The sequence below is a fragment of the Bidens hawaiensis genome, unplaced genomic scaffold, assembly GCF_021521415.1.
Source record: "Bidens hawaiensis isolate Kalapana, Puna unplaced genomic scaffold, B.hawaiensis_p1.1 tig00004774_1, whole genome shotgun sequence".
NCBI classification, from domain to species: domain Eukaryota; kingdom Viridiplantae; phylum Streptophyta; class Magnoliopsida; order Asterales; family Asteraceae; genus Bidens; species Bidens hawaiensis.
The window spans coordinates 1,257,994-1,330,082 of NW_027491298.1; the positions used below are offsets into that span (position 1 = coordinate 1,257,994).

Consider the following 72,089-nt stretch of genomic DNA (forward strand, 5'->3'; position numbering starts at 1 on the left):
CTTGAGCTTAACACCGAACCCAAACCTGAACCCAAACCCGTGGGATTCGAGTTGCATGTGGTGGGCTAGTTTGCTCGCAAATAACGTCGACCTTAGCAACCCATTATATGCAAACCAACAACAACCAATGATTCCTCCACCCATCCCACCGTTTACCCCGATATGTTCTTTCGGTCGCCAATGTCGTATACGTCCTCGCAAGTACCACAAACCCAAATACCCGAAACACAAGTACCCGAAACGCAAGTCCGCCGTCCAAAAAGAAGTCATAAAAAAAAGAACCCATGTGACGTTCAAACAACCGAAAAGGTCGAAAGACAAATGTGGGAAGCGGACGAGGAAATGGCGAGCATTAGCGTGTATCGACTCTTCCGAAGACTCGGTTCAAGGTATACTATAAAAATATAATATGTTTTCCATGTTATATTTTTTTGTTTGCTAATACTAAGCTTTTATATGTATCGAAGGTGATGGCAAACATTCGCCAGAGTTTTGGGTAGAAATACACACAAAGTTCTTTGAGTTAATGGGTCGAGGAGAGTATCGCGGGAATGATTCCGTCTACAACAAATAGAAGTCATTACGCACAAAAATAACCGACTTCACAGCCGTTCACACCGACGTTGTGAACAACAGAAAAAGCGGCATGAGAGATGCCGATGTGTTGGAGGCTTGCTTAAAATAATACAAAGCCCTTTATAAAAAAAAAAGATTTTAGTATGTTGGAAATTTAGAGACAATGCATAAGTTCGCCAAAGTGGCATACGGTCCCGACATCATCACCACCGCGACCGTCCAAATGGTCAAAGACAACGTCTACTTCGGCCAATCAATCGTCGTCTCAGCCCATGTCCAATGGTCGTTGTCAACTTAATCTAAACGAGTTGGATCCGGAATTAATTTTTGACGAACCAGATGAGTTGCCACTGCCGGTAGGAAGAGATAAAGCAAAGGCAGCGGCTAGAGGTGGAGGATCTTCGTCCAGAACCACATCCTCTATGAGTTCCGACGTGAGCTCGCATTTTGAAAACTTGGAGCTGAGCCTAGCCGAGATTGCCAACGCTAAACATAAAAACAGGAGGGCCTCATGAAAATGCACGAAGAAAGAAAGGCGATGCTTGCGGAATACAAAGTGATGCATGAACAGCGACAAAAGGCTCACTTGGAGGGAAAGCAAGAAAAGGAATTCGAGCTCCTCATAAAAGATCTATAGCAGCTAGATCCTGTGACGCGGGCGGTGATGGAAAAAAGAAAAGCAAAGATATTGGCCAAATATGCAAACGAGGACGACGAATATTAGTTATATTTTTATTTTTTTATTTATATGTTTTTTATTTTTATTTGTATGGTTTTTATTATTTTATTATATATTATTGTATTGGTTTTTTTGTTTTATGAAAAAAAAGGAAAAAAAGGTTGGGCTTCGAAGCCCCTCTCACCATATAGGGGCATTATACCATGGGGCATCAATTTCCCCAGTGCTCACGTGGCGCTAACATGGCATTGTGGAGGGGCTTCGAAGCCCCCCACCATAACATACAGCCTTAGTGTTCAAGCTGCCACATAATAGAAAACTTCCAATTAAGTTGATGCTTCGCTATGCGCTATGAGCAAATCAAAAATGTAATTTCAACTTATAAGAGTCTGCAACATGCAGTTGCCCCTTATATAAGGCTAGGTGTTGTGGCTAGTCAACGGCTGGCGCGAGCGGAGTAGAGGTGCACAAAAAACGTGAACCCGGAACCGGACCCGAAAAAAGCACCCGGGTTTTTAATACCCGTACCCAATAATACCCGAAACCCGGTTCTAGTTATACCCGAAACCCGGGTTTTTAGCATACCCGAACCAGGTTTTTGCATACCCGAACTGGATTTATTTAGCATACCCGGATATTAGTGTTTGTGCACATGTGTGTGTGTGGCACTTGACAACGATTGTGTGGCCACCCACAGATCTATAGTCGTTCTCCAATGGATCTTTTTTGAAGCACGTATTTGATATAAATACTTATTTAGAGCAGATTTACCAAACAACAATTTAAACCACATAAAATATATGTTTTTTATATCATTGTTTTTAGTAGTTTGCATATGTTTGAATGAACTTTGAAGTTAGTATGCAAAAAAATGGGGCTAGAATAAAAAACATGAAGCAGGCCCGTTATCAGAAGAACGCTGCAGAAATATGGTTTTTTAATACCTGGAAATAGGGTATTCAAATACCCGAAAAACGGGTTTTTTCAATACCTGAAAATAGGGTATTCAAATACCCTGGTATTGAAGACCCGGTTCAATACCCGACTCAGACCAGAACCCGACCCAGGTATTACTAATACCCGATTTTCCAATACCCAATCATACCTGAACCCAGTTCTATACCCGAACCTGGGTTTTTTTAATACCCAATTTGTGCACCTCTAGAGTGGAGGCCGCGAGCCAGCTGGCCGGCGAACACCACCGCCACTGCTCGCCACGAGCGAATGTCACGAGCTGGCTCGCCTGACCTAAAGAGCTGTTATTGCATGGGGGAGGGGGTGCCATTTGACCGTTTGGGCTTGAATAAAAAAAAATTTTAACTTCCTATATTAACCAAAAAACACACATACTTTTGCATATAAAAAAAATGCAATGGAATTCCTCTTCTTCGTCCGACTCTTCGGGGGAAGATGACCTTATTTTTAAAGCTGAGAGGATAACACTTAATCTGTTGGTTGAACGATTTCAAGGGCGACAAAGGCTAAAAGCCAATCACCTATTCTTCTTGATCGAGTGGGCACTAATGAAACTTTGGTACGTCACTATTTAAGCCCCGATCCCCTTTATGACGAATATCAATTTAGGCGTCTGTTGCGAATGAGTAGAAACTATTTATGCATTTATCAAATGATTTGTCAGATAGGTATACTTTTTTCCAACAAAGAATGGATGCAAGAGTCAGACCCAGTTTCACAACTATGCAAAAATGTACGGGTGTTATTCGTCAACTAACGTACAGAACTTCGTCAGACGCAATGGATGAATACCTAGAAATATCTGAAAAATTTGCGCGAGACTCACTTCATTTCTTTTGTCAAGGTGTATATATGTGTATATATATATATGTTAGAAACAAAAATATAAAACAACCCCCGTATTGTAACATTTCGGTTTTCCCGTTTCATGTTTTGTACCCGACCCGGTTCGTGTCCGGGTGAATTATCAATAAAAGATTTCTTTTAATATTTATTTTATATAACTATCAAAGAATTGCAAAAACAAACCCTAACTAAACTTTAAACGTGTTTTGTACCCAACTCAATAGACCAAGGACCAAACTGCAATTACCATTCAAAATTATAATAATAAAATATTCCTTTCTTCCTTCCTTCTTCACGCCGGCCGTATACCCCCCCCCCCCCCCCATCTTTCTTGAGCCTTAATTCTCGGGTATAATCAAAAAATTGATCTCACCAAATCATTTATTTACTAAAAACGATCTCACCGACACATTAAACATGGAAAACGAATCAAAAATCACGGCTAATTCGCTTGGTTAAACCCACGGCTTAACCGACCTCTAAACTACTATATAAACACAATGATAATTCAATTAAACGTGCACACATATTCCTCTCAATCTCGCGAATCAAAACCCTAATCCAATTGCCAAATACAAAGTAGTCAAGACCCTGTTTGATCTCAAGAGCAGCCGCGGTTCGTTTATTACTCGCTAACCCCTCAATCCGCGACCACCATAGGTAATTGAATCATGTTTATAAAACTTTTTTGATACATTAACAATAACCCCAAATCAATTTAAACAAACAATAACCAAATCAACGGATTGAAAGTCCTAGGGTTTGTAATTGAAAAATGGTTCTGGGTTGGATCTGGTTATATAGTTTTGAAACTGATATCAAACACAAACTGAAGCACCAGCCTGATGGGTGGTGCATTTCTTGTGAAGCCACTGAACCAGCCCAGGGCGCGGGTTCGAACCCCCCTCGACCCGGTTTTTCATTTTTATTTTATTTTGTTTAAATCTTTGTTTTATTTTTAATTATAATCATAATATAATATTAAATAAACTTTGTTTTAACAAAACCGAACCTCGAAAGCATTATTTTTGGCCAAAATTCATATATATATTTTATCTAAATATCTAAATATATATAAATATATATATATGCATAAATAATATGAAACAAAAATGTATTTTTATTTAAATCAATCTAGCTTAAATATTCAAATAATTTTCCCGTAATATATATACCTATATATATAACTAAATAATTGACAATAATGTTTCATTTATACATACCATGTTTATTAATACCTAATATTGGTTATTATTTATTTATAAAATCTAATTACTTAAAAATATGAACATGATATATCACTTACATTAGTTACCAAATAATAATATTAACACTGATAGTTATAATAATAATAATAATAATAATAATAATAATAATAATCTTAAGTATAGTAACAATAAATAAGGCATCTAAAACCTACACGACTCCCTTTTATCAAGCCAATTAAATCAAAGAATGTCATTGAAACTAATAATATCCCATCAAAATCAAATCGTTATGTCTTATTAGTTCTTTTCCTCGTTTATTAATTATACTATCGTTAACAATTAGGGCATCCTTGTTGACGTATCTCGAAAGCTTGAACGTGTTCATCCTCATTTTCTTTTATTATTATCTCATCCTCATTTAATCCACATATAAAGTAAGTAACTCACATCCCCCTTTTTACCGTTTTATATTTTGGGGACGTTATGCGTTAAATCATTTTTTCACTACAATTCCACTATTTTAGTTATATGATATTGCTCAATTAGTTATACGTGCAAATGTGACTATGTGTTTATTTTATGTTTTGGTGGTTGGTATCTCATCCTCATCCTCATTAGTATGATCATACGCCGTCGGAGTAGCTCGTTATCCATTGGATTCGAGTGAAAAGACAACTTTTATATTATTGTTATGATATTGTTATGCTAGTTGTAGTATTTCATATTATCGCAAGGAATTGTCATTTTTATATTATATGTATTCAAAACAGTGATTACTTGCTCAACTTTATGTTGACAAACTATGTATTTTCCCGCATAGCGCAGGTAGCTATATCGGATGAAGAAACAAAGGATTAAATAGTAGTTGGACCTTAGGATGCATGATGAATTAAAGACTATTTATTTCTTTTTATTTAATTGTTATGTTTATTTCCATGAGACAATGTTTGTTCTTTTGCGTTCTTGAATAATATGAATTTAATAATTTAGATATTGACATGTGTATTTATTTTAGTGTCTTTTGAGCTATGATACAATTATGTCACGCCCCGGCATATTCCGCCGCAGGTTGGAGTGTGACACGTATCACGGGGGTTGTTTTACATTTTTGTTTATAATATTTATATATTTTTTTGGATTTTAGTTTTATGTATTTTAAGGAAGTTAATGGTATACATAGGGTTTGATGATTAAAGGGTTTCACAAATAAACGAGATGTCATAACCCGTTTAAAAGCTGTCTGGGTTTGGTGAGACCCATGGCCCGCTTATTATTTTTAATATTTATTTTTTGGATTTTAATTTTCTTTATTGTAAGAAAGTTAATAATATACTTAGGGTTTGATGATGAAAGGGTTTCATAAATAAATGGTATGTTATAACCCGTTTAAAAGCTATCTAGATTTGGTGACCCATGACCCGCTTATGTTTTATACTATAAAATTATTTATTAATTATAAATAATATCTTTTTCTTTTTAAACTAGATATTAAATTTCAGTATATCCCTATTTTATAGGATTTTCACATCAAATAATTGGTAAGATTAATTTTTAATTTAATGAGATGTTATAACCCGTTTAAGAGCTATCTGGTTTTGGTAAGACCCATACTCATAAATTTGGGTTAAATCAATGAGAGGTCTCCATTTAAAAATCAAGAAATCTGGTGGCTTTCATAAAAGGGTGAGCGACTACATCGTGACACATAGGATTTTAGAGGTTCCGTTTATATATATTATAGATATATATATATACACACACACACACACACAATTAGTAACTCAACATTGCATACATAGTTGTAACTTAGGCTTAATTGATTGTATTTACTTTTAACTTCTTTTTTTATTATTTAATTTTACTTTTTAACCCTCGTACTTTTATATCTTTTACAATTTAAGGTCAACATTTTTTCACCTTCAACTTTGGTCCCTATACTTTTCATTTTTTACAAATTCTTCATATTACATTTTGGTCATAATTTTGTGAGCTAAAAAGCGGCAACGTGGGTGTGTGGTTCAACGTTTTTACACATATTTTATCCGTTTAGCGGGCTTTGCCGCAACCCATGGGTCCTAGATTAATTTAATTATTGTTTTCTATGTTTTATGTGTTTCGCGTGCTTGGTTCAACGTTTTTACGTCTACTTTTCGTTCGGTTTTACTTTAACTTAGTTATTGTTTTCTATGTTTAGTTTCTTTTATTTATTTCTTTGTTATACGAGTCTTTCCAGTGTTGGTGGTCAACGGCGGTGGTGTGGCATTGGCGATACTTGGAACAATTTAAGCCCCTGCCTCAACGCGAGGGTTTTTATAATGGTTCATGAAAGTTACTCTCTCGAAAGAGGAGATGTTGAGTGAAGGCAATGGTTGTGATGGTGGTGATTTCATGTTTTCAAATGAAATGAACGTGTAAATAACGGTTTTATACCCGCCGCCGCAGCGCGGGTGTCAATTCTAGTTCACTAACGAACATGGAGAGAGGTTTAAGGAGACCCTACCTCTTGGCAAGGGTTCCAAGGGGGTAGCGCTCTCTAGTATTGAGAGTTTGGGCAACGCCTGTCGTGAGGATCTTGGTGTAAATTTTTTATGTTACCTTATCGAAATGCTATCGTAAGTTACTCTGGATTTGCATGATTTATGAAAAACTGCATCGAAATTGATCAATAGTCGAAATAGATTATCAGTTGTAATCATCAACAGTGAACCACGCGCAGTGTGGTCCAAATGTGGCAAATGGTCGCTAGTGTCAAATAATGATCGGTGGCAACTCAAAAATAGTGAGTTGTATCAACGAAAACTGACTACGAATATAGACGATCGGTGGTATGGAGGTAGGGTACCAAATAACCCAAATAATAATACAAGGCATGGGCACAACTTCCGTAGAGAGGATATACTCCCCATGGAAGATTATCAATGCAAAGATAACCACCTGCATATGCGGAATATCTTCTGCAGAGAGAGACATATCCTCTGCAGAAGAAATACTTAATACCTAACAACCTAAAGATTTCAGCGGAAGATACGTTGTACTAAAAGGCATGACACCACGTGGCAGGGAATGGAAAGACCAATCACAGGTCAGAATCCCTATAATGCCCACGACTGCACTATGGACCAATCAGGAAAGGCCAACGTTGTACCTGCCTGCAACAAGGATCTCTTTACGCCAGCTGTACAACCAATCAGGGATCATTATCATGCTGCTCAGCCATGAGAGCAAAAGGTTCCATTGAGTGGGATAGCTGACCCAATTCTTCCCCTCCCCTTCTACTATAAATACTAAAAGAGAACTAACGGTAAAGGATCCACAATCTCATTCTCTATAAGAATTTACTCATCACTTACCATACTGATTCTCACGCCGAAGAGTGGTTACGAGAAGACCCCCCCCCCCCATTTCCCTTCTCGTAACCAGCTCACGATGTTCGGTTTTGCAAGTGAAGGCTATCGGAACTCATAACAACGACTCCCTACTCTCACTCAGTTGGACCATTAAGCTAAGCCCACCAATGATTAGGTTAGTGTTTATCTAATCCCGGTCGAGACGGTAGGTTAAGCTTACCCAGGGTTAACTTAGGGCACGTTCGTTTCACATAATGGAATGGAATTGGAATTTGCATAGGATTTGGAATTGGAAGGAATTAGATTTGAAATCTGAACATTCCAATAGGAATTAGAATTTGAAGGAACTGAAATCCAATTCCATTCTTGGTGTGTTCGTTTGACAAATGAATTGGAATCGAGTTTTCATTTTTCTTTTTTTTTTAATGAGGATAACGGCGGAAACATTTTAGTTTTTTTATATTTTTTGTTTTTTATTTATATTTTGTGTTATGATTTTATTATTATTATTATTATTATTATTATTATTATTATTATTATGAATTATTTTAGAGGTTTTCTATTAAGATCAAAAACCCTCAAAAAAATATTCAAAAATAATAATAAAAAATTCATAACTCAAAATATAAATCGAAAACAAAAAAAAGTAAAAAAACCAAAATATTTTATTCGCTGTTCTCGTTAAAATAAATAAATAAATAAAAACCACTTGAGAAAAGATTCCAGCGAATTCACTTGAAATCTTCCACATTTTGGAAGGATTTAGAATCCCTTTATTTAAAGGAATTTGAAGGAATTGAATTCCAATTCCAATTCCAATTCCTTGACAACCGAACGCACCAAAAGGAAATTAAGATTCCAATTCCAACAAAACGAACACGCCTTATGGGATTTTAATTCCAATTCCTTTGAATTCCGACGAATTTTGTGAAACGAACGCTCCCTTAGTGTTTCTTCAAGTGGCAATTATAGGTTGCCACTAATTAAGTACTTTGTTTATGGGTTTTCACTAATATAATTGTCCAAATCTCGGCAGTTATAGTTGCCAACTGAAACACTACGATAGTTCATTCCCAATATAAGGAAAGTCTTTGATCTACATTCGGCATACTATGTTCATAACAAATCTGCATATCCTTTCTTGCTCTTCTCTATGGTGATCCGATTGGACTTTCAATATATGATATCAAAATAACTAATTTGAAAGTGATTTATACAAGATTCATATATATCTCGCTTCTTACTATACTAATAAAAAAAATCTTACTATTCTAATAAATGAGTACTACTATATGCCACTTGTCAATCTCTCCTTAACTCTCATAATTTTTAACTCATTTTCACAAAATGGTATCTCTTTCGGGTTAACCCGCCCCAATAATACTATCTGGATCCATTTTTGTTATTCTTTCATTATTTTCATTCAACACCAAAGATGCAAACCCTAACTCTTTCAACAGCTGTTCATTCTTTTCATTCAACACCAAAGACTACAACCCTAATTCCCGGAACCGTCGTTCATCTCTTCCATCGCCATCGCCATCGATACATGTGGTTTCCAATTTGCCGCCTCCATCACCACCTATGATACCGCATCTCCTACCTTCATCACCACGGCCGGCACATTTGGATTTGGAATTGGAGTCTCAATTGGAATGTTGATGGGATATTAGTTCTTCATCTACTTCGAGCATACTTCTGTTGAGGTAATCGTAATCGTTGTTGTTGTTATTATTAATATTATTATTATCCGAGTTTTTTTTCTGTTTGCATTTTTTTTAACTGATGCTATTTATTAAGCATCAAATCGCCACCGCCGTCGCCTCTGTCATCGCCACCACCGGCACGTTTGGATTTGGAATTGGAGTTTCGATTAGAATGTTGATGGTATAGTATTTCTTCATCTACTTCGAAGCTACTCCTGTTGAGGTAATCGTAATCGCTTTTGTTGTTGTCATTATTATTATTATTCGAGTTTTTTTTCTGCTTGCATTTTTTTTAACTGATGCTATTTATTGGGCATCAAATCGACTGTGTTCGTAACTCCGAAAAAGTATATGTCTGGATTTTTAGTTTTGACTTGAATCTAATTGTTGCAGTAAATCGACTGTGTTCGTAACTAAGGTGTTATGGAACTTATGACGGGAGTAAGAAGTCAGTTGGGCCAAAGCAAATAAACTTTTGAAGGTCCACATACTTGTGCCGAAAAGTTGAACTTTAATTCAAATTTCAGACATATATAACCCGTGAACATGTTGGCAGATTGAAACTGTTTGTTCACAACCTGAACATGATGCATTTATAAAACAGTTATTCTGTGTCAACCTTGGTCCCTTTTTTCCAAAATACTGATATAGTATATAACTTATTTCGGCTTGTGCTGTGTGTAGTATTAGTACCTAATCCAATTGACTGTCTGGTATTTGGATATGCAGGTGGGTTTTTCTATGGCTTTTGTGATTCATGAATCAGCAAACCCGCATATTGGTAAGGCTATCATTTACATATTTATATCTAGGAAAATATGTTTATGAATGATTAATGATTATAAATTTATATTATTACAGCTGTGTTGGGACGGCTTCCAGGGACCACTGTTTACAGAAACATTTAACAATACCGGAAGCATACACATACAATGGCATTGTGATTGTTAGAATTGATTCACCTATATATTTTGCCAATACAAGTTATATTAAAGACAGGTGAGAATTATAAATTCAGCTTAAATGTGATTATTATTTTTTTTGTGCTAAAAAGACTTTCAAATATTTTTTGTGAAATACGAGGCTCCGGGAGTATGAAATTGTGGTTGATCAGTCTAGCAAACGTGGACCAGAAGTTGAGAGAATATATTTTGTAATCTTGGAGATGACCTGTAAGTTTATTTTTCAGTTAATAGTTAACAAATAATCATGGGCGTTATAATGGCTTGTGCTCTACAATTTATGACACCATTATTTAAAATTATGCCTCAGGAATACTCCTTAACTATGACATCATTGTCAAATTATTATTATAATTTTTTTAAGTATTTTCTTAATCTCTGCAGTGTGCTCTTGCTGCTACTGTCATTTCTGCTGTCGTTGGATTGGTCAGTATTCTTATTATAATCTGATTTCTGTTTTGCCTTCTGGTCTTTTTTATTTGAACATGTATTCCAATTTGTTTACTCAAATAATCCTCATTTTTAATTATGTGTTTGTAAAGGTGGATTATGATGAGGCTATATTTCTATGGAAAGTAGACAAGAAATATTTCTTTCTTTGGCTAGTTACTGGTGCGACCACTTTGTTCCTCGGTATTGAAATCGGTGTCCTTGTTGGGATAAGCTACACCCTAACCAATACGCACGCACACACACATATTCTAAAAGTTACCTAATCCAACTGACTGCCTGGTGTTTTGATATGCATGTTGGTTTTTCTCTGGCTTTTGTGATCCATGAATCAGTAAACCCGCATATTGGTAAGGCTATCATTTACATATTTATTTCTAAGAAAATATGTTTCGGAATGATTAATAATTATAAATTTTTATTATTGCAGCTGTGTTGGGACGACTTCCGGGGACCACCGTTTACAGGAATATCCAACAATATCCGGAAGCATACACATACAATGGTTTGAATGGTGATGGGATATTATTTCTTCATCTACTTCCAGCCTACTCGTGTTGAGGTAATCATAATCGTTGTTGTTGTTGTTATTATTATTATTATTATATGTCGCCTTATCAAGAGTTGCAAGCATGTTTGGGCTCAAGATTCTGATTCTTGATAAACAAGGTAATCTGACAAATACAACCACAAATGTAGTATACAAGGAAATTTTTTCTTATTTGTAAACTCATTGCGTAATGTTTTGCTTTGTAATTCTTGTAATTTTAATGAAAATTGTAATTGTATTAACAATATATGATAATTATGTTATTGATTGTATTTTGTTTAACGTTTAAATATTGTAATTTTCATTAATTTCCCGTGTAATACACGGGTCTCAAACTAGTATAGAATATAGGTGTTAAGCCTATATTTCTCCTCATTTTAATATCTAATCTCATTCATTCTAGTTATCCAAAGGTCATGGGTCAAAATCATTTTGTCAAGCGGGTTATAATTTATAACACAGTGTCATTTTCATACCTGAAGTTTGACTAACTACGCAACTTTAACACATTTTTTAAATTTCATGCAAATCAAACACCCAACGTTTCCAATACCTTACTATTTTAGTAATTTTCATTAACCCGTTTGTTTTTTCCTTTAAGTGTATATTAAATTAATTTATAAGTATTTTGATAATCACAACTGAAATAACGTACCCTATTTATTTTTATCATTTTAATAAATCCCGTATAATACACGGACTCAAAAAGCTAGTATGTATATGTGTGTGTGTATATCCAAGCCTTTTCAATTGCTATAAAATCAGCATATCTGAATGATTAACATCATTCTCTACTAAATATGACTTATTATGTGCTCCATATGTAACAAATTTGTTTCTTCGTACTGGTAAGTGGTAATTAAATAAAAAGAGTAAATGGATTTTATCATTCTCAGCTTTCACCTATTGACTGGGATTAATCCCAACTAATGAAATGTTTATAAATAGCCCTAAGTATGAACGTATTTTTCTTTGACAACCGTACATGTATTTTTCATGTTATCAAAAAGCTAACGGGGTTACTTTTAATTAGTATGGGAGGCCGGAGGGCTTGATATTCCCAAATATATGACCTCGATTTCAAGTCCTACTTATCTGTTTGAGGTCGCTCATTTTAGCCTAATAATTAATAATCAAAAGTCGAGAGGGTTGATCATGTGTTGATCTAGTCTTAAAATTAATAAATTGTTTTGCTTTTAATTATAACTAGAAACATTACCCGCGCTTCGCGGCGGGAGCTTAAGTGGGTAATTCATATACATTTGATATGTAGTAAACCAGAAGTGAAGCAAATGTGCTTTTGCATTTACCAAATGTGACATGCTTAAGAAACTTAGCTACCTAGCTAAGTGAGGATCCTAAGTTACAAAAGATGCAGGCTTTCAACATTTGCTGCTATTAACAAATGGGTTGTGACGGAATGTTGTGCATGTGCATTGGCATTCTGCACTAATCACTGTCTCAGCTCCCACCAAGCATATGTAGTTCTATAAATAAAAAGGCCCATATAACTATAAGCATGTGTATCAAATATGAAAATGACTAAAATAAATAAGTGAACTTACTGAAAATCTTGGTAGGGTACTTTGAATGGTTACATAAGAATTTTCATCATCTTCAAAATCATCTTCTACTAAGGCAGGCAAGTAGGAACAGTATTAATGAATTACCCAAGTCTCAAACATCCAATCTAAAACTATGACCCTTAATTGGACATGATATATTGTAATACTACGGGCATATCAGATCTGGAATAAATAAAATTGGGGCAACTTAAACTGAACATTGGAAGTTTATTTCCCCTATCATAAGCGAAAACAATATTTTGGGTTGAGCCAACCTAAACCGAACAGATTAGCCTAGCTAAATACAATCTCCGCATTAAGGTAGCTGTTTATCACACAGTCTAATGTATTATTAGCTCGTGTTGAACTGCTTAACACTAAACGACTTAACATCACTCATATTCTCATTCTAAATACATTAATTAAGTATAGTTAAATGACAAATTATGTAAAATACCATAAAATGAACAGCAAGCAAGTCAGTGAAGATTATGGGCACAAACATTAGTAACACATAGATTCTAAATTTCATAAACAAAGGTGTAAAACAGTTGCGTGAGATATACTCCAAAACAACATGTCAAACCCCCAAATTGTGAAGTACAGAGGCCTAATACGATGAACTAACCAACCATCTACAACAAACGTTAACCTAATTGAGTCAATGAAGGCAACAGACACACATATGGCGGTCACTTAATGTACAAATTGCAGCAACACGACTACAAATTGTTACCTAATTAACTCAGTTAACAAACTTTAACCTAATTGAGTCAATTAATGCAACGAACACAAATTGTTTCAAAGGAATGAAGTTCAAACGGCGATACAAACGACCAAAAAGATGATTTTAACCTAGTAGAGTCAATCACCACCAAAGAGAACAAAACAACATTGAATCAACTTAGCCTAACAAAATTCTGCCAATCAATAAACACAGAAGTTATCCGGTGATAGCTGAAACGCTCTGCAACTATTTTAGGACTGAAATGGAATGCAAGAGACTGGTTAATCCATCAAGTGCACTGCAAAAAGTGGTAAGAAAAACACCGGAATGACATGCGTAATCGTTAGCTTAGCTGGCAAGAATAAGAGGCTAGAAAGAGTTGTACAATCAGCTTTAACAATTGTCCGCCTAGCACAGTGAAGAAATGTGAGTAACTAACTCTTCACAATTAATATATATATATAATTTATAAATGCTTCTGTATTTTATGGTTATAGAACGAGGATTCGTCTAACTTGCGTTGTAACATAATAATGGTCATTTGGAAAGAGCTTGAGCACACTGTCACGTAGGGGTTATGTAAGCATCAGACATTCACTCCCATCCCATACAACTCACTTGAATATATGTACCAATCACTTGGCAAATGTTGTGTAATTTTTATTTGGAATTTTATGTTTTTATAAACTGTTTTTTAATTATTTCAATTTCTAAGAAAATTCATTAAAGACGGGTTTATAAGTTAAATAAAAGAAAAACTAATTTAAAACATATTGTTATATATTACAAATGAGAAGTTTGGCGTCGATGACCATGATTGGTCCATGTGACGCCATATGATTAGATCAAACAACTTTTTATTTATTTTTTTTAGTTTTTTCTTTTAAATTTGATAACTAAACGGTTATTAATGTCGACTCGTGTCGCAACGTCCGGGGCCGATTACGTTCGGGTTTTACCAACGATCGTGTTTTACTAACCGTTTTGTTTTAATTTTGGTACCGTCACAAATATACTCAAAACCGACCGGATGCCGATTTTTTTAGTTATGGTATCATAACGAACGTGACGAAAACCGACCGAATTTGCGTAGACTCACTGCCACAACGCCCGAAATCGACAATGGTCATACTAGCACTCGAGTTTTACCGGCTGACGCCACCTGACCCATTGGTCAATCTCAATTTTTATATATTCTTTTTGTTTTATAACGCTCATAACCGAAACTGACGAACTAGTATCAACGTACTGCTTCAACGCTTGAAACCGACTACCATCTGGGTTTTACCAATCTGCCCCGACACAACGTGTCAGGTAAAACACTAGTTTTAAATAAGTTGTTTGGGATGTTTCGATAATCTCGGATCGGGTTGAGGAATATAATTGAAGAACGAATTGAATAAAAAGCTATTTCAGTTGTTTTGTTTGGATTTATGGATTAGATATTTTTTTAGAATATTATAAAGAAAAGGTTTGTGGAGTAGAGTTCAAAAATTTTTAAATGGGTAAAAAGTTCGTAAATAAATTAGTACTTAAAACTTTTAAGTGGATGAAAAATATTTGTGGGATATTGTAGTATATATTTATTGATTTACATTAAATGTTCTATTTTTTATATCCATTTTGTAAAATACTTATTATTTATGTCATATTTTAATCTTTATAAATAATTAATAATCAAATAATAATTGTATGAAGATGCTCATGCCGGGTGTGTATGGATCGGTTTGTGGTGGTTCTGAGCCAACTCATAACCATAACCGATATGTCGGTTAATGGATAATCATAATCATAACCAACCCGTTATAGCCGTTTCAGTTAATTGATTTTGAAGGTTATAGTGAGTCGGTTATGGGTCGGCTAACAATAACCAAAACAATGTAATTGAGCCTAAAAGTTATGTGCCAATTAATACAAAAAAAGACATGACATAAGACAACAAAGTATATAATTCATAATATTAATATCAAATATTCATAAAAGGAATGACATTATATCAGACAATGAAATTCAATTTAATTTTATATTAAACATAGAACAAAAAATATCAAATTGGTATGATCCAACAATATGTTTGGTGGAAGTTTATCCCAAACGTATTGTTGGTTAAATAAAGGGTCGGTTCAGTTATGATGGTTTTGGAATTATCTTTAATCAAAACAAACCCATCGATTGCGTCGGTTATTGGTTAAAAAAATGTTATTGTGGTTTTATGAATATTATTACAGTGTTGTTTGACTATTATTTAAATTTTGATGTTGAATGACTTTTTTATTTAAATTTTAGCTTATTTATAAATTTATGTTTTATTTTAGCAGTTTGCAGATGTTTAAAAACAAACAGTTTTCTTTTTGCAGACTACAGAGGTTTGGTCCACCCATTTTGTTACAGATGACTGCAGATGTGGTCCGCAAACCGCAGATATTTTACCTTTTAAAAAACAAAAAAAAACATCTTAGTCACATGACCTGTTGCTGAAATGGCTTGACGGTGGCGTGACCATGTGCCGCATTGTACCTTGAAAAAAAGGTAAACAAATAAACTCAAATGACAACATTTAAAAAAAAAAACTTATTTAAAACAATAGTAAAAAAACATACTTATTTTTAGGGGAAAAAATATATATATTTGATAGAAGGATTCAAAAAAACGCGGGAGTTGAAGGAAGTGACGCATGGGTTGTGTGCACTTTCGATCACGCGAGTCGCGACATATAAATGCTCCACCGTTCCCACTTTGCACGTTTCCGTTTCTATTTCTCTTAAACTGCTGCTTGGTCCCACATTCAATCTTCAAAATTTCTTTATTATGCACGGGGATGTAACCCATGTTGGAGGCATATATTTTTGGATTTTCTTACTTCTCAAAATTCATGAATTTGATTTCAATTATTTGCAACTATATATAACACACTTTTAATTCTTCATAATAACAAGCGGTGGCAGTCGCATGTTGTGGCGATGGCATTGACGTGATAAAGCACGATAAAAATAAGCAAGTCATAAGTAAAATCCAAAATTTTATAAAACATCATATTTTATAACGTTCAATAAGAAAACAAAAACATTAAATAAAAACAAGTGCATCATAACGGTAAATTCAAAATTTTATGAATTTTCATGTTTTCTTAGAGGTTAGGTAGGTGATTGTGTCGTAGCAAAGGAGACTAAGTCATCGGTCATGCCGGGATTAATCTCTTACTTTCAGCTGAATGAGGTCCACACAACTGTCAACCTGCTAGCAGGGGCGGATGCAGTTTAGAATACCCTTCAACTTTTCGTAGGTGGTATAAATTTTTTCTTTTGGGTCGGTTTCGTATTTCCCTACTCCTGAAATAAATATTACGTTACCCCTATTTGCTTAAATCTCAACCAATTTAAAAGTTCAAATCAAATAAAGCCCAAACAAAATTTATTGCCGAAAGAAAATGAAAACCATTAACCTTTTTTTCTTTTATTTGAACGCGAAACATTAAAGAGAAAAAGGCTCAAACACAAACAGGCTCAACATAATCATCATTTTTTAAAAGTTCAGATTAGATAAAGCCTAATAAACAAAGTTTAAAGTCCAAAGAAAATAAAAACCATTAGCCTGTTTTTTCTTTTGTTTAAATGAGAAACATCAAACAGAAACAGTCTCAACAAAATCATCATTTTGAGGTTGAAGTTTTTAATACGGCTTTGAATATGCAAATTCAAGAATTTAGAAATAGATTTAGTGAGGGCTCAGTTAATTTGTTAGAAAATATGTATGGTTTAAATCTATGAGAATTGTTTTCAAAGTTTGGCATATCTAAGATAGTGGCATTTTCGGAGATGTATCCGAATTATTTTAGTAGTGAAGAAAAATGGCGTGTTTCGGGTGATCGTACGACCTTTTGTCATACTTTAAAGGAAGATGATAAATTTGCAAAGTTTGGTGGAATGCGCGGTTTTGCTCGTGTAATGATGGAAACCAGAAAGCGCACCACTTTTCCATTGGTTTATCGAATATTAAAGTTAGCTTTGCGTATTGTAACACCCTGGCTAAAGCGGAAACGCCTGAATGTGACGTACAGATTGTTCAAAACACATGTGACACTATTAAGTGACAATATTATCATTAATTGATTTAAACACAATATACACAAGTTTGTAAACAAAGAATACAAGGAAAGGTAAACACAACTAAACATTTTATTCATTTGTTTAAATAACCTAAATCTAGTGTCTTCTCTAAGTATCACCCTATAATGCTTGTACCTATAGCATATGCATAAAATAATGTCAACTAACTAAATAGTTGGTGGGCTCCCACAGTTTGATATAAATACATAAAAACCATACAATTCATGGACAAGTGATAAACGAGCAAGTAAAGTCCTTTCCAGTCGGTATCAACCAACCTACTCGGATAATCGCGCAAGTAAAGTCATTTCCAGTTGGTAACAACCAACGTACTCGGATAATGAGGCCCTTTTTCCACTCATAACAAAATAGTCCTGAGTGCAAAGGGGAGCGTATGATCATACTTATTGAGGATACCACGTGCAAGTAAATTCGAGAAAGTAATCAAATAACACACAAGTCCATATAACGAATTGTAGTTTGTAAGCAAAATAAATACTTGAAGTTTGCAGGATACATATGCTACCCCCCAAAAGTAATAAAAGAGTAAAAAGGGGGTGTGAGAAACTCGCTTCGAATTCGTTGATAAACTTGTAATAAAAGCCGATAGCACAATAACGAAACCGAAGCAATCGAAAATTCGTTAAAGAGTCCGAAACGATTGAACTTCTCGAACTATAATTAAAACAAAAACAAAATCTAACTATCGGGATTTGAAAACGTTATATATAATTGGTCAACGGGATATTGCGTTATTTTAATATATTTTATTAACATTCGATGGCATTTTATAATATAATATTATTTTTAGGTTTTTACGAAATTTAACGATCTGATTTATTTAACATTATAAAGTTATGGCATTTACGAGTCATATCTCGAAAAAATAATTATGTTGTTGAATTAAGGTTAACGAATTAAAAACTTAATGAATTAATTTAAATTAACAGAATTATAAACTAATCTTAATGGTTTAACGAAAAATTTATTAAATATTATTTCAACTAATAATATATTATTTAATAAGGGAATTTTTATCATATTTACGAATCACCGGCTTTAAAATATAACTTTATTTCCGAAGATGATTATGCCAGCGTATTAACGAAAGAAAAAGTTAACGCAATGGAATTATTAAAATAATATGATATTAACGGTTGTCGAGAAACGAAAACAAAAGTTGAATTTTAGATGAAAAACAATTTATAATTAATTCCATTTAACTTAAAATAATTTTATTTGATTTGTAATAATTTTTAATTAATTTAATTGATTAAAAAAATAATAAAGGAAAAGCTAAAAAAAAAACAAAAAGCGAAAAAAATAAAAATGAGCATAAAAGTCTTAACTAATAGATATAATCCATATCATACTTGAAACAAAAAAGCCACAAGTTTGTAGCATACTTGAAACAAAAGACAACAAATCCATAACATACTTGAAACAAAAACCATAGAAGCAAATCACAACATCCATAAGCACATGTATTAACCATAAACATGGGTCTTGGAACTCATAAACAACATGTATTGACCATTGGACCAGATTACAAGATTGGTAACAAGCCGGAAACCGATTTATTTATTTTACAACCCACAATATCATCTTCCTCCCAACAAACTCTAGTATTTCAAATCTTCAAATTCGTTCAATGTTCGGTTAAATTAGATTAGGGGTTTTAATTTATGGCTAAAAACCAAAAAAACATATAAGCATACCTGTAAATGTTAAGGGCATTTACATATTTTCCCTTCCTAAACTTTGAAATTACATATTTCCCCGAACGATGCTTAAAGAGCATTGTACATTTTGCATTAAAAACTTGTATTTTGGAAAAATATGTAATTTCCCTTGTTTAGGAAGGGGAAATATGTAAAAATCCCTAAATGTTATGATTTGACGATGAACCTTGATCGAAAACTACTTGATGTGGATTCATAGATATGGATCTTTGCAGGCTTCAATGATCACATGGCTGTTCTGCTAGAAGTTGTTTATCAAACCTTAAGACGATTTATTAAGTGCATAGATAGATACATCTATGTGTATATGATCATCTTTGATAAACAAGTAACATCACAAGTTAAATAATCTTGATTATTGTCAAAAGAATTGATTATGAGTTCAAAATTAAAGTTTAAAACATTGTTACCCCAACACATAAATATAAAAGTTAGCATCTTATTCTTATAATTTGATACCGAGGTCATTATATTTTCAACAAGAAAAAAAAAACTAAAGATTTTTCATAATAATCTATAATATATTACGGGATTTGAACTTTTATCAAGTGTACTAATGTGATTTAATAATTTAATGACTTAACATTATTACTCGTAGATTATTGTCAACATAACTAAATTATACGATTTCACTGAAAATCATTGTACATAACCTTATGATTTTCTGTAAAGATTTGAGATTTTCTACAATCATACGTCAGCACACAACTCCAAGTGTGTGACTACTTTCCATGTGAATTTTGATGACCACGACTATGTCCATAATTAACACATAGTCATGCGGTATTGTTTATTGGTGGTTACAAATATCCACTAGGTCAACGCATTTATTGAGAGGCTAGATCCGCCATTGTCATGAACACAAGAGGTTTCCATATATCCTCCAATTTTGAGTAAAACACGTTAGATTAACTCGAAGATGTGACAACGGTTGAAGATCATTCTATCGAACGTTGCTTTTATTATTTCATTTTATTTTTCTCTCAAAACTTTAGTGTCTATTTTTCTTGATATTTTTTATTATGCCAAAATATATATTTTCAAATCCACTATATTACCTTTTTATAATTTTTATTGGTGAACATGCCTCCTCTAAGTTCTGTTTATTTTTCATTTTGTAGGACTTGAACCCGCATCAATTTAATTGAAACAAACACCATATGCCATCAGGCCAAGATATTCCATTACTTTATTTAATGATCACATCCATCCTTTGGGGACTGCTTTACTTCATTTTAAAGATTTATATTACATGATTATTTCAATTATGTTTTGAATAATGATGCTTTACCCTTAATTGGTTGTTTTTGTTTTTTTGTTTTTTTTTTTTCTGAACATTATCTTTTTTTATAAACAATGCTCTAACTTTGCACTTGTAAAAATTTAAACCCACCACATCAAATCTCAATTATAGATGAGCAAACACCATACCACTGACTATACCAATAGGTCATGGGGACGAAGATGATGCCATTAACAAATAATACTAGGATTTATAAATGTAATATATATTCATGGCTAATTATGAATTATTGATTGTGCCTTAATGTTGCTTGAAATTAAGATCAAAGATACTTGATTCAAATCACTTAGAACAACTACATACAAGAAACATTTAATGCTAGTTAATCTATTTAACTGTAAAAGGTATCTAATATCTAATCGGAGAGGACCGACAACATGAGTACTCTTAGTTAGATTCTCCGCAACATCACAGCTTATTCTTTCTACAAGCAGATGTACTCAACATGTCATATCATATTTTTACTTATTCGCGTTTATACACACAACGCTACAATACCAAGGGCGGACCCACATAGTCGCAATCGGGGTCCCGGGACACCAATGTTTTTTAAAAATTTCCTAGAAGCGGTAATATAAAATTTTTTAAGCACCCCATAAGAATTAACATTTGAAACTACTATTAATGTTGATGTGGTCTAGTGGAAAGTTCCTTGTTTTCCCTTTGGATGGATGCCGGTTCGAGTCTTGCAAGATACTTGTTTTTGTTTTTTTCCTTGTTTCCCCTGCTCAATATTAATTATTTAATAAAGGTTTTAAAAAATTTAACCTCACTGTGTGCAGACATTACAACAAACACCCAACTCAATATTCATTATTTAGCAAGGGTTTGTTTTTCCTTTTATTAACATGGTTACTCTTTGGTCGTAGGAAATCAAAATTTATAAATAAATAGAGACGGCATAGTAAAAAGGTTGGAACTCAACCATATTTAGAGCTAAGAATCTTCAGAAAAATCATTTTTTTACTTCATGGGTTCAAGAACCACTCTTCAAGAACAAACTGGTTCAACGTAGAACGATATAATCTAAATAGTTCATGTCAAAATCAAATTTCTGAATCTTTTTTTTCTTTTGCTTTTCTTTCAAATTTCTGAATCTTTTTTTCATTAGCTTTTCTTCAAATTCTTACATCACCAATCGTTATTATTATGAGGTCCAAAAGTTCAAAACGCTATTAGACATGCAAATGCAAAAGCTTGGCGACCATTTTAATGATAATCGCTCAGGATTTTGTGTGTTTTATTATAATGTTGTTTTTTATTACGTCCCTCGCCTCATCTCGACCCGACCCGAACAACAACTAACCTAAAAAATTTGAATACCGAAAAAATGGGACCTCATTGACAAAAAATCCTGGGTCCGCCACTGACAATACCCATCATTCCTGGATGCAACATAGGTTTTAATATTTGTTTATTTAAAATGTGAGAACAAACAAAAAAAGAAAAAATAAGAAAAAGATCATATATGCTCACGTAGGCAAGGATGGAACTTAAAATGCAGGAAGGCCTCAACGCCACCCTCGCCACATGCAGCTGTTCCAGAGGACAAGGGTGTGGGTTAGTTGGTAGTCTTTTAATAGTTCTCCTAAGATGTTACATTTGAATTGACCGGAGACAAAGTGTGTTTGGTATCTTAAAAGGACATCTCTTGATGGGTGATGGAGCAACTAATGACTAACGGGTTGTTTGGTAGCTTCTAAATAATTTAGAGGTTGCCTCTTAATCGGTCAGACTTGACCTTTTATAGATTCAGCTCAAGATTGCCAAACAGCCTATTAGACTTATTTTGGTTATGATATTTTTTAATTTTATGCAATTGGTCTTTTGCAAATTTTAAATTCGAATTCTTAAATAAATATGGATGGCAAGTGAAGTTGCAAGTTTTAGCATAAAAAGTGGAGTTGCAAGTTTTAGCATCGTTTTCTTATCTTGAAAATGAACGATGGTGGATATCAAAGATTTTTTTTTTCAATTTTTTATTATTATGACGCTAACATGTATAAAACGAGTTTATTTTGAGAACTTCACTGAAAATCATATTAAAATAAAAGTTCATAAAGCATTTCTAGCCTCAAGTTAAAAGACATAACACGTTGATTACTAATTAAAGTCAAAAGACATTACACGTTGATTACTAATTAAGGGTTAGGTTCAAATAAAAAGTTTGATTTTCTTAAGAAGACTAGGAATAAGGGTATTTTAGTCTAACACTTAAATATAAAAACTCACTTAATTTAATTTCAAAAACCCACTTACATTAATTTCAAAAACCTATTTACATAAAACCCAATTACATATTTACTCTCTACAACCACCACCACTCCACCGCCCACCACCACCACAACCGTCACCCACCGCCACCACCTCGCCGGAAAAGTCCGGAAAAACACAATGGAAAAAAATATAATGAAAAAAAACACAATTGTATGACACAATGTAAAAAAAATACAATGAAAAAAACACAATGAAAAATACTATTGTATAACATAATTTTGTAAAACACAATTTGGTAAAACACAATTTGTAAAAAAACCACTAATTTTTTTTAAATTTTATATTACAATATGGTACTCATATGAAAAATAAAAAGAAACTCGCTATTATGGTGAATTTGTTTTTCAATAAAAACGTTCTAAAAAAAGTTATGGACGTTTTAAAATGATGGGAGAATTTGGCATGTGCCTTGTATGTGGAGAGAGAAAGTCAACAAATGTGTTATTCCTTTTATGCTCTCCCCCTTATTTCACACTCGATTTCCTCCTAAACTAATCTTAACCCTTCATATTCAAAATCAATGGACCAGATTACTTCTTATCATTCCTAAAATACTATATTTCCTATTATAACCTAACCCTAGTAATTAAAATAAAAAACATAAAGTCGTCTACGTTTTAGCTCAATTTAGACAAAAGAAGAGAAAACATTTAACGAATTTACAGTATGTTTTTCTGTGAAGACTTGTAAAATATTTAAAAAAACATTCAGTTGATGAACAAAAGGAGAATTACGAAACGGTTGATTGCCATTACATATGGCAAGTTAAAGACAATATTTTAGGATATGATACAAATACATTGAAAAAGTTGCATAAATTACGAAACGGTTGATTGCCATTACATATTTACATCACATGTTTTCTCTTCTCCATCCCTTTGCATAGGCAACTTTCGGTAATCCATCTAACTCAAAGTCAACTTAAACTTTTCATCCACATTTACCATATAATAATTATAAAAAACACGAAAATCTTACGATATACGTTTACGTAATATTTTGCTGAAAACAACAAAAACAAATTGGTGTAATAGTTACATAATCATATTTTTTATTTACGTAGTACTTTGCTGAAAAAATAAAAACAAATTGGTGTAATAGTTAAACAATCGTTTTTTATTTAATTAACTGTTTAACGTAACGCACATAACACATGTTTTATCACAATATATAAAAACTTTTACCTAAAACCATGATTAAAGTAAGTTACTATTTTTTTTTGCCTATATGCTTTCGCCCATTCACCCATTCAAAACACACAACAACAACAACAAAATTAAGAAAAATAAAAATAAAAATAAAAATAAAACTTTTAACATGCTAACCTCATATGTTTGAATTTTGTAACTATTTCGAACCCTTTGATGCCAACTTTATTAATTTTTCATGTTATATACAAGTATTTAAGTTATTTTACACACAAGAAGTATATTTGTAACTCTGTAACACCATTTAGCAGTTTAAGAACTTCAACTAATTTAGAAACAATAATAAAATAAATATATTTTTGAACATCAATCACAATATCGTAAATTCAATTTTTGTGATTCTTTTTTTCGCAATGGTACCTTTTAGCCTAATATGCAAAGTAATTTTTTTTAATTAGTTTAAATACTTTTTCATTTTATTATAATTAATTTTAATAGTTGATAATTATAACATACAAACCAGAAAACATCATGTGAGGCAAAAAAGTAAAAAAAGAAAGGAAAATTTGAAAAGAAAAAGTAAGAGGGAAAAAAGGAAGGTGTGAAAGAATAGAAGAGAGAGTAGAGTGATTAAGGAAAGAAAGAAGACATACCGGTTGGAGAGCGTGGCCTCTTCTCTTCTTTCTTCACACCAAACAAACCCCACTCAACAGCACAATCATCCCTGTTTTAGGTTTCACCGGGGATTTCGAAGCTGAAGTACCTTACGTACTTTGACGCCTACAGTAACAGCTTCGTCGGCCCATTGCCCACGGAGTTTGTCCGGTTGAGGTATCTCGAGCATTTGAATCTCGGTGGAAGCTATTTTGAAGGTGAGATTCCGACCAGTTACGGCGGTTTTCAGCGGCTGAAGTTTTTGCAACTCGCCGGTAACGTTCTCGGCGGCGAAATTCCGGCGGAGTTAGGGCGGTTGACGTCGTTAGAGCATTTGGAAATCGAATACAACGCGTTTTCCGGAGGGTTTCCGGTGGAGTTTACGTCGTTGAATAATTTGACGTACCTTGATGTTTCTAACGCTAATCTTTCCGGTAAGTTTCCGACTGGGGTTACTAATTTGACGAAGCTTGAGACGTTGTATATTTTTCGAAACAATTTTCACGGTGATATTCCGGAGGATATCGGGAAATTAAAATCAGTAAGCATTTTCGATTTGTCGGATAACAACTTCTCCGGTAGCATACCGGAGGAAATTTCAAATCTGAAGAATGTTACGATGCTGAGTCTAATGAATAATAATCTAACCGGAAGCATACCGGAAGGTGTAGGCGAGCTTCCGTTGCTTGAATTTCTGTTTCTCTGGAACAATTCCTTCACCGGAATGTTACCGCAAAAACTCGGTTCGAATTCGAAGTTACAGAGACTCGACGTTTCTTCGAACTATCTCTCCGGTCCAATTCCGCCTAATCTCTGTCTCGGCAACACTTTACTGAAAGTAATTATGTTTTCTAACGAGTTTTCCGGCAGCCTTCCTCCATCACTCGCGAATTGCACTTCGCTGTTACGGTTTCGGATTCAAGACAATAATCTAAACGGCTCAATTCCGGTTGGATTCGGAAGCTTACCGAATATATCGTTTATGGAGTTGAGTAAGAACAGTTTCACCGGACCGTTTCCGTCAGATTTGGCCAATGCTCCTAATCTGGAGTACTTAAACGTATCCGAAAACAACTTTCATGACGCGCTACCGGAAAACATCTGGAATTCACCGAGTCTACAGATTTTTTCAGCAAGCTTTAGTAAACTAAGAGGCGAAATACCTAAATTCGGAAGCTGTGAAAACTTCTACAAAATCGAGATCGAAGGCAACAGTTTGAGCGGTGGAATACCTTCCGATATTGAGCATTGTGTTAAGTTAGTTTCGTTGAATTTGCGAAACAATTCGATTTCAAGCGTTATTCCGTCTGAGATTTCATCTCTTCCAGCGTTAGCGGAAGTTGATTTATCGCATAACCTGCTCACCGGAACGATTCCTTCTAGCTTCAGTGACTGCCGTATGCTAGAAGCGTTCAACGTTTCGTACAATCACCTCACGGGACCTCTTCCTTCTTCCGGAATCGCGTTTTCAAGCCTCCACCCGTCGTCGTTCACCGGCAACGAAGGACTCTGCGGCAAGGTTATTCATAAACCCTGTGAAGTCGAAATGGAAGCCGAGGTGAAACAAAGTTATTCAAAGAAGTCCAATGGAACAATCATGTGGATTATGGCCGCATCGTTTGGCGTCGCTCTGTTTATTCTGTTTGCTGGAATCCGTTTCTTCCGTTCAACCTACCAGCGAAGGCTGGTGACAGAAGAAACGGAGACCACGCCGTGGAAGCTAACCGCCTTCCAGCGGTTAAACTTCACGGCTGATGATGTGGTGGAGAGCTTGTCAATGACTGGGAAGATCATAGGGACGGGATCTACTGGGACCGTGTACAAAACTGAAATGCCAGGTGGCGAGATCATAGCGGTTAAGAAACTACGTGGAAAGAATAAAGAGACGATTCGTTGGCGAAAAGGCGTGTTGGCTGAGGTGGAGGTGTTGGGTAATGTAAGGCACAGGAATATTGTTAGATTGTTGGGGTGTTGCAGCAACAAAGAGTGTACAATGCTGCTCTATGAGTACATGCCTAATGGGAGTTTATATGATTTGTTGCATGGGAAGGGTAAATGCGACAATTTGGTGGGGGATTGGTTCACAAGATACAAGATCGCGTTAGGGGTGGCTCAGGGGATTTGTTATCTTCACCATGATTGTGATCCGGTTGTTGTTCACCGTGATTTGAAACCGAGTAATATTTTGCTGGATGCTGAGATGGACGCGAGAGTGGCCGACTTTGGGGTGGCTAAGCTCATTCATTGTGATGAATCGATGTCGGTGATTGCTGGTTCATATGGCTACATCGCGCCTGGTATTGTTTTTAAATTATTATTGTTATTATTACATTATTTCGTTATTCTGTTTATCAAATTTTGATATGTTAATCTTTAAAGCTTTTAAAATGCATGTAGGAGTAACTACACTAATTTTTGTATATAAAAACCTTTAAATTTGTTTGAATTATACATGTTTGGTGATTCTTTACCCATAAATTGATCAAAACTTAAACAATTTTTCGTTATTGCGCCCAAATTAAGTTGATTTTTTTATGGTATAAGCTCTTATGTGAACTATGATTATACACTAAACTTTTGAAACACTTAACTTATGCAGAATATGCGTACACATTGCAAGTCGATGAGAAGAGTGATATATACAGTTACGGGGTTTTGTTAATGGAGCTTATTAGCGGAAAAAGATCGGTGGATTCAGAATTCGGGGAGGGAAATAGCATCAATGATTGGGTACGTTCAAAGGTCAAGACCAAAGAGGGTACAAAGTAGGTGTTGGATGTAAATGCGGGTGGTTCGTGTAGTTCGGTTAGAGAAGAAATGTTGCTCGTGTTGAAGGTGGCAATGTTATGTACAAGTAGAAACCCGGCTGACCGGTCTTCAATGAGAGATGTAGTGTCAATGCTGCAAGAAGCTAAACCGAAGAGGAAGTCACCGGATGATAGTGGCAGAATAGTTATCGACGGTGGTGGAAAACCTCCGGCACAAAAGGCGAATGCTTGAATGTTAATAGATCGTTTTCTTTTGGTTCGAAGTGGTGGGAATTGGTGTAGACGATAGAAGTGTTCCTTGTTTTTTATTTTTATTTTTTGGACTAGCAAGTGAAGAAATTAATGGTGTGATTCTATTATTTAGAAAAGAATGAATCACTAGTATTTATGGTAAAATGGGCTTTGTTTTACGATGATTTTGCCTTTTATATTGTTTATTGTACACATGAAAATGTAAATACTATGTTAGAAGCAACTTTTGATTAATATTAACTTTTCCAAAATATTAAAATCAATAAAAATCTATCGTTTTAAATTTGAAAAAATTCATTTATATGTTCATAAGTTTGAGATTTCAAATTTTGAAAAACTAAAATTAGACCCGGGGCTGGGGATCGAGTGATAAAAAAGACAAACAAAAAATCATGAGTTCAAACTAATATTAGTTTTATATTGTTTCTTGCTAAAGAGTTATTTTAGTGTTGGTCTAGAAATGATTCCTGGACATGTAAGCGTAATATGGTAAAGTTAAAACGTGAAGGGAGACGAAAATGAGAAGTATAAGAAGAATTTGTGTATTCGTGGTCATATAAAAAATCTCTTAAAAAATTAAAAAAATTAATAAAAAAAATCATAATTCAGTATATAAATATAAAACGAAAAAATTAAAAAACCAAAATGTTTCCCTCATCATTCTCGTTCCCGGAAAAAAACGACGAAAAGACACAATGTCGAACAAAATATGACATAATTTTGAGTAATATAACACAACATCAAGTAAAAAAAAATACACAATGTCAAGAAAAAAAGACACAATCAATGACGAAAATAAACACAAAACCCAATAATAAACAAAAAGAAACAATGATCTTTTTCACTCAAAATTGTGTCTTTTTTCGACTTTTTTTTTAAAACGAGGAAGATGGTAGAAACATTTTTGTGTTTTTACATTTTTTGTTTTTGTACTAAAATTTGAGTAATGATTTTTTTTATTGCTTTTTCATTATTTTTTGAAGGAGTTTTTTTTTTGTTAAAAATCCTTCTCATCCTTCTCATTTTTTGATATTTGACGTTCACCAGAATATTTGGGATTAGATATAAGTTGATCATTTGGAATACTAATATTCTTTGCAAATTGTGTGCGTTGCCATCCGATGGGCCTAGGGTCGGCTTAACGTCCTCGGAGGCCTAAAACTAAATAAAATTTTTCGGCCTTTTTCTCTTTTTTTTTTATGTGTATAAGGCTAGAAGTATACAAGAATTATAAAATTTTGATGATATATAGTGATAATGAATATGAAGTGATCCTCTTTAGTTTGTGACACATCAATAAGTTACTAATTCTAAAAGAACTCTAATTCAAAATCTCATAATACATAGCTCATATTTAAAAGACCCTATAAAAGTGGAGGCCTAAAGCCATTGTCTCATTTAGCTTACCCAAAAGACGGCCCTGGATGGACCATTTCTTCATGATGACAACATGCAGTGCTCTCTTTCACAGTTAAAATCCGGTTTCACATAAGCTAGCCAACCCTAAACAATTTCCTACCCCGTGAAAAAATTTATGAGGCCCCTCTGATGATAGGTGTTATATTGATATATGAGTCAACTCATAACAACCAATATAGATGTATTAGAAATTGATTATGATTGGAATTTGTTGAAATTGATTAAGAGTTGCAAAATTGTTGTGAATACGTTGACTTCAGAAAGTTGTCAACGGGGAAGAAGAAATCAAGAATGTTGGAAAGTGTATGTATGCATTTTAGGTGGTGTGATTGAGTTAACTATATTGCGTGAATTTGATGCATGTGTGTGTGTGATAAATCTACATATTATGGTTGAATGATATAAGTTGGGTCCATAAATTTACGTACTAAAGACTTAAGCTGATACTAGCAAATCACAATATGGCATGTTATCATATATTAGAGGTAATTTGAAATGGGGAACATGATTATACTGTATTGTTGGGATACATGTAAGAGATCATATTGAGTTATGTCACCTTCAATTGAATGATTGTGAGAATCTAATAGAGGTGTATAAAATAATTGCTTTGGTGAATTAGCTTGAACTTTTTTACTCTTATTTCTTTTAACAACGTTTGGAATTATCCTAATATTCGAGTGAGTCTTTTAGAAACGAATGTCAACCGTCTATATTGATTTTGACGTTCCATGTCTGACCCATTTAAGAACGCCATCAAAGAGGAAAACCTTATTGAGTCAAGTTTCGAACCCGATCACCATAAGATCCAAAGCCTTAACCATCACCATCATGCTATTAGACCAGATGATTTATGTTTTTTTTTTTTTTTTTTTGTTATTATGGTATGTAAATCTTGTATTTTATACCACGGGTGTATCACACAACGGTCGTTAAGTTCATATATCCGTAATTACTACAATATGCTAAAATATGACGAAAGCGGCATACCATACGTTACCCGGCGTATGTACATCAAGGGCACTTTTCTGGTGGTTATTTTGGCTTCTAGAAGTTCTTTTGAGTATTATTTTATTCTCTTTTAACAATCGCTATTAAGTATAAATATATACTTTCAGGAAGATCAAGACGGGGTGGACTGACGAATACAATATATCTTTTGTTAAAGTAGCATTTGTTACAATTTTTTTGTCCAAAAGTTGTGGTAGCGGATTCAAATCCTTGCATGTAAAATGTGGTAGCGGCCTAGCGGGTTCAAATTCTTGCATGCGTAAGGTTATGCTTTAGTTTAGGTTTAAATTTTGTTGTTAAAATCTGGTTAGTAGGTTGTAATAGGGGTGAGCAGAAAACCGAATTAACCGAATCGAAACCGAATTAACCGAAAAATCGTACTGAAAAAACCGAACTGAAACAATAACCGACGGTTAATATTTTGTTTTTTTGGAAAACCAAAATTTTGGTTTCAATTCGGTTATCCATTTCTAAAAAACTAAAAAAACCGAACCGAACCGATTAATGATTATAAAGATTATCAAAATGATGAGGAATGGACTAAACTTTTAGGATAAATAAATAAGGTGATGAATGAAGATCGAGACTAAACTTTTAATGCTTTGTAATTTTTAAACTCTATTTAGCAACTTTGTATTCGTATAGTTTCATGTAACACGTGCCTATTTTTGTTTTTTGAATTCAATATATATGTGGATTGTGATACTCTAGCACGTTCTTATACAAGCTTAAAATATGCAGTTTTATTTTTATTTTATTTTTTTTGCAATGTCAACACATAATTAAAAAAAACCGAAAATAACCGAACCGAAACCAAAATTAACCAAAAAATCGAAAACCAAAAAACCGGAAAACCGAAAACCGAACGGTTTGTATATTCAAATAACCGATTGCTTCGGTTTCGACTTGGGTTTCGCCTAATAACCGAACCGTGCTCAGCCCTAGGTTGTAAAGTTTGTCTATTTTGAGGTTAATAACAAGTTTTCTCGTCGTCATAAAATTTTGACTATTATAGTAACGTCTTACAAAATTTAAACAGACCAAAAATAAATATGTTCCCTTTTCGGTGAATAAAAACATAAATATTGATTGAGTGATTGAATCTTAATCTATTATAGCCATAATTAGTTGATGGATGATTATCACTTATACATTGTCGTTAAATAAAAAATAAATATACCTATACTATTAAAGTAAAACCATTCTTTTGCATGTTATTCAATTAGATTAGCCAACCAATACTATTACTATTTATAAAATTACTAACGAAGTTACAATTGTAAATTTAAATGTTGTCTTAACTGAGGCTTTTAACTAATTTATTAATTATAAAATTTTATTTATTGTTATTTATATCTTATGAATCCATAAGTTTTGTTATTACGTATATTATTAAATTTAACTTTTTTGTTGTATTTTTTTAATTAACCCGTGTACTACACGGGCTATATTCTAGTTATTTAATATCGTATCATATAATTGCATTGTTGTAAAATCCCGGCTAGACGCCGATAAATCACTAGTCAGTATCCCACCGTCTAGTCACTGATTAATTGCTATTTGGTGTAAAATTTATATATTAAATTTATATTTATATATGTATATTTAAAAAACTATATATAAATTCCAATTTGATTGATCCCTATTAATTCCGATTAATCGTTATTCCAAAACCCACCATCCAACTAGCACCTAACGATTTCTACAACACTATGTATATATGTTATTGATATTAGTATAAACATTTCCACAATAAAATAACATTTAAGAATGTTAAAAAATGGGAATGAGACACCAAAAGATTTTAATTTAAAAAGAGAAGGTTTTGGGTTTAAGTTTTACATGTGATAAAAAAAAATGATTTTAGATTGTGCCAGCGGGTTTTCTCACATAAGGTAGGTTTTCTCTGAAGGGTGATCTCCGATACTTGAAGAGATGGACGCATGAGCCAGTGACCCTTTAGTAATCAAAATTAGCCTTTTAGAAAAAAGAATGTTAAAAAAGGTTTGTTATATACAAACACCATCACCATGGTATGTGAATAAGGCTATACGACTCGTATAGGACCTATACGAGTCGTATAGGCCAAACTTACTAACATGCGTAAGGAGGTGACAGTGTTGCAGCTTTTTGCAGTCTATACGAGCCGTATAAACCCTATACGAGTCGTATAGATATTCTTGTTCGTATAGACCTTATACGAACCGTATAGACCTATACGAGCCGTATAGGGTCTATACGATTCATATAGACAGCATGTCAGCTGTACTTTAGCCAGATATATATAATTATTTTATGATATATACGAGTCGTATAGATGGTATACGACCCGTACAGGCCAGGTATCAGTTTTTCTTGCTCCAAACGTAATTATTTTTATTGCAGTTATATTTTAAAAGCTTAGATAACTCACATGGGTGTCAACCAAAATGGATTGCATGACCACAGATAAAAGGTCGTTACCAAAAAACACTCACAATTAAACCCACCAGATCTCTGGTCAAAGAACGACTTACCTCTCAATCACGCCCGTCGTTCCTCGTTCAGCAAAACCCCTGCTTTTGATTTCCCCCAAATTGTTAAACCTTGTGATTTCACCTCACTCATTTCCGATGAAATTTTGCTTCAAATCCTCTCCAAGCTTCCCGAACAATCGCAACGGAACTCTAATTGTGCAGTATCCAAACGGTGGCTGAGTCTGCAAGGCCGGTTGGTAAGCTCGGTTAGGGTTTTGGATTGGGATTTTTTGATATCTGGCCGTATGTTCTTTCGGTTCCCGAACCTTACACATGTCGATTTAGTTCACGCAACTCTCGTTTCGAGTAGTTTTGGCGCGTTGTTAAATCATGAAATGGGATCGTTTTACATAGGTCATGATGAATGTTTACATGATGGTCACGTTTTGTTACCTGTCGATGAAGTTGATTTTGGTTTAAAGGTTTTAGCTAGCGTGTACCCAAATTTAACGAGACTAGTGGTGGTAAACTGTAGTGAAATAGGGTTGTTAAGTGTTGCGGAAGAATGTGATATATTGCAAGAACTGGTTTTGCATCGGTGTAACGATCACGTGTTGATTGCGATAGCGGCGTTTCAGAATCTGCAGATTCTGAAGCTGGTTGGTGTCGTTGACGGGTTGTATAGGTCGGTGGTGTCGGACAGAGGGTTGACCATTTTGGCACAAGGGTGTAAGAGGTTACTGAAGCTTGAGTTGCAAGGATGTGAGGGTGGTTACGAGGGGGTGAAAGCGGTTGGCGAGTGTTGTCAAATGCTTGAAGATTTGACGTTTTGTGACCATAGGATGGATAACGGGTGGTTGTCGGCTCTTTCTTATTTTGAGAGTTTGAAAAGTTTGAAGTTTGTTTCGTGTAAGGGGATTGATTTGAATCGTGAGCTTGACGAGCATTTAGGGGTTTGCCCGATGCTTGAAAGTTTGCATCTGGAGAGGTGTCAGTTAAGAGATGCTCAAACTGTAAGGGCATTGTTTGTTGTGTGTCAAACTGTTGAAGAAGTTGTTTTCAAGAATTGTTGGGGATTAAATGATGCCATGTTTGTCAATGCAAGTCTGTGCAGGTATATTGTCAATATGTCTGTTCTGTTCTTTGTTCCCAAATTGCTGCTAATTTTCAGCAGCAACATAATATGAATTTAGAGGTGTTCATAGGTCAGTTTCGGAATCAAACTGAACATAAAATCAAAAACTTGGTTTCTTTTTTTTTTTTTGGTTTTTGAAGACCGTTTGGTTTCTGTTTTTGGTATTCACAATGAGTTTGGTTTTGTTTCTGTGTCTTTGGTTTTGCCATTGTGCTTGAAATTTTTTTGGCGAAAGAAGTGGCCTAAAATAATGAATTTGGGTCTAAAACTTTCGGCCTAAGTTAGTTTTGTTAACTAACAATGAATTATTATTACATATATGGGTCTAAAATTTTTGGGCTACACCATTTATTGATTGTTTTATAAATTTCTTTATATTAAAAGATAAAAACCATAAATTCAGTAGCCAAAGTCGGTTATTTTCTACTATTACGAGTTCAGTTTGGTTTTTTTCTACTATATTTGTTAACTAACGATGAATTGATTATTACATTTATGGGTCTAAAGTTTTTGGGCTACCAATTATTCAGTTTGTTTATTTTCAGTTTTTGCTACCTGCAAAATTGAAACCAAACTAGAAATTCGGTTTTAAAAAACATAGAACCAAACTGTTGGTTATTGAGTTTGGTTATGTTGGTTATTCCGGTTTCATGTACCCCTATAGGCAATTGCATATTAAAAACTATAATTCATGTATTCGGTAACAAAGAAACAAACATATCCAGTAAGATCCCACTATACTGTGGGGTCGGGGGAGGGCCGGACGAGGGCACGCCTTTTCTCTATCAATGGAGATAGAGAGACCGCTCCCACTGAGACCCTCAGCTCCAGCAAAAAGTTTTTGAGTGTAGTAAAATATATAAAGCAGACAATACAAAGCATAACTAGGTGAGTCATAACAACTAGGCATGAGATACTAATAGTAAGAGCGGTACCATATCAGTAACATAGGCTGATGCAGAAACTAAAGTAGAAACAGCCAAGCAAGCAACACACAAGAAAACAAATATTGCAGACTCGAATTCAGTAACTGTTGATTTTTGCCGTTCGATCCAGTTAATAAAGTTGGTTCGTTCCAGTTTTCAGTACATGCAAAACCGGAAATTCGGTTTTCGAAAACACACAAAACCAAACCCTTGGTTTTGGGTCGGGTTCAGTTATTTTGGTTTCATGCACACTCCAATAGGCACATCTTATATATTCTGGTTTTATCATCACAGGGGGATGAAATCCGTGTCTATAGAAGGATGCTCAAGGCTAACAACACAAGGTTTGGAAGCTGTAGTTCTTTCATGGAAGGAACTTGAAAGCCTCAAAGTGATATCATGTAAAAACATTAAGGATGATGATGTCACTCCCATGCTATCTGTTCTATTCTCTGACCTTAAAGACTTCAAATGGTGCCCAGGTAACGCTTCTTGCCTGTCAACGATACTCTCATCATCTGATATGGGAAAACGGGGGGCTAAATTCTTTAAATAGTTTTAGATATAAACTCTGAAACTTAGGATTTAAGTTTCTTTAATATGTAGAAGTTTTTAGCTTCTGCTTGTTGTTTATAGTAATGATTCTTAAACAAGTTTCATATGTGAACATTTGAAACTGGGAATTTGGAGTTCTTCAAGATGAAGCGGTTTGAGCTTCCCATTTGAATACTAGATTTGAAACTGGGATATAATGTTTATCACGTGTATGAGCGCTGTATAGCGCACACCTTGTATTTATATGACATGTTCAGTTTAAGGTTATTCATGTTTTGTGCTTATGAATCATTACTTGTTCTTCTCCATAATGGAAGTTAAATTTTTTTTTTCAATCTTTTGACGTTTAGTTTTAACTTATGGCTGCAGTTATTTGCCTGTTACTTTAATAATACAATCAAATTTGTGAAATAGGATCGGGTGATAGGATCTTCTTTTTATTGGTTTCCCTGTTTGAAAATGCTTAGTGAATCGGCATCACTTAATTAATTGTCAGATACAAAATATGATAAACGAGTATCGGGTACTATATAATACAGAACGTGAGGTTTTATCTGTGTCACGTGACTTCGTTTTTTTACTAAAAAAGCAGCAAACATGATCAAAGCACCAACAATTCATGGCCTCATCATGAGTCAATGTTCTATGTTCAAGTAATCATGAATAAGGCTAAGATGCTTAGCGCGTTCGTTTGTTCGTCACGGTCGTATAAAAAAGTTTGTTTCATTAATCATTTGTACTCAATTAATTTATGATGGTAAATAAACATAGAGCAACAAATATCAAATATTTAAAAATACAACCATTAAAAGAATAGGTAGTTAAAATATACATAGTGCAAAATTACGCATTTCTATACCTGGATCAGTAAAATAACTTGGGCCGAGACCCGACTCAAAGAAAATTAATAAAATCAAATTTTTGGGTGACGACATGGAGCATATACAGAGAGGGGAACAAATTCAAAAAGCTTGTAGAAGGAATTAACACAAGTCTAAGAGCATTCCCATCTCATCTTCAATTTCTAAACCAAAAATTATACTAAAACTCACTACATTTTCTCTCTTTATTTCAATTAAATAATACTTTTTATACCTTTTATCATTACCTTTTCTCATTCTTTCACTCACAACCACTCTCAAAATATATTAAAAAATTATAGGGAATGAACAATAACTTTTCAAATATACAGAAAAATCACCACTTTTTCTAAAATATAAAAACTCTTTACTCACAACACCCTAAATCATTTTCTAAATTATAAAAACACCCCTCACATTAAATGAGGGGTTGGATGAGAATGCTCAAAGCAAAATAAAGATACTAACTTTTGAAGAAAATAAAGATAACTCTTTTTTTATGGGTGGTTGCTAGATTGAGTACCATTAATGTTACGTGTAGTGGGCGATAAATGGGTTGGGTTTTGGGTGACAACACCACCTCTGGGCGATATTTGGGCAATTTGGGGAGGGGGGGGGGGTATTTGTCGCCGTCGTTTTGATTGAAAATAATAATAAAAATTTCAACGGCAAAAAATAAAAAAAAATTCAAAACAATATAAATAATCTTTTTATCCAAAAAGTACATACTCCATCTCCAACATTTCGAATCTTTCAAGCAAAAATGTCACACATCTTCTCTAAATATACCTACGAAAATGAATGCTAGAAGCAACCTGAACTATCCATGGCTCGGTTTCGGGCAATCCATACTCCACAAAACCAACAAACCAACTCCCCGAACACCCAAAACCAACCGAACCTAAACTATCCATGAATCGGTTTCGGGCAATGCCATACTCCGCAAAACTAGCAAACCAACTCACCGAAACCAACCGAACCTAAACTATCCATTTCCTTCTCCCAACCCGAAGTTATGCATGTACGCCAACTTGCTCAACCCCTAAAACCCCATGCCGATGTTAAGGTCTAGCTAGCCGAAGTCGGAGACAATGTTGGAGACTCAATCGGCGCGGGCCTCCGGTTCAACCCGAAAGGGGGGCCCGTAAACCCAAAAAGAAGGAACCGGGGGAGCCGGCGACGCCACATACCACGTACCCGTGGAAGGAAGAGAAAGAACTAGCTCTCATACGTGCTTGGATCGTCATTTCGGAGGAACCTGAATCTTGTAAGTTATTAATATTAAGTATTTATTTAATTTTATTTAGTATTTATTTAAATTTAATATAGTTGTAAAAATATTTTTAACTGTAGCAAACTTTCAATCTGCAGGAATATTTTGGTTGAAATATGTGAAGTTTGGGTCCAGATCTGGGCAAACCGGATGATTACCAGGGTAAAGAAAGGGTTCAAGCCCATTGGAGGTTCATAAACGTCGATTGCCAAAAATGTAGTGGGATATACAACTGAGTGAAGCAAACCGGTTGAAGTAGCGGTAAAAACGACGCCAACATCCAAGCTCGAGCGTTATCCAACTATCGAACTCAAGGGCAACAGGAAGGGCAGCAAAGAAAGACATTTAGTTTTTAAGTTCTTGGGAGAAACTTCAGGTTTGCCCGAAATGGAAAGGGGAACTCACCATTCCGGTCGCTCGACAATCCGGCGCATCATCCCGAGCTCCAAAACGGTCAAAGACCTCGTCTTCGACAAATTCAAGCACACCTGCAACACCATCCGATGCTCATAACTTCCATCTCGTTGACGAAGATGAAGAAAACCAGGCTAATTTAGGGGATGACGGCATACAAGAGTTTCCTCGATCCCCTGGGAGAGGAAGAAAAAACAAGGAAAAAAATTGGAGGGTTAGTCGTCGACACGAGCCGATGAGGGGGACATGCGAAGAATTAGACCAACTCAACGATATGTTCGGTCGTTTCGAAACCCAAAACGTGTAACGCTTTGCTACCTTCCGCGCTAGCACTGACGCAACGATCGGTTTGCCGGTGTATGTGAATTGCGGAAAATGGAACGAGACCTCGATTGCCTCATCTCAAAGGGGCTTTACCGAAGAAGCCGTATTATTGGAAAAACAACGATTACAAAAAATACGCGGTTTACAACCTAGGAAAATAGTTTTTAATTTTATGTGTGTTTTTTGTTATGTGTTTTTTTTATTTCGGTATTTCTTTTTAATTTTATTCTATTGTTTATTTATTTATTTAATTTAATGAATTTTTATTTGTTTAATTTTAATTATAAAAAGAAAATAAAAAAGCTGACGTGGCGATGTGATGGGGCTACAAACCTAGGGTTGGCAATCTTGACCAAAACCATTTTAAATGGTCAATTTGGTTGTTTTAAAAATTGTATGGGTTAGTTTGGGTTTTAAATTTTAACTAAATGTGTTATAATAGGTCACTTGAAATTTCACCTTATTTTCGGGTCAAAATGAGTCGACAAATTTAAAGAAATGGATCAATGCGTGTTAGAGCGTTCTCATTCCACACCCTATCTCCAAACCAAAAATTACACTAAAACTCACTTTATTTTCCCTCTTCAATTAAATAATACTTTTATACCTTTTATCATTACCTTTTTTCTTTCGTTCACTCACAACCACTTTCAAAATATATTAAAAAATTATAGATGATGAACAGTAACTTTTCAAATATACAGAAAAATCATTATTTTTTTCTAAAATATAAAAACTCTTCACTCGCAATACCCTGAATCGCTCTCTAAATTATAAAAACACCCCTCCAATATAAGGTGTTGGATGAGAATGCTCTTAGTGTCCTAAGGAAAAGTGGCAAGTTCTGGTCGAAACGGGTTTTGGATTGGAACGAGCTCGGTTTAGGTTTTGGCTCGGATCAGGTTTCGAGCCGTCACGAGCTTTCGAATTGGACGGGTTGAGTTTTAGTTTCTTTTTCTTCTATTTTGGTCGATTTTGGCTTTTGTTTCGCTTAGGTTTTTTTCAGTTTCATTTATGTTCGGTTCCAGTTTTTAAGTTTCATTTTGATCGAGTTTTTCGGTTTCGATTAGTTTGGTTAGGTTTTGGTGTTTTGTTTTGGCTTTGGCTCATTTCTCGGGGGCTTTTTAACAAGGACAACGTAGGAATTTTTTTTTTTACATTTTTTGTTTTTGATTTATCTTTTGAGTTATGATTTATTATTATTATTATTTTAATTTTGTTAGATGTTTTGATTTTAATAAAAACCCCTAACAAAATTCAGAAAAACTAATAAAAAATCATAACTCAAAAACAAAAAAATGTAAAAAAAAACAAAATTTTTTCCTATATTGTCCTCGTTGAAAAAAAAACCCTACCCGAAACTCATTTTGATCCGTTATGACCCGAACCTGTTGACCTTAACCCGTTCCGACTCGAACGAAAACAACCCTTTTTAAAATTGACTCATCCCGACTCTAACCCATTTCAACCCTACCCGTTCCAACCCATGACCCGCTTCAATCAACCCATTTGCCACCCCTAGCCGAAACCTATCTCGTGTGAAAATATGTCACTCCAAAACCCGTTCCGACCCGAACCTGCTACATTTTCTTAGGATGCTAATCGACATCAACCCGTTCTTTTAAATTTGTCTACCCATTTTGACCCGGATATAAAGTGGAATTTCAAGTGACCTATTTTGACTCTTTTAGTTAAAATATATGACTCATACCAACTCATATAATTTTCAAATCAACCCAAACTGACCCATTTAAAAGGCTTTGGGTCAAGATTGCTACTTTAAATCTTAGACGAAGATGAGTACAAATGATAGAATGTTGATGTTTTAAAGATGTTTAAATAGTCAAGCCACCTTGATTTGTAAATAAGTTAAGCCTACGCTAAATAAGTTTACCCGTTATTCGACTTATTAGTCCACTTTAGTCCACTTGTTCATTGGTTTAAGTTAGGGACCAAATTTTAATATATATAAATTATTATTTTTTTAACGACCAACAAAACATATTTAATCATGCAACTAGCAAGACGCTAGATAATAACACAGGAATTACACCAAATTAAAAAGCAAACAAGCTTACTAAAGTATTTTCCGAGCCCAGCTCAACATTTTAGCTTGTTAAAATAAACTAGTCAAATTGAGCTGTCCGTATTAACTTCAATCCCAAGCCTGGCCCAACCTAACAAATCTTAATAATGAAAGCATATGCACATAAGAATCTATCAGATCATCAAACTGCAAAACTGCAGATACTTTGAACACACAAATCTCTTTCAGACAGATAAGACATGAAAACCATTTGCCGTACAATTATGAACCTCTTTAAGATGTATCAAAAAAAAAAAGAAAGAAAGAGTCACTAAATTTTATGATAGAAACACAAGGCAGTGTGGTTATGCTTCAGCATCAACTTTTTTGGATATCGCAATCACGTTAAAGTTCATTGAGTTTGGATTTTTGGCTATCATTCCTTTGATCACTTTAGCCGAGTCCTGCAACACATAAAATACAGCTTTACATGATGAATTTGCTACTGAATACAAAACAAAAACGACTTTAAGATCTAACACATCAACATAGAAGGGTTTGAGTAATTATACGAGTGACTTTCAACATGTTCAACCTGTTTGACTCGCTTGATTTCTGACTATTAGAAATTAAACAAATTGATAGTAACCAAAATTGACCATAAATGAATCAAAGTTATCAGCTCTCGTTGAAATCAATTCATGGAGGCAAAAGCCCACAAGTAGCCTAGTATGGTTAAGATACATTACAAGCAAGCTCTAAGCTATTTTGGGTTATATAAAGTTAGGTAGGTCTTTGGTGACGTTTTGATCCGTTTATTTAAATGTGTTGGTTTGTCTTCATCTTAAATAAGGTTAAATAAAAATAAAAAAAGCTAAAAAATGGCTTCTATTTTCTTGCAGAATAGAGAGAGAATAATACTAAGTTCAAAGCCCAACCATATAAAAGGAAGTCCAAAATAGAAAGCCCAAAAAATAATAAAGAAAGGCACAAACCGTTTGAATCACAAACTAAAATTGAACACTCTCAACATACAATATTTGGTATCAACTTAGTCAAAGTTTTGGCCCAATATCAGATGATACTAAAAAGTTTCATTCATTTCAATTTTTGGGGCATTTGAAAAGGATGTAAAAATGATTATTAAAGTATTTCTCCATGGTTTAAGAATTTACCTGCAATAAGGTGGTCGGTGAAGACGGGCCATGTGAAAGTGGTGCAGTTCTCCTTCCATCAAGCTCATATAGTTGCCCTGCAAGTTATTATTATTTACAAATTACTTATTAGCAAGTTACAATATTGATATACATATGAGAAGTGATAAAAGAAATCTAAAACATATTTATTAACTTTCCTACTCTCTCTTCTCTTCCTAGTTGCAAGTTTCATACACGTGTGATCAGATAATTATAGTGAATCTGCAATATGTAGAATTTATGATATATGAATACACATAAATTCACACACATATGCATATATAATTTAAGTATTTTCACATAAACATGTAATAGTCTTCTTAGAATCTTCAATAAATACAGAGAAACGTGCTTTTTTTTTTAATTTGGAAGCGCTTCTATACACTTTTAGGAGTATTTTAGTAAAAAAAATAATAAAATGTCGAGAGATTTTTTTTAATCGACAAAAATGCATGTTACATATGTAACAGCCCGTGTAAAAATGCAGGTAACATATGTTAGATGTGATAATGGTAATTTTTGTTACTTTTTTTTTAATTCTCTTGCAGTCTCTTTATTTTTTATTTCTGTTTTGATGAAAATTCTCCTAAAAGTGTATAGAAGCTCTTCCAAATATATATAAAAAAACATGTTTTTTGGGTGGTTCTCATCACTCACAGGAGTTCTCAAAATATCCTAAGTTCCTAATCCTATATATGTGTGTATGTGGATGGAGGAGAAGGGGGGGGGGGGGGTGCTTACCCTTTACACATGCAAAGCAGATGAAATGATCATTCACATCGTCTGAAGTCTGCAAAAATAAATGTAAATTTGAATCAAATGTAGCCACCCTTATAAAAAAACATCCAACAGAAAAACAGAGTCACCATATTCTAAGTGCCACTTAAATGTCTTTACGAAACCATAATCTAAAAAGAATTAACTCACCTCAGTCTCACCAGCAGCTACTGCATCTGAATGTGCAACTTCCATTTCTCTATCATTCTCAAGATACACAGCACGCTGTACACAAGATAAGAAAGGCGTATCATGTAAATAAAAATGAATAGCAAAACACAAACAAATTTAATCATCAAGTTCACACCATCAATAGTAAGTTCAGAATAACATAATACCTCCATCGGATCCATATTTGCAGTAGATTTGTAAAACCTATCCAAGAATGAATTCTCAACTGTCAATAAACACCAATAATGTTAATGACATAAAACACAGGATATCAATAAAGTTAAAAATGAAATGAACAACAGCTTACCAAGTTTTATCTCTGAGGTGATATTGCCTATAGCATGAAGAAGTCCAATTGTTCCACATGCATTTCCCACTGTTTGTCTCATAAAGTAAACTCCATCACAAGGATCCTGCAGTCACACATGATTCTAATTTCTAATCATACATAAAAATAAACAAGACTGCGCAAATATGTCTAGCTAGAAAGATAAGTTTTTATGGTGATTTTGAATAAGTGCTACCTGTTTAATATTATTGTCCTTCTCTAATCGTTCTTTTTCGCTCTGAAAATATACAAAGTAAGAGCAGTTCATTATGTTAGGATTAAACGCACACACGAAACTGAACACGACACGAAAGCAATAAACGAACACGAGGATTTAACGTGGTTCGGTCTAAACTGACCTACGTCCACGGGTGGCAACTAGGTATATCTTTATTGAGTGACAAATATTACAAGTACATAATGTTGTTTATATAGAGACTGAACTAGGGTTAGTAAATTATTATGCAAGAAATCTAAACCGGGCCGGGCTTGGGCCCGACCGCCCACACCCGTCTCCTCTTTTGACTTCATATAATAAACCGGGCCAACAAGACCTACGAACCCAACAATCTCCCACTCGGAGGCCTTGAGTACTCTCGTCTGCACTCCTGATTGTACTTCTGTAATCTGAACATTAAACTTCTTCTAGTTGCCACCGCCTTCTCATCAATTAACCTGAAGGCCCGTTGAAGCTCCCCGGAGCTCCAACACGTCAGTCATGGCTGAAACTGCCCCTGACCCGTTCTCTATCCCTACCGGCTCCCACTGTAACGAACTACCGGATCCTGAGATAACCTGAGAACAAACACTCTCCATATTCAGCAAGTAATTCATTGGAGAGACTTTTACAGCTGGAATACTGGTTTTCTTAATCCACTGTCGACCTGGAACTGTAACTGAAACACGACCTGTGCTCCCACTGTCACGATGTCCCCCAACTGATTTAACCTTCCTAGCTCGTTCATCCTGAATCTTCACTTTGGCTCTGGGTTTGTTACTTGCAAAACGAACATTCTTCTGCCCACGAGATTCTGTGAACCGGACTTTGTCTTTCACCAAAACTGGATCCACTCCTTTCGGTGACATATCGACCATATACAACGAACCCATTTTCTTGCCACGAGCAACCACGAGATTCCCTTTGACTACTTTCCACTGCCCATTCCCGAACTTAACATCGTGCCCTTGGTCATCCAACTGCCCAACTGATATCAAACGTTTCTTCAAACTTGGAATAACCCTCACGTCTTTCAAAGTCCAAGAAGTGCCGGCTGAAGTTATCAAATCAACGTCTCCCATACCCGTAACCTCTAAAATATCATCATTCGCTAGTCGAACCTTTCCAAAATCCCCAAATTTAAGATTCTTCATCGTTTCACTACAGTGAGTGGCATGAAACGATGCACCAGAATCCATCACCCAAGCATCAACGCTACTCTCAACACTACAAACCAAAGCCTCATCACTACTGACCCCGTCATCTGTGTCGTCTTCTGTAACGTTCACCTCTTTCTTACCATTCGGACACTGATTCCTGAAGTGTCCTTTCTCTTTACAACCCCAACATTCAATATCCTTACGAGTCTTAGACTGACTCCTCTTCCTGCTCCCACTGCCTCGCTGTTTTCCCCTACCTCTACCTTCTGTGACTAGCATATTGCCTGATGATTCACCTGAACTTCTGCGTCTTGAATCTTCTCCCAGAATCAGATCTCGAATCCCATCGAAAGTAATATTTGTAGACGAACTACAAACTGCAGTCACTGTTTGCGACCAACTGTCGGGCAAAGAGGATAATAACAAGAGGCCTTGAACTTCATCATCAAACTTAATGTCAACTGACACTAAGCGGGACAAGATCGAATTAAGATTATTGATATGAGTTGTAACTGACCCACCCTCTTTCATTCTTGTTGTCACTAGCTCTCGGATAAGATAGACTTTATTCGCTGCCGAAGGCTTCTCATACATGTTGGATAGCGCCTCCATCATACCACGTGCTGTGGTTTCTTTCATGACGTTAAATGCCACATCTTCCGACAACGACAATGTAATACAAGCCCTAGCTTTCTTGTCTAACTTCTTCCAATCTGCTTCTGACAACTTTTCTGGTTTTTCATCCTCAAACACTACATCCAAGTCTTTCTGACAAAGTAGTGCCTCAATCTGCATCTTCCACCAACCGAACTTCTGTCCGTCAAACTTCTGTATCGAAACCTTTCCGTCTTCTGCCATAACAATGACTAAAACGAAAAACTGGATAAAAACAAAGACAGACACAGCAGCACGAGCCTGAACTTAACGACTGTTCTACTGAACTCTGTTAAAAATCAACCTATTTAAACCGCAGCGGAAATACGAACTGTAAATCAGAAACTGAAATTTTAAACTGAAACGATAAAACCTGACAAACGCGGTTGGCAACTGGTTATCCGTTTCTTTAACGCTTCTTCTGACTTGACAACTGTTTTTCAACAAAAATAGGATCTTGATTCAAACTTTCATGTCTCGTACTATGCTTCACCGGAGCTGATCAGAAAAAACGAACCAGCAGCTGCGGAACCCTAATCAGCGGCGGCGGAACTGTAGCGGCGGCGAGGTACTGTAGCGGCGGCGGCGGTACTGTAGCGGCGGCGGTACTGTAGCAGCGGCTGTACTGTAGCAGCGGAGCAGCGGCGGCGGAACCCTAGCGCAGTAGGGTGGCGGCGGCTGGATGATTTGGCGGCGACTCGGCTGGTTCAACGTGTTCTTCGCGTGATCTGAACCTAAGCTCTAGATACCACTTGTTAGGATTAAACGCACACACGAAATTGAACACGACACGAAAGCAATAAACGAACACGAGGATTTAACGTGGTTCGGTCTAAACTGACCTACGTCCACGGGTGGCAACTAGGTATATCTTTATTGAGTGACAAATATTACAAGTACATAATGTTGTTTATATAGAGACTGAACTAGGGTTATTAAATTATTATGCAAGAAATCTAAACCGGGCCGGGCTTGGGCCCGACCGCCCACACCCGTCTCCTCTTTTGACTTCATATAATAAACCGGGCCAACAAGGCCTACGAACCCAACACATTAACATGCACATAAGAGATTTTTTTTTTTTTAAATAAAAGTTAACAGAACAAACCTCGGGTGTGATAGGGTAAAGAAATAACACAGCAAGTACTGGCTTGGGGACCATTTCCAAAAGTTCTTGATCCAATCCGTAGACATCATTGCATTCTACCTCACCTGGAGGAACACCAAGGCCGCAAAGAAACTGTAGAAACATAAACGCATAACTTAAAACACAGCCACCAAACCTTTAAAATCAATTTTCCATTCAATACACGGAAAGAAACCATTTATTCAGGAACTTAGAATTAAGTATTCAAACCATCCAAGGAGAATATTCGGAAGTAGATATGTGAGAGAAGTAAGGCCAATTAGCCGCCTCCACCGATATTATAATAAAAGGTTTGTATTAAGTTATGGGGAAACAGCAAAACCACTTAAACATGTCTGCTGAAGGAAGGGAGTGGATTGGGGGAACATTACAAAGTTTGAAAACAACAATTACACAAACCCAGTATTACTGGTGAGTTGAAGCTGCTTTCCAAAGGAGAAGAACAACACATGATCAAGAACAAGCAAAGTAGAAGATAATAATAATAATAATAATAATAATAATAATAATACAAAACATGGGAGGAATATAACGGACTGCAAGTGCAACAATAATTTTTGAATATTATTTGTAATTTAGCCTAAAAATAACAAAATACCAAGATTTCATATGTATGTAGCCTTAATTCATACAAACGGATAAACCCTAATTCCTCCTCAACATCCGGCACAAACAAACTTATCAATTCAAATTCAATGTGAAGGAAGGATTACTTACTATCAGATAAAAGTTACGGCCGATTGATTGATTGACTGATCATAAATAAGAGAAAAACAAACAAATCAAATCAAATCAAAAGCAGATGGAGAAGAAACCAAACCTGATTCATAACTTCGGGGTTCGCTTCGAGTGGAAGCCATCTTTTAGCAGCCATTGCTATGTTGATTGTTTCTTTTGTTTGTTTCAGATACTACGAGAGACTATTATTATTATTATTATTATTATTATTATTATTATTATTATTATCTTTCTACTTTTCACTTTCACTCCACTCTAATTAATCGATCGATAGACAAATAAACTGAAAAAAAAAAAAGGGAGGAAAGTGGATATTACTGATACGTCACCGTTTCGATGGATTATAATATCTATGAGCCTTTGTAAGGCCAATTATAAGTTAGCATCTCATTCAATCTTTAATTTTGTGGGAGTGGTGTTTTTATAATGATATTTTAGAAAAAATAGTGATTTTTCTGTATATTTGAAAAGTTATTGTTCTTCTTCTATAATTTTTTAATATATTTTGAGAGTGGTTGTGAGTGAAGGAAAGAGAAAAGGTAATAATAAAAGGTATAAAAAGTATTATTTAATTGAAATGGAGAGATAAAATCTAATGAGTTTTAGTGTAATTTTGAATTCAGAGATAGGAAGTAGGATGAGAATGCTCTAAGCCTCTGCCATCAGATTTGGGTCTAAAACCCATACCAATACCAGTTCCACATCTACCCAGTCAAAGCTTATATTAATACATTTTTAAGGACATTAAAAGAAATGAATAAAAGTATGACAGAATTACAGAAATTATCCTTTATCTTTCATCCAAATTTCACTCGTTGTCCCTAATCTTCAAAATTGATTTTTTTTTGTCCTTTGTGTTTCAAAATCCAACAGTGTTTGCCCTTTTCGCCTAATCCGGTTAGATTTTCTCGTTAAGTCAGATCATGTAACTTGCATATGAGGGCAAATTTGTCATTTTACATATTTGTTTAAAAAATAATTAAAATTAACCCCTCTCTCTCTCTCTCTCTCTCTCTCTCTCTCTCCCCTAAGATCTGACATCTTCATCTTCTTCGTTCCCTAATCTTCTCAATTCTCTAACCCTAAAACACCATAGCCTCAACCCTTGCAAAAATGTCCAAATCCATCAATCTGCTCATGATTTACGCTCTCATCCTCATCACCCACGTCATCATTGTCTCAATCCCAACCGTTGACGCCGCCGGTGACCGCCACATCGGCTGGATTCCGGCCACCGGCGCCCGACACCATCCCTTTGTTATGCTTGATGTGTTTTAAGCTTTTAGCTCTTGGAATTGGTGGCTTGAATCTTCGCTTTTTAATTATATCGAAATTTGAGTTTTCAACTAATAATTCTTATTTGTTTTACCAACTTTTGACAATACATATACACAATACCATCTTACTTGCCTAATTGCTTGTATTCCTAATTATATACTACGTAAGTACATGATACATATGTTGCAAACAAGTAGGAATTTGTGTTAAATACGTATTTTGGCTCATACATTAATATTTTTCATCAAGTGCGATTATACATAGTTTTAGTGATGAACTTGATGTGTAAGGCAGGCCGTTTTGAGAAACGTAAGGCCCATTATAACAAGCGACCCGAAAAGGCCATTTCCGAAGACGAGGCCTGATATACTCATATACATTCCCCTATCCTATCCTAACAGTGGTGTACAAAACCGGTTTTAAACTCAAACTGAACCGTTTGGTCAACGGCTGGTTAAAACCGGTTTGACTCAAACCGGTTCGGTTTATAAACCGGTTTAGAAGCAAGACAGGCCGGCCTGATCCAGGTCCGGTTTGGAACTGGTTTAACCGTATTTAAACCGGTTTTCCTCAAACCTGTTTGGTTGTTCAAAAGGGGAACCGTACCAAAACCAGCGGTTTGAGTCGGTTCATGAGCCGGTTTCCTTATCAAACGATTCGGATCGGTTTTGCCATGAACCGGTCCCAAACCAGTTTTTTTACACCTCTATACATGTTACACCCTCAATTCCAAATGAATATAAAAGGATTTTATACATATTAAAGTGCGGAAAATATATGTTACAACAACAATCGTCTACTTAACCCATTCACCAAGTTACATACTTTAAATTATTTGACGAAAATTGAGAAACAATTTACAAATAGTGGTATAACTTCAAACATTTAGATGCACGTGTCCTCAATCCGTCCCAAGCGCTTGATCATTATCCATGATGTTTTCCTTGAGCATTACCTAGGACAAAACATCCCTACAAGTTAGTGTTATAACATATAAGAATAATATCAACAAAAGCAATGACGGTACAAACTAGCTTAGGACTTAATTATTGATTAAGTGTAGACATATTGCTGACACGGCCGGGCTCTAAAGTGACCCGGCCGGGTTGCACTGCTGTTTGCTTTTGTGATATTTAACAGATTGGTCACCCGGCCGGGTTGGTAACAGACGCGGGCAGGCTGATCTGTACACAATTTTGCCATTTTCAACTTTTCACTCTAGCTCGATCCCGAGCTTATCTTTCATGTACTTAATTATCAAAACCCACCATATGAAGCTAATCATCATATAAATCAATACCTCATCTCAATTAATAAGAAGGAATCGTTACACTCTAAATCAATAATTTCAAATTATGCAAACGGGCCAAAGTATTTCTTACCTTGTCCTCTGTCTCAGAATCCTTTAACTTCAAATTCACGGAATACCATTGTTTCTATTATCTTTTTAGTATTACAAGTTCGTCTCGTACCATTTCCACTAAAAGAAACATCTCTTTACATAATCTATAATCACAAAGCTCGCAAACGTGTCATACTAATTATGTTATTACTACTTTCACTATTGTCATCAACTAATTGCTAAAATTCTCATTTAAACATACTACTATTCTTGCATCACCGTTAATGTGTCAAATCCCATCTAACGTACTTTAATCCACGAATATTAGCATTAGCAACCTATCATCTTATTATTATGAGTTACTAAATAGGAATTCATCAATTACTCAACTAATGCATTCATAAAGTGTAAGATACACTTACCTTAGCCCGTAGGATTCGCTAAAACTTGGAATGATCCATTAACTTACTAGCCTCCAAGCTTCCACCTACTTATTATCATTCAATCCAACCATGATATGTTAAAATGAATAATTAGTAACCATTTTAACATAAATTTCTCAAACGGATCATAATTCATTCAATATGTCTTTACTACTCGTTCATATACAATTCAACATAGTCATTCATACATTCGTGTTCATTTAGCTTCCTTATAAAAATAATAATTAAACAACTAGCATCAATTTATTACTTTCTCCAACTTTTCCTCGTTGAGACATTTTAACAAATACTTGGCGTGCATACCAAAACTTAACAATTAAAACTCATTTTGTGATCACACATGCCCACTTTTCTAATTCAATTTTGCTAAATTAAATCATTATATCTTAGTGTACCTCATAGATGATCCGATCTGCATAAAACTCTTGAATTTAAATCCCATGTTAAACAAATCTATTCATACTCAAAAATCCCATATTCATACTAGAACCCTAGAAACTAATTTTACTAGTATCATGATATCAATAACAATCAACCACATGCAATCATGATCAAGCTATTTCCAAGCTAACACACATTATATTTCAATCAATTTCAAGCCAATGCATCAAGACTCATATGTGGGTCTAAAGGTTCCTCCATGGGGTTCTCATTACATGAACAAGAAGGTGTTAACAATGGATTTCCAAGCCTTGATGATGGTTTGTGCACAGTAGATATGATGAATATTTCAATTTTGTGCTTCCCCTCCACCTTGCAGTCGTCGCCCCACACCAGCACACTAAAAACATGGCAGCAACATAATTTTAAGTAAATGGTTACGTTGACTTGGTCAACATAATCCATACTTTCACTTTTAGCCCACCCCCCTACTTCCAAATGCAGTCAAAGATAGCATTTAGTTCAAATTTAGAAATTGAAAAATTTCGGATGTTACAATACATTAAAACATAAGTTTTGTATGCAATCATAAACAATAATAAAATTATCAAAGAAGTATAATTAGGTCAGCAATTTGCACAGCCTAATTTATTCACGTCTGCACTTCAGAACTCGGCCAGTGATAAAACTCATCAAACATTGAAAAAATGGCACAAATAAATCACAGTTGAGTGAAAAGATGATATATATATATATATATATATACAATCACTAGATTTTATCCCCCGTATTACGAGGGTTGTTTTACATTATTCGTTATTACTATATATATATATATGTGTGTGTGTGTGTATTTTAATTTTATTTATTGTAAGAATGCTAATAATTAATGTACTTGAGGTTTGATGATAAAATGGTTTCACAAATAAATGATATGTTATAATTCGGTTTAAAAGATATCTTGGTTTGGTGATACTCATTACTCGTTTATTTTCTTTATTCTAAAATTGTTTCTTAATTTTAGATAATATATTTTTTTTAAATAAAATTGGATATTAATTTTTAGTGTATCCCTATTTTATAAGATTTTCATATCAAATATTTTATGCGATTAATTTTTAATATAATGAGATGTTATAACCCGTTAAAGAGCTATCTGGGTTTGCTGAGACCTTTACCCGTGAATTCGGGTCAAATGCGTGAGAAACCTTCATTTACAAGTAAAGCAATCTGATGGCTTGAGAGAATGGTTGTTTTACATTTTTTGTTTTTTATTATTTATTTTTGGATTTTAATTTTCTTTATTGTAAGAAAGTTAATAATATAATTAAGGTTTGATGATGAAATAGTTTCATAAATAAATGATATGTTATAACCCGTTTAAAAGCTATCTGGATTTGGTGACCCATGATCCGCTTATGTTTTTTACTATAAAATTGTTTATTAATTATAAATAATATCTTTTTCTTTTTAATTTGGATATTAAATTTTAGTCTATCCCATTTTATAGGATTTTTAAATCAAATAATTGGTAAAATTAATTTTTAATTTAATGAGATGTTATAACCCGTTTAAGAGCTATCTGGTTTTGGTAAGACCCATACCCATAAATTTGGGTTAAATCAATGAGAGGCCTCCATTTAAAAATTAAGCAATCTGGTGGCTTCCATAAAAGGGGGAAACGACCACATCGCGACATGTAGGATTTTAGGGTTTTGGTTTATGTATATTATAGATATGAATATTAAATACCTTATATATTGATGTGACAACTCAGTTGATGCTACTATAGCAGTATCATTGTACCAAAGGTTACGACGTATTTCATATCATTATCTAAGTCCCCTTAAAATTGTTATTGCTTTATCAACAAACAGGTTAGCCACTTTAATGGGCTGCAACCGTCTCTGTATCGCTGGATCGTTTTCAATTGGCTTTTGGTATTCGTTAGGTGTAGTAGCCCCAATGCACTAGCAAAAAAAAAACGCATCAATAACAGTAACAAGAGTAGTAGAATACTTATATTATTGGTAATGGAGTAACCTGCAATTCGACTCCACGAAGAGCGAGTTTGAATAAATTAACCACATCAACAGCTCCTTCGGCTTCACCACCGGGTAATTCAAACCGAAACCGGTCAGAAACCGATTTAAAAAACAACCAACAATGAAAGCGGTTTCAAGACAAACCAAAACTGGTTTTATCGGAAAATATCTCTTACAACTATAAAATTAAATACAAGTGTAAATTTAGATGCACTTGGAGAAACGATTTTGAATGCTAATTTCAAATAACCAACACTAATTTGTACTAATAATACCTAGATTAATTGCATAGTTTAACAAACCAAAGTCGCTTTAACCAGTGAAAACTGAACGATAAATACACCAAGAGAGGGATTTTGAATGCTAATTTCAAACAAAGAAACCCAAATAAAAAATTTTAATTAAAATGGAAAGTTAATAACAAAATCAAAATCAAAATCAACCCTAAGTAGGAACCAGGCATAGAGTGTTCCCCTTTGTTGATTCGTTTTCAAGAAATTGGTTAAATTGGTTGTACGAGGTCTGCATATGTTGTACCATTGAATCGCCAGTGCCGTATACTGAAGATTCAATTGGATTGAGACCGGTGGATGGAAACACAATATGCATGTCTGGCTGTAACCTATGGTGAAAGGAAATTAATTGATAGGGTGAATTCATTGTAGGCTTTAATTGGATTGATTGCAATTGGAAGGCTAAGGTCTCCTGAAAGATCAACTGAACGCCGTATGTCATAAAACCTAAATGAAACCAAAAAGTGACAAAGTAAGGCATTTTTCAATTTCCAGATGCATGTTGAACCACCGACAAGCATCACTTCATCTAGATCATTGAATGAAAGTTTTGTGACTTTAAACAATGTATCAGTTGTTTTTAAATCCAAAAAATTCCATTCATCATTTTTAAAGCTGTTTATTAACACATTCATTTTGTCAACTAAAATACGAGCACCAACACATGCACAAGCGCCCGAACCCGTACCAAGTCAAACAAAAATAACACTATTTTGAGTCGACCCGTTATGACATGAATGTGCAGTTACCCAAACCCAACCATGATTTTAATAACATCTTTTATCTAACAACACCTAAATGAAACCAAAAACCAAAACCAAACCTAAAAAACCAAATAAACTAAAATAGAACGGAAATGAGACTAAAAATTGAAAACCAAATCGAAACCAAAAATCAAATAAAAACAAAACCGAAACGAAACTTAAAAACCACAACGAAAATATATTACCGTAACGAAATCATAAAAACTTAAACCGAAACGAAACAAAAGTAGGGAAAACATCGAGACTGAAATGATACCAAACACCAAGAAAACTAAAATCAAAAACAAAAAACTGTAAAAACTAAACCGAGCGAATACGAAACCGAATCGAAAATAAAATTCATATAATTAAAGAGCTCATTTAATCTTGCAAACCAGCTCGAGCTAGGTAAGTCACGGGTTCAAGGTCATCTAAGCTTGGGTAGATTCAAGGTTTTAACTAAAGATGTTGAGTAGCTCATGAGTGGCTCAGCTCGCTGACGCCCCTACTTTAGAGAAACAAAAGAACCAAGTATTCTAATAATTTGAATCCTCAAAAATCACTTGGTTGACCAGAAAAGTCAAAGGGCACAACTTTTACTTATAATGGGCTTAAGATATAAGTAAGGGGGCGTTCGGTCAGTTGTCGGGGTCTATGGTTTCTAAACACTTATAAAAATTGGCATTTCCGGGCAAACAGGAGTTAATATTAATACTTTTTAACTTCAAGATCAAACAAAAGCATGTTTTTAATTCATATCAACATGATTTATGAAATAATTTTGAGAACTAACAACTAGCTTTTTAAATGATGAGAATAAAATTGTATTCTACTCAATCTAACTATACGATTCTTGTAAATTATAATCCGAGAAAATCAATTGGTTTACTAAAAACATCAACATTTACCAGACACTCATTTTAGTTTTCTCAACCTCTTTAACTATTTGAATCCTACTTCGCGCATCATGAATAAACATTCTAAATACAAAAACCAAACGCTTGCAAAGTGCGATATCCAAGAAATAAAAAAGTCATTCAATATTTGTAAGCATACTACAAACAAAATGATTTGCTTATCACCTTAGAAAATCAAAATACAATATGAAACCAAAGAAAAGCGCAAAAGAGAGTCCATGGCTGTAAGGCCCCGTTCCCGGAAACCCTACTTTTACACTGGTTGGATTTACTCATTCACATATTTCAGAAAATCAGAGTTAATTAAAACAAAAGTCGGAAATAAAGTCAACCATTCTTAGATAAGTACTTTGTCTGAAACGGAGATAATATAAGTCTTAAACATAAAACATAAATGACACGAGAGCCTTATTCATAGCGATGCCGGTCTTCCTCATATTGCCACGTGTCCTCATCAAGCAACTTGTCTCATTCTACTTGCATGCGTGCATACTTAAGTCAGCTACGCTGAGTGAGTTATAGTTAATTAACATACATCACATTCACTTACTTACTAATGCGCGTCCGAAGATACGTATTAATACTTACCTGTTCATCTATCATTCAAACATACATATATACATTCATGCTTCTTACTGACTACATACCTCAGATATTATAAGGGTCTGGTCCCTACATACCTTGGATATTATAAGGGTCCAGTCCTTACATATCTTCGGAACTAATAAGGATCTGGCGTCCTACATACCTTGGATATTATAAGGGTCCAGTCCCTACATACCTCGGAATTTATAAGGATCCAGCGTCCTATATACCTTGGATATTATAAGGGTCCAGTCCCTACATACCTCGGTTATTATTAGGGCCCGGTGCCCTCTAACATACCATACAATTCTACTTCGTTACATTTCCTTTCTACTTCCTTCAATCATAACTAATATAACAACTACGTGCATACTAGTTAATCAATCCATAACGTTCACATTCATACGCAAACATATATCTAATATACACTTACCATTTAAGGTAAATGTATTAATCTAACACATCGTAGTATGCACACAGCCCTGAAAACATAGCACATAAAAAGAGACTAGAACTCACCTATAGACGATTCCTCTCCGAGTTAATAGCAATGCCTTTCTTCAACTGTGCCCGACAAACTTTTATAACGTACACGCATTAATCGCTATAATTGCTTGTTATTTATTCTCTAAAGTTAACGGGGTTAACTTTTAAGTTAACTGAACCGATATGTAACTTTCCTTAACCGTTCATATTAATTTAATATACTTTAATCATTATTTTATTATTGAACCGACTTCATTAGTTTGCATCCCTAACGGTATTTATTATTATCGTATGCCTATCTACTAATGTATTATTTCACTATTATTTAATTCGCATTATAACTTGTCTTATGTTCCCATCCTCACACTCATTTTATATATATATATATATATATATATATATAATCCTTTACAAGTGATCTTTGGTTCGTACGCTCCTTTTAATTCCTCCATTGTTATAACGAGCTTTTATGGTCAAGTGTTTCTGGACAGGTCCCATAAGTAATTGGTTTGGCATAAGACGGGCTACGGATTCTAAACGAGTCGGGTCTCGGGTTCGGGTTTCGTTTATTTTCTCATCATTTCTTTACTTTTACTTTTATTATTATTATTATTATTATTATTATGTTACACACATACTTCCCAACGCCCCCCCCCCCCCCCCCCCTTTATTAGACCTAACCCCCCCCTACACATTCATCTTATTCTTCCCTCTGTCTTTATCCACGGCCACCCACCGCCGCCTTCTTCCAAGTCCAGCGACACCACGCTGCCTCTTCCCTTCATTATCGGCGACCTTCACCACGGGGGGTTAGGTTTGATTGCAGACCAATTGAGTCGTATATAAGAATTCGCACAGATCAAATCCTGAAAACAATTTGCATGATATTCTATTCACATGGATGCGAATCAAATCTTGAAAACAATTCGCGTGACAAATCGATTCACGCGAATGGGTGATCGGAAAGGATTCGTACGGGTTTAATGGGTTGTTTCTAGTTTTATTACCCCACCTCGGGTTTCGTGCACATCTTCCGTTCACCGGAGACGGACAGGGGTAGGATTTGGGCTCATTTTCTTAAGGGTTTGGATACGAGACTCGCTAACTCGGTTATGGTTCAGATGGTTCAGATCTGGGCTCAGGTTCTCCGCCTTGGCCGAACTCTCGGGGTTCGGGTCTCGTTGTAGCCCGTTTACAGCATGTTATTATTGTTTCTCTTGTTAAATCTTATTGCTATTATTATGGTTATTTGATTTCGTGTAAATCGGTTTTGGCTTGGTTTGTTTCGCGTTTAACTTTCAAGCTCGTTTGTTCCTTTATTATAAATTTGAACGAAAAGAGAACGAATTAAAACGAATATAATGTTTACCTCTTTGGATTTGATAGCTAGATCTAGGATGGATGATTGGATTTGGAATGTTGGTGTACAGGAGATTTTTTTGTGTGTGTGTATTGGGAGGATGATGGTGAAATGATGAGGAATAATTTAGGATTTAAAGGTTTAAATAGGCAAAGCCCAAAGACTTTTAGGCCCAAAAATATATTTAAGTCTACTAACCATAATAATCTTATCCTATCTTATTATTTAATTAACTGAATAACGCAATGCGACACGTACGTTTAAAATGAATTCATATTATTTTATTTAAATAGGAAGCTAAACGAGGACGTTACAAGTCTCTCCCCCTTAAAAAGGTTTCGTTCCCGAAACCTATCTATTACATAAACAACTGCGGATAGAACTTACGCATTTCCTCCTCTGTTTCCCACGTAGCATCAGATCCTTGTGATGTTTCCAAATCACCTTAACTAATGGAATGACCTTGTGACGAAGTTGCTTATCCTTATGGTCAATGATCTCGACTGGCTGTTCGATATAATTCAATCGCTCATCCACCTCTATGTCCATTAACTGCACGTGAGACGTGTCGTCGATGGGATATTTCCTTAAGTGAGAAACGTGAAAGGTAGAGTGAATCCCTTCCAGTTCTGCAGATAGATCGAGCTTATACGCCACTTCTCCTACACGAGCTATGATCTTAAACAGTCCAATATACCTTGGACTCAACTTTCCCCTCTTTCTAAAACGAATGATACCTTTCCACGGCGAGACCTTAAGCATCACGTTGTCGCCAACGTTAAACTCGATTGGCTGTCGCCGCTTATCGGCATAAGACTTTTGACGGGCCTGATCAGCTTTCGTTCTTGCCTTGATTTGATCAAGCGGCGTCTTCTAATTCTTTTTCACCTCAATCTTCGCTGGGTCCACAGTAATCCCTTCGGGATTGATTATGTGACCTAGAAACTGCAATTCACGCAACCAGAACGCACATTTCGAGAACTTAGCGTACAGTTTCTTATCTCTCAAAACTTCCAATTCTCTCAGATGCTTAGCATGATCAGACTCGCTTTTCGAATAGATCAGTATATATTCGATGAAAACGATGACCGACTTGTCTAACATCGGCCGACATACCCTATTCATCATGTCCATGAATGCCGCGAGAGCATTCGTTAGACCGAACGACATCACAAGGAACTCGTAGTATCCATACCACGTCCAAAACGCTGTATTAGAAATGTCTGCCTCTTTCACTTTCAATTGATGATAGCCCGATTGAAGTTCTATCCGCGAGAACCAGCTAGCACCTTGTAATTGATCATACAAGTCGTCAATCCGTGGCAACGGATATGTATTCTTCACCGTAAGCTTATTCAGCTCACGATAATTGATATACATTCTCATGCTTCCGTGTTTCTTCTTCACGAACAATACCAGTGCGCCCCACGGGGAAACACTCGGTCGTATGAAACCTTTGTAGAGGAGTTCTTGAAGTTGGGACATCAATTCTTTCATCTCAGACGACGCCAGTTGGTAAGGTGCTTTCGCGACAGGCTGTGCTCCGTGTACTAACTCAATCTGAAATTCTACCTCTCGTTCCGGTGGCAACCCCGGAAGGTCCTCAGGGAACACTTCGGGATAGTCGCACACTATAAGAACATCTTTCACTTCCTTTGCCTCCGTCGAAGCCAGGTATGCACCGCATCCTCGCTTTAACATTTTCTCGGCTTTTATTATCGAAATGACGTTAAGCCCTGAACTTTCCTTATCACCAAAAACCATCATTGTACCACCATCCAAGGACTTTAACCTTATCAATCTACTCTTACACACTATCTGAGCCTCAAACTCAGACAGCTAATCCATTCCCAAAACCATATCGAACCCTCCTAAGGTCATTACATAAAGAGTAACAGGGAAGTCACATCCCTCTAATTCTATCTTACCGTCCTTAACCATTCTCATTATCCTAACGGAAGTATCACTAGCTGTTTCTACCATAAACGTTTCAGGCACACGACTACATGTCATTTTAACTGGCGTACAGAATGTTACATCTACGAAACTTCTATTAGTACCTGAATCGAATAAAACATAAGCAGAAATACCGTTTACGGGAAATGTACCTGTCACAACATCGAGAATCTGTTTAGCCTGCTCCTGTGTCAGCATGTAAGCCCTAGTCTTTGGCCTGTTCTTCTCAGCATCTCTCTTCCCACTACCTCCAGCTTCACCCTCATTGCATTCTCGAGCCATACGACCCGTCTTCCCACATTTTTAGCAGGTGGGTTTTGCATTACATTCATGAGCATAGTGCCCCACCCTTCTGCACTCAAAACAGGCATTTGACCCAAGTCTACACTCCCCTCCATGAGGCTTCCCACACTTATGACACACATCAGTACCAGCACTCCACCTACATTCTCCACCATAAATTTTCCCACAAGTCTTGCACGACTTTCTCTCCCAAACCTTCTGTTTCTTGTCCTTGGGATTCCACATATGAGTACCGGGTTGCTTAGTGTGAGTAACCCATTTCTTTTCTTTCTTCTCCTTTACCACTACTTCATTCACCGCCAGGTCATCATAAACCATTTCTGCAAGTTCGACCGCTGAATCAAAAGTAGCAGGTCTATTCGCCTTGACCAGTGTGAGGACATTCTGTGGAAGTCCTCTAACATAACACTTGATTCTCTTCGCTTCGGTATTCACCATCTCGGGCACAAGTCTTGACATATGGTTAAACTCAGTAGTGTACTCGCGGTGTGTCATCTTTCCCGCCTTCAAGTTCAGAAACCTCATCTCAGCCCTTTTAACCTCAGCATCAGCACAAAACTTCCTCATTACCATCTCTCTCAGATCATCCCACCTCATAGCCTCAATTTCAGCAGCGGTCTTTCTTTGTTCAACAGTTTCCCACCAGAACATAGCTTCATCACCAAATGATTGGGTAGCGAAGCCCACAGCTTGGTCGGGATGGCACTCGCTAATGCGGATGTAACATCCTAAAATTTTAATGATGAATAAAGGAAGTTATGTTTAGTGATTTCGCGTAATTAATTAATATCGGGTAAGGAGCGGGTCTTGGACTTGGATTAATTGAGATGGGTTAAATGAGAATGGGATTTCAGGGATATAAATACCCCCAAAATCCCAAAATATCTTCATTTTTACCATACTCTCTAACACTTCCAAAACACACACACCACACACCTCAACCGCCGGCGGCCGGAAGAGAGAGGCGAGATCCGAGAGTGTGAGAGAGAGAGACTAGTTGTGATTAAGCAAATAAACAAGACCCAAACAAGCTCAAAAAGGTATGATTCTTGATCTTTGAAGTTTAAAGATCCGAGCTTTTAGTGTATAAACGACCGAAAATGGTCGGGAAGCGTAGTGGGTGCTGTTGAACCGTAACAATGGTGTTAAAATCGCTCGAAATGTTGGACATAAACCGAAACTGCAGCTATCTGGGCAACTTCGCCTTCATCTGGGCAACTTCGCCTTCAAAGCGATGAACTTCGCCTGCAAGCCAAGTTCGCCTTCAAAGCGATGAACTTCGCCTGCAAGCCAAGTTCGCCTGATGAACTTCGCCTGCAAGCTAAGTTCGCCTGATGGCAACTTCGCCTAAAGCTAAGTTCGCCTGATGACAACTTCGCCTAGAGCTAAGTTTGCCTGAGGCTTAACTTCGCCTAAAGCCAAGTTCGCCTGATGACAACTTCGCCTAAAGCTAAGTTCGCCTAAGGTTTAATTTCGCCTAAAGCTAAGTTCGCCTAAGGTTTAACTTCGCCTAAAGCCAAGTTCGATTAGAAAATAAATTAAAAACCTAATGAAAAATGTGTTAAGACATTTAATGGAAATAAAATTTTTCCAAGCTGACCTGGCAGCTCGACCCCAGCCAGGGGCTCTGCCCCTTGGACCCTGCTAGGGGCTGCCGCCCCTAGACCCCGCTGCCAGGGGCGCTGCCCCCGGACCCCCGTTCGTTGTGGGTCATATAAAGATAGAAATACATTATGAGAAGTGATAGTTAATTGATACGTATACTTCTTATACAGTCAGCCGTGCACAACTGAAGAAAGGGATTACGATTAACGGTGAACGTAACCGTGTTCAGGTGAGTTCTAGCCCCATTTATGTGTTATGTTTTCGGGGCTGTGTGCATACTCGATATGTTTGTTAATACGCTTATCCTAAGAGATAAGTGTATGCCTTATGTGAATGATATGATATGTAGGAATGATTGCTTGATGGTACGTGAACGATCTTCGGATATTGCACGTACTGTCAGGTTGTAACGCTATGTGTAAGGTAAGTATGATATGTATGCTTATGTGTATGAACGTGATAAAGTTAATAAAAGAAGGAAATGACGGTTGCATGGTTGTATGGTTACGAAAAGGGTACCGAGCCCTAATAATACTCGAGGTATGATGTATGGTTGTATGGTAACGAAGAGGGAATCGAACCCTACTAATATTCGAGAACTAGGGAACCGAACCCTACTAATATTCGAGGAAAGAGGGAAACCGAGCCCTAATAATACTCGTGGAAAGAGGGAAACCGAGCCCTAATAATACTCGAGGAAGGAGGGTACCGAGCCCTAATAATACTCGAGGAAGGAGGGTACCGAGCCCTAATAATACTCGAGGAAGGAGGGTACCGAGCCCTAATAATACTCGAGGAATGTAGGGCGTAATGCTCTTTATAACGTAAGATATGAAGGTAAGTTAATACAAAAGAAAGAATGAAAGTATGAAAGAATGAAAGTATGATAGTATGAAAGAATGAAAGTATGAAAGTATGAAAGTATGAAAGTATGAATGAAAGAATATAAGTTTATGTGTATTGTATAGTGTATGATTAACTAGAACTCACTCAGCGTAGCTGACTTTTAGTATGCACGCAGGTGAGTAGGATGAGGCAGCTCGCTTGAGGAGACACGTGGCATTGAACAAGAGTCTGGCGTCTGAAGACTTATGATGTTTAAATTTTAATGCTTTAATGTTAAAAGACAAAGGATGTTTTGAGACAAGTTATGAATTATGTAATGTTTTATGAAAGTTTTATATTCCGCGTAAATGTTTTAATTAACTCTGATATTTAGAACTGTGTTTATGAGTAAATCCAACACGAAAGTAGGGCTACCGGTAACGGGGCCTTACAGCGGATAACCTTATCCATGGCAGTTATCCACTGAATAGTAGCGATTGCGTCACCGATACTAGTTAGCTTAGGTGGGTCACAACTCTTGAAGGTTCTGTAGTTGCAACCACCTCGGCCTCTCTTCCCCTCATTCATTTTAACTGAACGAGCCTCGCTTGACGCTTCATTCTCAGTCTTAGTGTCCTTCTTACTACTCTCCCCAGTCTTTTCAACAGTCTCAGTATGGCTTTCAGTAGACTTGTCTGATTGGAGATTCTTTACTGCAGCAGCAACCGCTTGAGTAATCGCAGCTTGAATAGTAGGATCGAGCTGATAATATTCTTCACGTACAGTCAGGATTTTGTCTTTACTAGGCTCAGAAATCGGTTCTTCAGAGGGTATTGGGTTGATACGGGGCCTACCACGACGCCCGTTGCGCCCTCCTTGTCCAGCAGTCTTAGTATCAGCCATCTGATCTCTAAAAAAAACACAAACATCGTCACGTGAGGAACTATTTAGTATAAGGATAGTAAGGCTGCAGGTAATAACAGTGGCCAGCTGGGATTAGCTGCCCACGTTACTTTCCGTGTCCTATACACTTCCTTTCATGAGTCTACTTGTGCTTGGTTCTACTTAAAGCAGTTAGAACATCAAACCTTCAAATATAAACAAGCAATTCTATCACTAATGATTCATATAACTTTCCTTACTTATCCCTAAGTTATATGTAAGATAATTCACATATTAAGCTTTCTTGAGTGACACATGGCATTCTCTGACTGGCATCTTCTTTCTTTTCTTCTTTACGTCCCATTCTCTGTTCGAGTCTAAGCATGAAGGATGCTTATTCTCTCGAACTTATGCTCTGATACCAACCTGCAAGGCCCCGTTCCCAGAAACCCTACTTTGACGCTGGTTGGATTTACTCATTCACATAATTCGGAAAATCAGAGTTAATTAAAACAAAATGCGGAAATAAAGTCAACCATTCTTTCACAAGTACTTTGTCTAAAACGGAAATAACATAAGTCTTAAACATAAAACATAAATGACACGAGAGCCTTCTTCATAGCGATGCCAGTCTTCCTCATATTGCCACGTGTCCTCATCAAGCAACGTGTCTCATTCTACTTGCCTGCGTGCATACTAAAAGTCAGCTACGCTGAATGAGTTCTAGTTAATTAACATATATTTCATTCACTTACTTACTAATACGCGTCTGAAGATACGTATTAATACTTACTTGTTCATCTATCATCCAAACATACATGCATACATACATTCATGCTTCTTACTGACTATATTCCTCGGATATTATAAGGGTCCGGTCCCTACATACCTTGGATATTATAAGGGTCCAGTCCCTACATATCTTTGGAACTTATAAGGATCCGGTGTCCTACATACCTTGAATATTATAAGGGTCCAGTCCCTACATACCTCAGTTATTATTAGGGCCCGGTGTCCTCTAACATACCATACAATTCTACTTCGTTAAATTTCCTTTCTACTTCCTTCAATCATAACTAATATAACAACTACGTGAATACTACTTAATCAATCCATAACATTCACATTCATACGTAAACATATATCTAATATACACTTACCATTTAAGGTAAGTGTATTAATCTAACACATCGTAGTATGCACATAGCCCCGAAAACATAGCTCATAAATAGGGGCTAGAACTCACCTGTAGACGATTCCTCTCCGAATTAATAGTAATGCATTTCTTCAACTATGTCCGACTAACTGTTAATAACGTACACGCATTAATCGCTATAATTGCTTGTTATTTATTCTCTAAAGTTAACGGGGTTAACTTTTAAGTTAACTGAACCGACATGTAACTTTCCTTAACCGTTCATATTAATTTAATATACTTTAATCCTTATTTTATTATTGAACTGACTTCATTAGTTTGCATCCCTAATGGTATTTATTATTATCGTATGCCTATCTATTAATGTATTATTTCACTATTATTTAATTCACATTCTAACTTGTCTTATGTTCCCATCCTCACACTCATGTTATATATATAAAATCTTTTACAAGTGATCTTTTGTTCGTACGCTCCTTTTAATTCCTACATTGTTATAACGAGCTTTTATGGTTAAGTGTTTCTGGATGGGTCCCATATGTCATTGGTTTGGCATAAGACGGGCTACGGATTCTAAACGAGTCGGGTCTCGGGTTTCGTTTATTTTCTCATCATTTCTTTACTTTTACTTTTATTATTATTATTATTTATTATTATTATTATTATTATTATTATTTTGTTACACACACACTTCCCAACCCCCCCTCCTTTTATTAGACCTAACCGCCCCCCTTGGTTTTCACTTTCATTTTCTTCTTCCCTCTGTCTTTATCCACGGCCACCCACCGCCGCTTCTGCCAATTCGGGCGACACCACGCGCCACTTCCCTTCCATTATCACGACCTTCACCACGGGGGGTTGGGTTTGATTGCAGACCAATTGAGTCGTATACAAGAATTCGCACGAACATGATTCGCATACAAAAAGGATTCGCATGTCGTTCTATTCGCACGGATGCGAATCAAATCTTGAAAACAATTTGCATGATATTCTATTCGCACGGATGTGAATCAAATCTTGAAAACAATTCGCGTGACAAATCGATTGGCGTGAATGGGTGATTGGAAAGGATTCGCACGGGTTTAATGGGCTGTTTCTGGTTTGATTACCCCACCTCGGGTTTCATGCATATCTTCCGTTCACCGGAGATGGACAAGGGTAGGGTTTGGGCTCATTTTCTTAAGGGTTCAGATACGAGACTCGCTAAGATGGTTATGGTTCAGATCTGGGCTCAGGTTCTCCGCCTTGGCCGAGCTGTCGGGGTTCGGGTCTCGTTGTAGCCCGTTTACAGCATGTGATTATTGTTTCTCTTGTTAAATCTTATTGCTATTATTGTGGTTATTTGAATTCGTGTAAACCGGTTTTGGCTCGGTTTGTTTCTCGTTTAACTTTCAAGCTCGTTTGTTCATTTGTTATAAATTTTAACGAAAAGAGAGCGAATTAAAATGAATATAATGTTTACATCTTTGGATTTGATTGAGCTAGATCTAGGATGGATGATTGGATTTGGAATGTTGGTGTATAGGAGATTTTTGTGTGTGCGTGTGTGTGTGTATGGGTGGGTATGATAATGATTGGGAGGATGATGGTGAAATGATGAGGATATGGACTAATTTAGGGTTTAGGGGTTTAAATGGGTAAAACCCAAAGGCTTTTAGGCCCAAAAATATGTTTAAGTCCACTAACCATAATAATCTTATTCTATCTTATTATATAATTAACTGAATAACGCAACCCGACATGTACGTTTAAAACGAATTCATATTATTTATTTAAATAGGACGCTAAACGAGGACGTTACAATGGAATGTTGCTTTTCTTCAAATACAAATATCATGACCAGCCTACAACAACATTACTCATATCAAGAATATAATAAAAATTAAAAATGGATAAGAGATGTTCTTACCTTCATGAAGTGAAAATTGCACAAAAGCTTTTAAACAAACTTATGTAATTACAAACAAAAATCACCAAAACTTCCAGGTAGATTTTTATTGAGTAAACTTCAACACCTGCTCAAGATTTCACAAACCCATGATTTCCGTGTTGAATCTCATCTTAACGAATCCGACCAGCTGCCAAGTCATCTTTATTTGAAACCGCCCATAGTATCGTGCAACGGTTGCTAGCCCTGATCATCAATAACCACTGACTTTTCAAAATATTCCTCGCTTCATTCTATAAAAATCGCAATAATAAACCAGTATTCTAAATAATAACTAAACTTTAATAAAAAATTATCGATAACAGTTAACAATTTAACGCTACAGATATACCTCATCATGCATACTCAGCAAGTTCTAAATTATCATTCAGCGTGGGCTCGCATAACTGAGACCCACATACATGTGGCAGCCACTTTCACATCCTTGGTAGTAAGTTTGGTACACGAGGTTTCTCCTTATTGTATCATTGTAAAAGCGTGCTAAAAAAGCTTGGAAAAGGCCACTCATAATCGGGTCGTTCACAAACCAAGCCAGCTCGTTCAATTTGTTTATAAACCAATTGTTTAGAACCTTAATTAGCCACAAAAAACTAATAATAAATAAATAAATAAATAAATAGTAGAAAGAACTCCTCTTTTACAGGAACATTAAGTTGGATGCAAGAAATTATACATCCATATTACGGCTTGAGCATGAAACAAGTTCTCTATAAGTTTTGGATGCAGAAAATCATGCTTCCAAATTGAAGAAACATGAAATGAATCTGACCTGATTCAAGACGATGTTTCCCGGTCTTCGAGATGAACGAACCACGACTTCGTCTTCTTCGCCGGTTGCTCGAGATCTGCCATGGAAATGTGGGGGAAGTGGAGGTGACTGCTAAGAGTTTCTCTTGTTTACAGACACAAAAATATATGTGGAGGCCAAGTGTCCAAGAAGGGATCCCCTAAAATGAGAGATGAAGACCCCTTATATAGAAACTCAATGGCTACCATCATGAAACCCTAACCTTAATAGGCCAAGCCTGGTTAGGGGTTACCTCCACAACCCCCCAGCCCATTGGGCTTTGGTTAGTAAACAATAATAATATAGCAAATTACCTATCTACCTATTCTAATAAAGTAAAATAAATGTGGACACTTGTTATGTTTTGGTTAATTCCCATAATTTTTTCCCTCCAAAACTAATATACCCTAATATATGTAATAAATCAATAATTATTCACTTTTCTTTTACACTATATATATATAATATCTATATATTTTTATAAATATAATTATTAACATATTATTTTACTATATATTCAAAATACTTAGTGAATTCCAAAAATCAACAACAAATCATGTTTCTCAAATCAAAATTGTTTCGGGTTTTTTTGTGGAACTTAAATTTGATTTTATGGGTCAAAAGTTGGTAAATAGATTGTTTGGTACAAGTTAACTACATTTTGATTAAAATTTGTTAGGGTCAAAAATGAAAATTTTGAGTATTTTTAAAAGTTTGAGAAAGCAAAATAGATTTATCGTCAAATTTGTTATGGGTTCAAAGTATTGACTTTAAAATGTCAAAAGTATGAAAGTTAAAATTTTAAACATGATTCGGGTTTCAAATTTATTTTTAAGGGCATTTTTTGAAATAATCAAAAGGTTCGGGATTTGGTAAACTGAATATTTTCCCCTCAAATATTAAAATTTAAGAAAACATTGCGAACATTTTCGACATGTCATCCCCATGCCTATCAATGCTTAACTTTTATCAAATTTGAAATATTTATATCAATATTAAATTTTCTTTCAATGGTGATCAGAACATCGTATGGGAAACATGACATGCTAAACTATGCTCAAATGAAAAAAAATATTCACAAAATTGAATGGGTTAACATGTTTTTTATGTTGTCATTATGACAAAGTCGAGAAACCCTCTAAAACTTATCAAAATATTTTTCATGATGTAGCTTAGAAAAACATAGTTCTTGAAGAACATTCATTGTTACAATTTAATGTTCTACTTTTCTTTGATGGGTGGTAAATTGATAAATATATCAATAAAGGTAACGCTCTTTTTGTATTTAGGCTAATGGTTAGAACTACTATCGTATGAGAAGTCTTATTTCCAAAATTAGTTCATAACCAAAATTCTTTCATACATATATGACACCGAGAATGAATTTTTCAATAGAAATAAGCATTCTCTGGTACGTTTTTGCACGGACATTTTTTTATTAAGTTCATTTAAAAAAATCATTTTGTGATATAAATAAAATCAATTTATGTACACATTGAATAGATACAAGCATAGATGTAATACATTTTTTTTTTCATATACGCTATGTAATTATTTGTTTTTTTTCTTATAATTGTATAATTTGAATTATTCTGTGTGTGACACGGGCTCTAAAACTAGTATAATATAAAACACAATAAGTAAAAAGTTGTACCGAGTATTTAGGACCCTACCTTCACACAAATCATAGTTCTTTGATGCAACATCATTTAAAGCAGCAGAAACTTTAGCCAAAACTTGATAGGGCAATTCAACTAACATAAAAACCACTTCAAGTTCATCCCTAAAAACGTACATGTAGGGTATTATATTTAGGCTGCTAAAAGACTGATCCAAATAGTCAATAATAAGCTCACCCTGGGGCAAAATTGTGATTTTAAATCCACCAAAGAGTAATCAGTTTAAATTAAGCAATCTCAAAAACTCAACAAGCGGATTAAATAATCAATCACAAAAAGTCTATAATACCTTATTAACAGTAGGATTATAAACATAAATAAGTCACTTGTTACAAAATCACATGAAAGGATATTTTGATGATAAAGATTCCAATTGGATGCAAAAGACTCTAAAGTTTTTATAAAATGTGATAGAACAAGCTTACCAGGTGATAAACAATTGTACAATTTACGAAATTTCTGAAAACCTCTAGAAAAGCGACGAATAAATAATCCACAGCTTAAGTAAATGACGAAAGTATTCAGCCTGAAAAAATCAAACATCCATTTAGATTCCTATTGTCTCGAATGTCATCAAAAAATTATCAAGAATCCAATTCTCTTTATAAAAAAATTCAAACAATGTCAATAGTAAAAACTAAAAAGCTTGACCTGACGGTAACAAAATGGAATCGCTGGGCATGCCAGCACAGTTAAACAACAAAAAACAAACATTTGCTAATGGCAATCAATCAAAACCCAAATTCAATGAGAAAAACTGGATACAAATAAATAAGGCAGAAAACTAACGCCATTAATGGAAGTGTAGTGGATTCTTGATGCGAGTTGTGATTCCTCCTCACAAACTGATAAGCACCATTCAATTTATACACAGATCAGAAGCTTCAATTAATATGATAACTGCTCATAAAAGGACCGACTTTAATTACTTCAATTGTGGCATTCAATTGAAGGTTCAGTCCATTGCCGGTGGGTGAAACTCAATCATCCGGCTCCCCAACCGTTACGAATTAAAACCTAATTAATCAGGGGAGGCGATTGGGGGTGCGACAAGCAGATTCCAGAATTGATGGGATGATTGATGCAAATTGAAGGGAGCGCCGATTAAATTAAGACGACCCAGTTGAAATGACGATGGGTTTTAGGAAAAGGAGGAGAAGAGTAATTACCATAATAAATATATTATTTAAATTTTAACAATAATTGAATTGATGGCACCACAAATATGAACCATAACATAAAGGATATAAGAGTAATTACACAAAACGTAAAGCTTCATTAAGCTGTACGAAATGCTTGAAGAACGAAATGAGGTAGTGACAAATTACTTTTCCTGTTCAATTATGAAATGACGTTTGTATCCTCATGCTGCAATTGTGAAATGACTCTTTTGTCTATCACTCTTTCTTAATAATATAATAATAATAATATAGATATAGATAGTTATATCAGAATTATAATATGCAAACTATGGTTTATTAAATAAAAACTTGATACATATATAATCTGTTTGATTTTTATGTTCATAAGTGCCAACAAAAGTGATATAAAATAATTGAATATTTTTATAGTTTTTATATTTTAAGAAGTATTTTCCAATGAGCACAAAAAAATGACCCCTTTCATAGAAGCATACGCTTTCTCTTCGATGTTTGCATGTCTACATAAAGCAACGTCATTTGCACTTTTTAAGAACCTGAAAAACAAATACGTGTTTACAAACACAATTTTTTTTTCCAAACTCTCATTTATACACCAAAAATACAATTAAATTTGTTGCTTGATGAGAGATTTTAGTTTTTCTTTCTCTTTATAAGTTGCTATATCGAGTAGCAATACCGTAATGATACAATAAGGAAAATGAATCACTACCAACTAAATTTCCGCCATAATGCGGGGGTTAATTTTGCTATTTCTTGTCATTTTTATTTTCATTGCTAATTTAGACTCACAAAACAGCGTAAGGCATTAGCTTATCCATTTCTATCATTATGATTTAACTAAAAGCATTTTTATTTCTAAATTTTGTTTATTTTGTAAAACCTTGCACATCTGGTAAATATGCATTTTAGATTGAATGGGTTATAGCACCTAAAACATATATACCAAAATAACAATTTAGTTAAAAAAAACTTTAATTACTCAGGAAAAAAAAAACTTGTCCAAGCAAGCAAACTTAAAATTCTACACCAAACTTAAGCTTTAGCGTCACTTAGAATACCCCGTTTCAGTAAATATTTTTAGAGTGGAGAGTGTGGAACTCGGGTACTTGTTAAGAGGTAGTAACTCTTACGGGGTACATCGTACCCCGCCACTACCCCCTCCCCCCCCCCCCAAAAAAAAAAAACCCCAGAGGGTAGTTCCAATGGGTAGTATCCCTTGTGAAAGGTTCTCCTTGACTAGCAGTTTAACGGCTAGTTTAAATTTTTTTTCTTTATAAATAACTAAACACACTTAACCAATTTATACACACTATTCTTAAATCATTTTATCAATTTCCTTAAAACCAATCTTTATATATGAAGCAACCAAATCCTCAGTTGATTACGTCACGAAAATAGAGCCATGAAGAAGTAGCATTAGCTAAGGCATGGCGGCGTGGGTCTATGTTTCCGAAGACATGGAACCCATGGAGCGACGGACGTTGGGTTTTTGTCCACGAGTTTGGAACTATTTTGTTTTAGAGGGAGGATCAAGCGATCGTACAAAACACCAAGTGTGTTCGAAATGGGGACATATGGTTGGAGAAATTAAAGCTTGCGATAACGATACACTTGAAGTCATAACAAAAGTAAAAAAACCGATGGAATTGAGAATAATATTTTTATCCATCTTTTTATTGAATAAAGTGCTATTTAATTATTATGTATTTTTAAATTTATAATGCACGCATGTTTATGTTTTTTTTTTTGGTTTTTAAATTTATAAATATCAATTATTTTCAATTAAAAAATAAAATATTTAGGGTAGTTAACGGATGTGCTTCCGGCCGTTAGGGCAGCCCAATGTAGTTCAGGGTGAAAATGAGGTTACAGTACACGATTGGTTGGAGGGTACTTTGGGTACCATTAATGCTTCACACCCTCCACCCTTAGACAAGCGTAGGGGAATACCGTGAGTGGGTTTTGAGGCCAAAACGTCGGGTCCCCCCCCCCCACCGTTTTGGTAGCCTTTTAGGGTTGAACATTGTGGAGACTAGTGAACCGGTGTTTTGTGAGAGAGAAAGAGGGGAGGGGATAATTAATGATTGTAGGAGAGTAGTGAACATTTTATCATACTTGTTTTTGCAATATATTGAAATTCTGAGTGGACGTCACATAACATAAAATATCTGAGGATGTCTAGTTTAGCTATGCATGATCTTACATATAATCACCTATTTTGTTAAATACCTTTCCACCTCACCCCATTTTGATATATATATTAATAAAGTAAAATAATTATGGACACTTGTCATCTTTTAATTAATTCTAACAATTATTTTCCCTTCAAAACTAAAATCTTAATTGACTCTAATATATGTAATAGATCAATAATTATTCACTTTTCTTTTATACTCTATTTATATTATATCTATACATATTTATAAAAATAAAATTAACATATTATTTTACTATATATTCCAAAATATTTGGTGAAATCCAAAAGGCTATGGTTATTCACACACCCTTGACCAATCCACACCCCCTTTAATATGGGGTTTCATACGATAGTATAGCCCATATACGATCGTATGTAGGGTGTGTGGATAACCAAAGGGTGTACGAATAACATATCCCAATTCAAAAATTAACAACAAGCCATATTTGTCAATCACTCATCGTTTTGATTTTTTCTTTTTCATTTAAGTAATGTCTACTTATTTTTACTAATTGTAATATGTATACGATGTCGTGCTGCAAATTTCTCATATAAATAAAGGGATAAAGGGATTATCTATATCTACCTATTTTAATAAATTAAAATAATTATGGACACTTGTCACCTTTTAGTTAATTCTCACAATTCTTTTCGCTTCAAAACTAAAATCTTAATTGACCATAATATATGTAATAGATCAATAATTATTCACTTTCCTTTTATACTCTATTTATATTATATCTATACATTTTTATAAAAATAAGATCAACATATTATTTTACTATGTATTCCAAAATAATTGGTGAAATCCAAAAATTAACAACAAACCATGTTTGTCAAAGATTGAAAAGAATATAATTTTAAATGTTATCATAAACACATTGTACTGTGTATATTGTAGAAGATTGTAAAGAAAAACAAAACTCGAATATGCTTTTATTTTATAAAGTATTTTTTTAATCATTAAATTATAAATATATGTTTAAAAGTCGATCCAGTTTTTTAAAATCAATCAATTTATCTATTATTCTTATTATTGTAAATTGTCATATTAATTTATAAATTATAAATCTATACTTTAAATCTA

At 35.0% G+C, this 72,089-nt stretch overlaps 1 protein-coding gene, 1 long non-coding RNA gene and 2 pseudogenes across 4 annotated transcripts; 3 read left to right on the forward strand and 1 right to left on the reverse strand.

The window, feature by feature from the left end:
* Window positions 1-10,065: 10,065 nt before the first annotated feature.
* On the forward strand, window positions 10,066-10,505 carry LOC143628066 (uncharacterized). The gene is made up of 3 exons (XR_013152695.1): window positions 10,066-10,118; window positions 10,199-10,336; window positions 10,421-10,505. It is a non-coding gene; the product is annotated as an uncharacterized LOC143628066 (long non-coding RNA).
* Window positions 10,506-19,196: 8,691 nt separating this feature from the next.
* On the forward strand, window positions 19,197-27,921 carry LOC143628040 (leucine-rich repeat receptor-like protein kinase TDR; annotated as a pseudogene). Its single transcript, XR_013152691.1, has 3 exons — window positions 19,197-19,254; window positions 24,881-27,118; window positions 27,421-27,921. The product of XR_013152691.1 is annotated as a leucine-rich repeat receptor-like protein kinase TDR (transcript).
* Window positions 27,922-32,588: 4,667 nt separating this feature from the next.
* LOC143628042 (F-box protein At5g07670 pseudogene) lies at window positions 32,589-35,556 on the forward strand (annotated as a pseudogene). The gene is made up of 3 exons (XR_013152692.1): window positions 32,589-32,613; window positions 32,764-33,841; window positions 35,083-35,556. The product of XR_013152692.1 is annotated as an F-box protein At5g07670 pseudogene (transcript).
* A 4,914-nt stretch (window positions 35,557-40,470) lies between these two features.
* On the reverse strand, window positions 40,471-58,739 carry LOC143628043 (ubiquitin carboxyl-terminal hydrolase 3-like). The gene is made up of 11 exons (XM_077097723.1): window positions 58,610-58,739; window positions 56,889-57,163; window positions 46,711-46,800; window positions 45,852-45,983; window positions 42,909-42,950; window positions 42,692-42,797; window positions 42,552-42,610; window positions 42,364-42,438; window positions 42,178-42,226; window positions 41,416-41,492; window positions 40,471-40,704 (listed from the first exon to the last, which is right to left on the reverse strand). The coding sequence occupies exons 1-11, from the start codon at window positions 58,737-58,739 to the stop codon at window positions 40,606-40,608; spliced, it is 1,134 nt and encodes a 377-aa protein (XP_076953838.1). The 3' UTR covers window positions 40,471-40,605.
* Between the last annotated feature and the right edge of the window lie 13,350 nt (window positions 58,740-72,089).

Bases quoted from the DNA above. Each gene is read 5' to 3' on its own strand.
- LOC143628043 (XM_077097723.1), bottom strand. From the start codon at position 58,739: ATGGCTCGAGAATGCAATGAGGGTGAAGCTGGAGGTAGTGGGAAGAGA. The intron at 45,984-46,710 runs GTTTGGTTTCTT...ATGTTTCTACAG, and splicing joins ACCCCGAAGTTATGAATCAG to TTTCTTTGCGGCCTTGGTGT. The intron at 42,227-42,363 runs GTGAGTTAATTC...TTATTTTTGCAG, and splicing joins TAGCTGCTGGTGAGACTGAG to ACTTCAGACGATGTGAATGA.